Source organism: Pipistrellus kuhlii, unplaced genomic scaffold, assembly GCF_014108245.1.
Source record: "Pipistrellus kuhlii isolate mPipKuh1 unplaced genomic scaffold, mPipKuh1.p scaffold_m20_p_5, whole genome shotgun sequence".
In the NCBI taxonomy this organism is placed as follows: Eukaryota; Metazoa; Chordata; class Mammalia; order Chiroptera; family Vespertilionidae; genus Pipistrellus; species Pipistrellus kuhlii.
This window is the reverse complement of record NW_023425551.1, coordinates 40434556-40506644: the sequence shown is the minus strand read 5'-3', so window position 1 is coordinate 40506644 and position 72089 is coordinate 40434556.

Sequence of the window (72089 nt, the reverse complement as noted above, 5' to 3'; positions counted from 1 at the left end):
GGTTTGATCCTTTAGCCCAGGATTTTTCACCTTGACACCATTGACATTTGAGACTGGATGGTTCTTCATTTTGAAGAGCTATCTTAAGCATTATTTCCTGGTCTGTTAACTGTCCAAGCTGGAAGTCTACTTGGAAAACAGAAACTAACAAATACCAATCCTGAAATATGTCTCTTGTAGACTCTGAATAGTCACAGACAAGCTCCACAAGTGCCTCGGAGAAATGTACATCAGGATGATCAGCAGGATGTTTAGCATTATTCCCACTAGAAGCAAGTAACACCCCTCCTCAGTAAAGACAATCAAAAATATCTCTAGACTTTGTGATTTTGACCTTTGGAGGTCAAAATCAACCTCTCTCCTCCACCACCTACACTAGCTGAGCATCATTGCCATAAAACATCTAGTTCTGTAAGTATTCTCTTCTTTAAAGTCTCCTTATTTTAACCATTGGAGAAGAGTCTCAAGTCATATAACAAAAAATAATTAACTTTAAACAATAGAAAAAAATGGATTTATTGCTCAGTGTCAATAATTGTGGGGAAGTAAGTCATGATTAGTTAAATTTATATGGTAAGGTTTTATTAGACCAGAGAAAATATTTAATCTTTTAAAATATATGGGAATTGTTCTTAATGATGGTTATATATGGAATTTACTTAATAAAATAATTATTTCCAAATTGGAACTTTGTTTAAATAATTTATATAGCATTAACAAAATTTATATGACATTACAAAGTAGTCAGAATTGTGTTATATGAAATAATTTAAAATATTCTAAAGAGTTTTAAGAATTGTTAACTAACTCAAAGCTGATTATATATATATATATATATATATATATATATATATATATATATATTCATCAGAATGATATAAAATAATCATTATTAACATTAAGAAATTATTATGGAAAATAAATAATAAACACTGTTAAGAACTCAGTGAGCATATTTTTTAAAATTTTATAAAATGGTCTTATTAGTTCTGTTCAACCATGTCCAGTTGTCTGATTAAGAAAAGGGTAAGATTGCATTTCTTTGTCCCACTGAAGTTAGGGCTAGCCACATGCTCTTTTACCCAATCAAATATCTGCAAAAATAAATTATGTCTTTTTTTTTAATAGATCTCTGTAATTGGTTCTATTTAAGCACAATGATAGTAAGTATTGGTTAATTTTATCCTATATAATAAAAGGGTAGTATGCAAATTGACTGAACTGCAGAACGACCAGTAGCTATGACATGTACTAACTACTAGGGGCAGATGTTCAATGCAGAAGCTGCCCCTCCTAGTGGTCAGTGTGCTCCCATGGAGGAACACTGCTCAGCCACAATCCAGGCTCATGGCCTGCGAGCGCATGGTGAGTGCAGTAGTGGTGGCAGGAGCCTTTCCAGCCTTCTCGGCAGTGCTAAGGATGTCCAACTGTGGCTTAGGCTGTCAGTCGATATCCCTCAAGGGCTGCCAAACTGCTAAAGGGAGCAGGCCAGGCTGAGGGACCCCCTCCCACTCCAGTGCACAAATGTTATGCACCAGGCCTCTAGTATAATAATAATATGCTATATCATCACTTAGTCATGATGATTACTTATTTCATCAATTCTAACAAAGTTTATCTTTTATGCCCAATAAAACTTCAAGTTATTAAAAACAGAGTTAAACCGAAACCGGTTTGGCTCAGTGGATAGAGCATTGGTCTGCAGACTGAAAGGTCCCAGGTTCAATTCTGGTTAAGGGTGTGTACATTGGTTGCAGGCACGTCCCCAGTAGGGGTTGTGCAGGAGGCAGCTGGTTGATGTTTCATTATCGGTGTTTCTAACTCTCCCTTTCTCTTCCTCTCTATAAAAAAATCAATAATATATATTAATAAACAAATAAATAAATAAAAACAGAGTTAATTTCCTGTTAATTGTTCATGTTGAAGGTAAGAATGATACACTGAATATAATTACAAACATTTTAAATTATATTTACTATCTAATTAATTCACTGGGAAATATATTTAATCACTTAAATAAATGAAAAGCTAATATTTATATCACATAATTCTTAGTATTTTAAAAAGAGTAAACTACTTTGCAATTAATTATCTCTGAAATTATAGAATAATCCTTCAATTATTAGCTCATCTACTCTCAACCCATGAGAATTGTGGAAACTGAAAGTATGCTAAGTATAGCATGTCTGAATATTAACCTCACATCATTTAAACCCTCATCCAATTATTTTTCTTTTTCTGTGCCATTAGGGTATGGTAAGCAAATGCAGGCCCTCACATAATGTGTTTGCTCACTGATAGGAGTAATATAAGAAACAAATATACTTAAAAGTATCTACAATGTCCCAGGAAACATAAAGGGGATATTCATATTTAAATTCATTTGATCCTCACAAAAATAATATAGATGTTTGTTGCTATCCTAATGTCTGTTGCTAACATGTGTGAATGGTGCAAAACTGCAAAATGATAACTAGATTTAAAAGTATAGATGAATAAACTTAATTATGTTACTTTTTTTGTTAAATTACTGCTCTGGTATATAACCAGCAGCTACTCTAAAAGCAGTAGCTTTTTCTTCATAGAGAGACCATTACAGTAGCATAAATCACAGTATCTTATCATAGACTAGAGGCTCATTGAAGGAAGATTCCTGCAATATGGCTTCCTGCTGCAGTCTCCTGGACCCCGCCTGCTTTCCTTCTTTCTCCCCTCCCTGCCTGCTTTCTTCCCTTCTTCCTGCCCCGCCTGCTTTCCTCCATTCTCTACCACCCCACTTGTTTGCTTGCATCTTCGCTCCCTTCTGCAGTGCTTAGCTTCTTTCTATGCTGTCTTGATATGTAAATTGATCATCATTTTGGTTGGGTTAATTTGCATAGTCACTGGTGGGTGTGGAATGGGTGTAGTGAAGGTGTGGTCAATTTGCATATTATTGTACTTTTTTATTAGGAAGGATATCAGTCTCAAAGTTTAGGAAAAAGTTAGCAAGCACAAAAGATGGAAGTTAGATTGTCGTTTGGCCATAGTTTGTCAAGATACCAGAACATGTATGTGTAAATTTTTATACTAATAAATCTGGTTCTAGTTTAGTGATATTTTATTGTATTTGCATAGAATTGGGAGGGAGAATGATAATATACCTTAAACTCAAAAGTTCACATGGCCAAATAAACAAGGTTTAAGTTTATGTGAGCCACAAAAACAAAAGCTTCCATGTTCATAAAAACATGGGTTTATTTCACGATCAAGACACGCTGATTACAAAGGGCTGAAATAAATGAGCAATCGTTAACAAAAAATAATAGAACATTTTAATAAAATTAATATTTTTCTTGGATATTAACAAACCAGACACTGAATAACTGCACAAATTAATATGTGTAAAGCAAATATACCTATTTTTCTTTTTCTCCAAAAGCGAAACATCTCTTGTTGTTCACACCAAACAAGTCAGTCCAAGATTAATGACATGGCAATTGGCTGCTAAAATATTTGTGTAATTAATATCGATATGTGTAATGCAAATATACCTATTTTTCTTTTTCTCCAAAAGCAAAACATCTCTTGTTGTTCACATCAAACAAGTCAGTCCAAGACTAATGACATGGCAATTGGTTGCTAAAATATTTGCTGCTAGTAGTAGTGGAAATGGTGAGCCTGCGCATAAGGCACGAAAGGAAATTGAATGCAGCACGGTTATGGCAATCAGTCTTAGCTAACTTTGTAGTTCATTATTAATAATTATGTATAACAGGATGTTGTAAAAATTAATTTATGAAATTTTCATTAAAATGTTTCTTACATACCATTATATTGGCTGGGCCGTAAACATATTTGTTGTGGGCTGTGAGTTTGACATGCTTACATGGATTGTTATGGTAGAATATAAATTCCACAAAGGCAGAGTGTTTGTAGCCATGGAATTTGCTTGGCTAAATCTGAATTGATCTTATTCAAAGCTGCATCACCAAAATATTAGCTATGGGTTTAGCAGATAGTAGATATTTTACAAATTTTGCATTGTTTGAGACATTGATAAATAACCAGATTCACCTTTGGATAATGAAATGTGGATTTGAATAGGAAAATCAGAGGAAAGATATTGGAAGAAGTCACAAAACATATAACATTATTAGAATTGTGCATTTAGCTAAATAGTGGCCTATATATTTGTCTAATAAAAACTATCTTACAGTGTTTCCATAAAGCTGTGATAGCCTAAGAATGTTCTGCAAATTTCCTGAGAGAAACTTGTGCAGGTCTATTTCAGGCACTATTGTATTTTAATAGTTTGTCATTGTGTAAAATGTGCATTGTAATAACAGTGATGCCAATTTCCATGCTTGCAGTAGTCCAGCAGCCCTGTTGTGAATATAGCCAATGTTTAGCATATAAGCACTCAGAAAACTAGGTTTCTAGAATATGTTCTGTGAATCTTATATCTTTTCTCATTTGCATATCATTGTATACTGTGTGTATAATTAGATCAGATTCTAAACTCTTTTTAAACTTCAAAATGGGTATTTGATTTATTACACTTTTTCCTCTTCCGGGCTTTGCTCTTTATCCCCTTTTGAGTCATTATATTTGTGAGTCTGAAAATTGGCCAGGATTGGGACAGGATCACGCTTATGTTTGAAATTAATTATTCTGTTTCAATTTTCCCTACTATTTCCCCACCACCCCTTGACTTTAGTCACAAACAATTCATTTAAAATACTCTGCCACATTATAGCAAAAATAGCCTGGTGAGTGAGGAGCCAGGAGCAGTACCAGAAACCATTAAACCCTATACAAATGATGCCAGTAAGGTTTGGCACAGCAGCAGTACTGCACTCAATTATAAATAATAACATAACTACAAGTGCATGCCCTGGGCTTTCAGCTGATTAAATATCATAACTGCACAGGCTGCAGTTCAGAGGCATGGAAGACAGATTTCCAGTTTTTACCTAGAAACTGAAACTCTATCACTTAAGTGTTAATTGGTGTTACATTGAGTAACAATGCCATGAACTGAAAAGGCAAGACAAGGACTCCCTGCTGTAAAATTAAAGTGGTATGCATCCATTATCAGCTTGCTGAATTACCAGTGGTATGTGCACCACCTCATCTAGTTGGAATAAACCAGGGGAACAGTAGGGGGTGAATGGGGCAAACCAGCAAAAACGATAACTAGATTCAGGTCATGGCCCTCTGAATTATATCTTACTGTCCTACATTTTTTAGTATAAATGATTAAAAAGGAAGCTACTTTAGTGGGATTTGTTCATGTATTTTGGAGGTAATGGCATTCAGATGTTAGTTTTTGTAATTAAAATGTATATGTGATATTTTGTACTATGCACATAATATACACAAATAAAAGTAAACAGTTGTTATTGTCAGTGTTTATATTGAGTTGTAATTTCAGAATCCTGGTGCTTCTTCTGAGCTAAAAAAAAAAAAAAAAAGAAGAAGAAGAAGAAGAAGAAGAAGAAGAAGAAGAAACCATAATCCTTGAAATATGTCTAGTTTGCACTATCAGCAGTTGTGTGAGGTAGATCATTGTCTCCTATTTACCTGAGATATCACTCAAACAATTGATGCTCAAGACAGGTGCACAATAAGCCAAGATGTCCATTTCTAATTTCCAATTTTGACCTCTTTATATTGGACTATGACAATATTTATAAATATGTTAAAAATGGAATACAGGGATAAAATAAGTATATCCTTTATTTTAAGTAATCATGCTTTATAAATTTATGTATATTTCATTGTATAGGAGAATAAATTCATAATATTCTAGAGATTCCAGGGATCCCTCATTCAAGGGATAATACTGATAACTAACATATTTGATTGTCTGAACTTTTGTGTAGTAATCTATCTTTCTTCATTATGAAAAAAGTTTGTTAGTAGTTATCGATGTCTCTTAATCTATACATGAAAGATTATTGCTTATGCTTGACAAAGTCTTTAACAGAAAATAGTAAGAATATGTTGGATTTGATAAATCTATACTAATAAAAAGGTAATATGTTAATTATACCTGGTCAACCGAACATCATATGGTCCTCCTTCTAGACAAAGTCATGGTAGCAGGGGCCGAGGCAGAGGTGGTTAGGGGTGATCAGACTGGCAGGGGAGCAGTTAGGGGCCATCAGGCCAGTAAGGGAGGGCGGTTAGAGGCAATTAGGCTGGCAGGGGAGGGTGGTTAGAGGCTATCAGACTTGCAGGGCAGGGCAGTTAGGGGTGACCAGGCAGGCAGGCAGGCAGAGGTGGTTAGGGGCAATCAGGCAGGCAAGGCAGAGGGGTTAGGATGAGCAGGCAGGCAGGGAAGGGTGGTTAGGGATGATCAGGCCATCTGGGGAGGGTGTTTAGGAGTGTTCGGGCTGGCAGGGGAGGGCAATCAGGGGCAATCAGGCTAGCAGGAAGAGGGCTTAGGGGTGATCTGGCAGGAAGGCAGAGGTAGTTAGGGGAGATCAGGCATTTAGGCAGAGTGGTCAGGTGTGAATAGGAAGGTAAGCAAATGGTTAGGGGCAATCAGGCAGGCAGGCAGAGGGTTTATGGATGAGCAGGCAGGCTAGAGGAGGGCGGTTAAGGGTAATCAGACCAGCAGGGGAGGGCGTTTAGGGTTATCAGGCTAGCAGGGGAGAGCAGTTAAGGGTAATCAGGCCAGCAGGCAGAGGGGTTAGTGGTGATCCAGCAGGCAGGTGATCCAGTAGTGGTTAAGGGTGAACAGGCAGGCAGGGAGAGTGTTTAGGTGCAAACAGGCAGGCAGGCAGGTGAGTAATTAGGAGCCATTGTTTCCAGATTGCAAATGGGATGTCCAACTGCTCATTTAGGCCCAATCCTTGTGTGTGAGATCAGGCCTAAACCAGCAGTTGGACATTCCCCAAGGAGTCCTAGATTGGAGAGGGTGCAGGCCAGGCAGAGGAACTCCCATGCCTCAGTGCATAAATTTGGTACACGAGGTATCTAGTTCTAGAATAATGATAAAATGGTAGCCACCAGCTCAATGTGGCTGTTTAAATTTAATTAAAATGGAATAAAATTTAGTTTCTCAGTTACACTAGCCACATTTCAAATGCTATCTAGATTTATGTGGTTACTGACTCACAAAGTAAATTTTTTATTATTGTAGAAATTCTACTTAGTGCCATTTTAGAACACAATTTGCTGCACTATACATTTGAGGGTTTGTTTAATTTTTCACATTATTTGTATCAAAAGCACTAACTATATCATGTTATTCTATTCATTTGAAATATATACTTAAGACATGGATTTTTAATGATCAAAAAATAACATTAAATTAATTTTAGTTAATATGCCAAAGAATTAAGTGATGAAAACAAAAACATATAAGATCTGCATGACAGGTTACCAGCAGCAAGAATGCAGTTGAGAAGAAATCATTAAATTTGAAGATATATCCACAGGTATTACTGAAACTGAATTAAAAGGAGAAAAAAAAGTGAAAACCATCACCAATATAATAAAAGCACGAAGAAAGTATAAGGCAATATTAAGTAGCCTAATATAAAAGTAATTGGAATCCTGGAAATAAAAGAGACGAGAACGAGTCAGATGAAATATCTGAAGAAATAGCTGAAAATATTCTAATACTAATAAAAAAAATAATCCACAGCTTCCAGAAGTTCAGAGAACTCTAAGAGACAAACAAATAAAGCAGAACACAGCTTTGCAAGAAAGAACCTCAGAGAGCTACAGAGCAACTTTCCTGAGTGTTCTGAAGAATATTGACTAGGACATGCATGTGATGAAGCTACCCACGGCTAGGGAAATAACCAGTTCAACAATTGGAGACAACAGAACCCAACACTTGCAAAATGGCTAAGAATAGAGTCTGTTCCCACCAGGCAAATTAGAAACCAATTTCATAATTCATGGGGAAATGGGTGAAATACACAGAAAGGTTTTGCCTCAATAGTAGGCAATATTTAATCCTAAAATAGACACTGCTGCCATCTGATGAAGTTTAAAAGCAAGAAATGAAAGGATTAAAGTGCTTTCAATAAATTAACTGCATCTGAGAATACAAAATATTCAGCACCCAAAAATGTAAAATACACAATGTATGGCATTTAATAAAAAATCATAAGCATGCAAAGAAGTGAGTAAAAATAACTCATGGATAGGGGAAAAAAGATAGTCTATCAAAACTTACATATGATTGACATAGATTTGACACAGATGTTTAAAAAAAGACAATAAAACTATATGCCATGTGTCCATAGAGACATGTGGAATATAGAAGTCTGAAATAATCCAAATAGAACATCTATCAGGGATGAAACATACACTAAACATTGCAGGAAGAAAGGATTAAAAATCTGAAGATCTGGTAGTAGAAACTTTTCAAAATAAGACATAGAAACCACTAAAACATAAAATAAGAATCAATGAAAAAGAGGCTGAGTTTTGGTACAAATTTGAGTGCTACAATACATAGTTCCTGAAGTTTCAAAGTGGGTCTGGGAATAAAACTATGAAAAGAAATAACAACTGAAAGTTTTCCAATTATGAAGATACTATAAATTCACAGATCCAAAAATTCCAAACACAAGAATCCTGAAGAAAATTACCTCAGAACACATTATAATAAAATCATTTGAAACCAGTGGGGGGGGGGGGAAAGTTAAATGCAGGCACATTATGTACACATTAAAGAAAAATGTAAGATTGACAATAGATTGCTCATTTGAAAACAAGCAAGAACACCCTTTCAGTGTACTAAAATGAAAAAAAAAAGAAGGCTACTCAACATTCCAAAACAAATGAAATTATCTTTCAAAAAGAAAGGCAGAAAAAAGCCCGGCCAACATGGTTTGGTGGTTGAGTGGCCATCTATGAATGAAGAGGTCATGATTCAATTCCTGGTCATGGCTTATATTTGTGTTGCAGGCTCAATCCTCAGTATGGGGCATGCAGCAGGCAGCTAATCATTGATTCTCTCTAATCATTGATGTTTCTCCCTCTCCCCCCTCCTCTCTGAAATAAAAAAGCAAAATAAACAAATAACAAAACAAAGAATTTCTCCCCAACAGAATTATACTAAAGACATTGTTGAATACATTTCCTCGGGAAGCAAAGAAATAATAGCAGATGGAAATTTGTATCTACAAAAAGAACAAAGTATACTAGAAAATACTAGAAAAGGTAATATGCAAAAAAATAAAATGAACCTGCTCCATATATTTTCTTATGTGGAAACACACACACACACACACACACACACACACACACACACACACAAAATTGTCATAGATCAGAGATTCAAATAAAGAGAAAAATGATAAGACTTTTAAAGAAATCATAGAAGAAAATATTCATGTCTGGGGATTTGACATTGTTCTTGGATGTGACACCAAAATAATACAACTCAACTAAACAAATAAGATAATAGTAAGAAAATATTGGATTGGTATAGCACATGGATAACTGAAATAAAAACAATGACACCAGTGATGTGAGAAAGATGGGAATACACTCTCATTGGTACTTACACTCATTATGATATTATGTAGTGTTATGTTTAATAACATTAGGAAGAAAAATAAGAATAAATAAAATTATGAAAAAAGAGATTAGCTATAATCCCATGCCCCCCAAAGGCTGCTAACATATTACACTGCTTTCCAATAACATAGATATCCTTGTACAAACTGTAGTTTCTCCTAAAATAGGCAATAAGCAAAAATGCTATCATTAAATGAGGAAAATCAAACCTTTTTGCCCATTCACATTGAGAATTTCTGAAACACCTGGAAACTTTACCTCCAGTTCACTGCCTATCAGCTTGTTGCCACATTTTAGCTGCTACTTTACATTATAATGACATGGTAAGGAAGAGACAAAACTGTTGTGTCCCTGCTGACAATATAATCAATACACACCTGTTTTCTGCTGGGAAAAATGCAGCAGTAGATGTGGTGGCATTTTAACCTATAAGATGGTGACAAAGTATCATGCTGAAAACACATGAATTTGACAAACTTTCACATACTGTTTGCAAATTGAACACCAGCAGCGGGATGCTGGCATATGTTACTATTTCCATGATGACAGATTATGATGCCTCAGGTAAAGGTTAGACTCATTCATGGCAAAGAGGAAAAAACCAGTTATGAGACAAAGCTGTGAAGTATATGCTTCATGTTTTCTACTCTTTTCCAAATATATTTTGTTTTAATGTAAAGTTTCTTTGAAAATGGATTAAGTCAACAGTATTTATAAAAGGAAGGGTGATGGAGAATACATTAGACTTTTTCCTTGAATGTTATGTATTAATATACTCCAGACAAAATTAAAATACCTGGCTATGATATTTTAAATAATTGTTTTACTTTTCCATCAAATTATTCATGAATGCATGTGTAAAGATAAGCTATGTTTGAATGTGGGTACATCATTTTTTTTTCTCCAAATTAGGATGTATTATTTATATTGTTATTTATTGCACACAAAATTGAATAAGATGTCACATGATCAAATATATTCTTCCTTAGAACAAAATAATAAAAAACAAAACAATTCTTGAGGTTTTGATCAATTATATTTTGTTGAATGTGTTTTAAGGAATGTTATTATTTTACTTTTATGGTGTAGGGAAACCTAGTAGCATTTTAGGAACTGTTAAAAAATGATTTGTATTGGCAGTTTTTGTAAGTAACCCTCTTCATTAATGATAAATAAAATGTCAAATCTTGTGTATTTATTAATACTTTTATTGTTATACTAGTTTTTATTCATATATGAATATAATAAATATATTTGTATTTGAGCTCTAATTTTAACAAATTATTTTTTAAAAATCTCTAACCAAACCAATTACATTTTGAGAGTTATATTATTACTTGAAATCATCTGAAATTATCATTTTAATCATATTTTTTTTGGAACAAAGCACATGTTTTTTTATTTTTTTATGTTTGTTTTTTTTAAGTTACTTTTCTTTATCTTGTTTTATTTTGTAATATTTGGTTTAATTGTTAATTATGCAATTTATATAATACTGTTTTCATCCAATATTGAATAATAAAGTGGTTTAGAATGTGATATTAAAGATTATAATTACAAAATTCTGTTTGCAGCAGGAAATTATCAATGCTACTATAACAAAAAAGAAGTTAAAGAAAGCTGAGATTAAAAGTATTAGCTTTCTATTGGGTCGGCAACTACGTAATTGCGGGTTTCACACATATATGGCTTCAGTTGAATTTTTAGGTTTGCAGACGTAGTACAAATGTAAAACACATTTTGTTATTTGATAGTTGGCTATTCAGCTGTTAATCAGTAAAAAAAGTTTTTTGATCTGTTTTGTAGTTTTCGTTTGGCGTTCCTTGAAAAATGAAAAATCAAAAGGAACATTTTCGTCATATTTTGCTTTTTTATTTCCGCAAAGGGAAAAACGCATTGCAAGCTCATAAAAAGTTATGTGCTGTTTATGGTGACGAAGCCTTAAAAGAACGGCAGTGTCAAAATTGGTTTGCCAAATTTCGTTCTGGTGATTTTTCACTCAAAGATGAAAAACGCTCTGGTCATCCAGTTGAAGTTGATGACGCCCTAATCAAAGCAATAATCAATTCGGACTGTCACATTACAACACGTGAGATTGTAGAGAAGCTTCATGTATCACATACATGCATTGAAAATCACTTAAAACAACTTGGCTATGTTCAAAAACTCGATACATGGGTTCCTCACGAACTGAAAGAATCACAGTTAATGCAACGCATTAGCAGCTGCGATTTGCTAAAGAAATGTAATGAAAATGATCCATTTTTAAAAGGACTGATAACTGGCGATGAAAAATGGGTTGTTTACAACAATATCAAGCGGAAAAGATCGTGGAGCAGGCCAGTTGAACCAACTCAAACAACATCAAAAGCTGATATTCATCAAAAGAAGGTTTTGTTATCAGTTTGGTGGGATTACAAAGGAATTGTCTACTTTGAACTCTTACCACCCAACCGAACGATCAATTCTGATGTCTACATTGAACAACTAAAGAAATTAACCAATGCAGTTGAAGAAAAGCAGCCCGAATTGACAAATCGAAAAGGTGTTGTATTCCATCATGACAATGCAAGGCCACACACATCTTTGGTCACTCGGCAAAAATTAATGGAGCTTGGTTGGGATGTTTTGCCACATCCGCCATATAGTCCTGACCTTGCACCATCTGATTACTTTTTGTTTCGATCTTTACAAAACTCCTTGAATGGTAAAAATTTCAATAATGATGATGATGTCAAATCGTACCTGATTCAGTTTTTTGCTAATAAAAACCAGAAGTTTTTTGAACGTGGGATTATGATGCTGCCTGAAAGATGGCAAAAGGTCATTGATCAAAATGGGCAATACATTACAGAATAAAGTTATTTAGTTCCATGAAAAAATTGTCTTTGATTTTCTTTAAAAAATCCGCAATTACTTAGCTGCCGACCCAATATTTAGAAATTTGCTTTGTGTATGGAAAAGTCAATTATCCAGGAAAGATTATAGGACTTATGTCTCCAATCATTTATTTTGATCCAATTAACATATACAGCCCTCCATCATTTAAAGCTCATAATATGCTGTTTTCAGTGACCAAATAAGAATGCAGTTAAGTTGCCACTTATGCCTCATGTGCAAACCCCAAGTTTACTTCCTTGCATGACACCTTCCCTGACTCATATTTTGTTCATATATTTTATTTTTATTTAAAACTGCTTTATTTATTTATTTGCCTTGATTTAGTTGAATTTGTTGTCTGAATTTATAAAACAGAATGTAAGGGTCCTTTAAGGTTAGCACCCTTAGCTACCTAATTCATTGCTATTCCGAAGATGTCAAGAACAGTGCATGAATAGACTATCTTCAGTCCATTGTATGTTTGTGCCTTCTTTGTCAAATATTAATTGACTATAAAGGCATGGATTTATTTCTGGGCTCTTTAGTCTATTCCATTGATCTATATATCTGTTTTTATGCCAATACCATGCTGTTTTGATTACTATAGCCTTATAGGAGTTTGATATCACATAGTGTGATTCCTCCAACTTTGTTCTTTGTAAATATTGCTGTTGCTATTGCTTTTGTGGTTCTATATAAATTTTTGAAATCTTTGTTCTAGTTCTATGAAATATGCCATTGGTAGCTTGGTAGGAATTGTGTAGAATCTGAAGTTTGCTTAGCATAGTATGGACATTTTAACAATGTTAATTCTTCATATCCATGAACATGGTATATGCTTCTACTTATTTGTATTTTCCTCAGGTTTTTTTTTTTTTCTTTAGTAGCTTATAATTTTCTGAGTACAGGTCTTCATGGATGGACCTGGAAAATGTTATGCTAAGTGAAATAACCCAGTCAGAGAAATACAAGTACAATATGATTTTGCTCATATGTTTAATTTAATGAACAAACAACTACCCAGCAAAATAGAGACAGACTCCTAGATAGAAAGCAAGAAGACAGCTCTGTTGTGGAGAGGGGTATTGCTGAGGATGAGGGTGGAGGGATTTAGAAAAAAAAGTGAAAGAGAACTCATGGACAACAGTATGGTGAGTCTGGGGGTATGGGAGAAGAAGTTCGCTGGCAATGGAAGAGGACATAGAAGAGATAAATGATGATGGAAAAAAGAAATAATAATAAAAAAACAGTGCATGATGCATAGTATATGCTCAATCAAATAGAAGTTATTGAATACAATAATAAATAAGTGAACAAATGAATTTTCTAAATTCAGTATTTAAAAACTTGACCTACATTGTCTACATTATGTAACTTCTATTTTATTTTAATATATGGCATTTAATATAGACCTTTGTCAATTATAAGGATAATGTCAAAATCTAGGCTAAATCTCTAGGACCACTAAGAAGTTTTAGTCAGTCTTGTTGATTAGACATTTATATATCTTCTGTACTTATTTTCCCTATTGAATTTTATTTAGAGACCAGAAAAAAAGCCATAATTTCAGGCTGGTTATTTATCTATGTATGTTTATTTTCCTTGAATACCCCTTAGTATTAGAATATAGGGAGGGAGTTTAAGATTCTTAATTCAATATAGAAGAAAATCTCATATAAGGTAAGTTATTTTTGAAAATACTTTTCCATGATCTTAAACTAAAATAAATCCATCCCACAATAAATCCAATCCAGCTGGTTTTATTTCTTGTCTAAAACAGATTATTATTTAGTTAGTTACATATTATTCGCTGTACTTGTTTTGGTTTAAGGACCATTTTGGTTAAAATATAAACCTAAAACATAAAAATCACAAAAACTGTGGTACATCTACACAATGGAATACTATGTCACTATAAAAAAGAAGAAACTTTTGCCATTTGTAACAGCATGGGTGGCAGAGAAAAGCATCATGCTAATTGAAATAAACCAGACCGAGAAAGATAAATATTATATAATCTCACTCATATGTGGAATAAAATGGTCAACATAATTTGATGAACAAGAATAGATCCAGAGACAAATTGGGGTGGGGTGGGGTAGAAAGCAACCAAAGGTTTTGTATGCATGCCTATTAGCATAACCAATGAACACAGACACTGGGGTTGTGGTGGCTTGCTTGGAGTGGGAATGGCTAGACAGGGGATCAATTTGGAAAAAGAAGACATATGCAAAACTTTAGACAATAATAATAAAAAAAGAAGAAGAAAAAAATTACACTGTCAGAGAAAAAAAGATTCATTCATATTATAGTATATGATATGAAAAAGTGGAGATAAATGCCTAAGCAACTAAACTTATTGTCTCGCTAGAAAAGAAGAATTCAACTCCAAAATATCAAGATCCCTTTCCAAGAGGTAGAGATAAGTTTCTTGTCTTAAATGCACATAATTATTTTGAGATTGAAGCAACCCAATAATAGCAGTTAACACAGAATGAGCTGTAATGTCTTCATTGTCTGTATTCATTATGATACATTTACTAGTAGCTGGCCAGCCTGTGCTTGATTTGTGAATGGTCCATCTCTACATTCTTAAACCCAACTGTCTTGGGACCTGACTCTGCCAAGGCCTGGCCTCCACCATCTGCTCTGAGTGACTGCCAGGATTCCCGGCTGCCCAGACAAGCCTAGAGAGGCATTTTGGTTTTTGTCTCTCCTGTGAATAGTCCTGGCTTCCAAATAAATGACTCAAAGATAAGTGTGATATTAAACAGTTTTTCAATCGTAGGCAATAATACTTCTATTCCATTGATGTTTGAGGTGATTTCCACTGGTAAAAATATTCAACACCCAAAGTGTGACACTTTATTTTAGGTGACAAAATTGAAAGAAAAAAAAACCTGACAAATTGAAGCATATGCATAATAGCCAGCACAATAATGCTAATTCTTACAACCCTATTTGAGAAGCAATAGCTAAAGAAACTCACGTGTGTCCTGGAAAAAAGAATATCAAGAATAACATGATAGTGATGATTTCCTCTGAAAATGAGAAAGCTCAGTTTAAAGAATGAGGATGTTCTTTTAATGAGTCCCTAGGCTGTCACTAGGTGTTCATCATAGGAAAACTCTTTTGTGTCAGGTAAGCACAGTAAATGCTTACAGGACAGCAAGCATTTGACTGTTCTCTGAGCTTGGGGTCCAGCAGTCAAGATCATCAGATTCATGATATTCAAGAGTTGTTGAAATGTATTATATGGTTATACTATTATAAAAATCCTGAAACTCTAAAGCATTAGACATTCTAAGTAATTACAGAATATGTTTTTAATAATTTCAAATTAGAGAATTTTGAACATAAGATAAATATAAAAATAAGAAATGGGTTTAAAGTTATCTGATTTTGAATTATTAGAAACCATTAATATATTATACTTAGATTTATTATGTAGGCTAGATTAATAGATTGGAGGAAAATATTATGTATTTCTTTTTAATCTGCTGCTTAAATGTGAGCCACTTTTATAACTGAATTTTTTTTTAAAGAATGAAATTAGAGTGATTCTTGCTTTGAGAACAAGATATGCTGTGTAGATTATTCATTATAATTAACACATGAGAAGATATTCTGTTGATTATGTTTAAATACTTAGCAACCTGGAAATATATTTTTCTTAAAATATATATATAATCCATCATTCTTTAACTGCATTTAGCAAAGCTGTGGAATCACAATACCCATAGCTATATAAAGGCAATGTGATTGATAAATATTATAGTTTTTAAAACTAGAATAAACATTACTTCATTGAGCATTTGTCATTTTTATTTATTATTTGCTTGTGTTTAGTTACTAAGAAGTTTTACCAACCATCTCAAAGCTGAAGTTTCAGGAAACATATACTTTAGGAAATATAAAATTATACTGTGACTGGAGAGTTCACTCTATGATTGTCTTATTGGGAGGGATGCATGTGATTAATGAAACATCGATGTTAATATAGTTAACAAATGGTAGTTTACATCTTCCTTTACTGCTAAGGTAACAAAAGGAATGAAAGGAAGACTGAGTAGAGCTTTAAAAAGTCATCTTAAAGGGGTTGTCAAAGCTGGAGAATATGTGTTCTGACCTTCACATATAATCTTTTTCTCACCCATGAAATAGGAATTTGAAATAGAAGATGAAAACTACTCGCTAAGCAGGCAGAGAAGGGGTTAAGAAACAGGAAGATTATGGATCTCTGATATCCATGGAACTTCTATAACATCCTGGAGCTTCACCCTTCAAACCTTTCAGGTAAGAGAAAGCAAATCACTATCTAGAAATTCACACAGATATTTTTATTTTAAATAGCATATATCCGAAATGATAGAGCATAAGAGGGACAACAAGTGTAAAGAAATAGTTTGTGCTAATATTTCAAGAGAAAAGTTAGGAATAGAGTACACTTTTAAATAAGGACAGATACGTTCCTTTACAATGTTATAAATGTCATTCAAGGAGTAAATTTTTACAGACAAATGACAAATAATTAATTGATGAACACACATTTTCCATAACTTCGAATTCTTTATCAAAATCCATTATTTCTGTTGTTTTAATTAAAAAAGAAAAAAATATTTGGCAAAAACATATTTTAGAAATTAGCAATAAAATTGACTAGATAAAAACAGCCCAAAGATAATAAAACTGATTATTTTTTTGTATTATAGAATAATTTAATATTTCAGATTAGTTGAATGGATTGTTGCATTAAACACACGCGCACACACACACACACACACACACACACACACACACATGTCCTGACCAGTTTGGCTCAGTGGATAGAGCATCCGTCTGTGGAATTTGATTCTTGTCAAGGGCATGTACCTTAGTTGCAGGCAAATCCCCAGTAGGGAGTGTGCAAGAGACAGCTGATCCATGTTTCTCTCTCATCAATTTTTCTAACTCTCTATGCCTCTCCCTTACTATCTATAAAAAAATCAATAAAATATATTTTAAAAAACGCATGCTCTCATTAAGTCTGTATGGTATTTGAATATCACAAGTAATAGCTATCACATGTACTATTGTAATAAAATGGTGCTAGGTTATTTTCTGCCTATATTGCTAGAGCTTGCACTGCAATGTAATAACTGCAATTTTTCATTCTTTGCAAAAAAATGATTCTTAATTGTTACTCATGTTTAAAATGAAGATTTTAACATCCAATTAAAAATAATAGTTACTTGGACATTGTTGTTATTAAAAAGCTAATAATTTAAATTATCGCAAAATAAGTTTTTTAAGAGTGGCTGATAGTAGGAATTATTAACTTTAACTTGAATACTTATGTCAATAGGTCATAACTTTCTCAAAGTTACACATCTATAATTCTTAATAGAAATTTCACTTTCTGTTTTCACATCTGAACTCACTCCATAGTTATACTATCAATATTAATCCTCAATTACCAGTTCATATTATCAAAAACAATGCAATTTGCATTTTAGATATTGCAAATAAGGAAGAAGTCTGATCATTGTATTAAAATCAGGATTATTTTATCTATCTATACCCACTGACATGTACTATTTTTGGTATACTGTTTTAATGACTTCTGATAAATATATTGAGGTATGTAACTACCACCACATGAAATAGAGCCGTTTCACAATCTCAAGGAATTTGCTTAGGATTTTAAATAAATCCTTACACTCCCACCCACAGGGACAGATTGATATGCATCTGTACAGAACCACTTATTAGAGCGGGGGACAGTGAAGCAAGGGAGAGCTTAGGACAGAAGAAGCCCAGGAGAGAGCCTTGGTGGGACTACTTTGGCTCTCTACAAACTCCTCAGAAAGAAGTGCGCCACAACGGGGGCTTCTGCTGGCTCACTGAAAAGTCAGAAAAGGGGGCTTTGCAGACAGGCTCAGGGGAATGGACTAACGTAGGCTGCTGCTGTCTGCTGCTCTCTTGGTTGGAAGTTTCATGGGGACCCCAGAGTTTAGGAGAGACAAGTAAAGATGCACGCATAAGAGGGAAGGAAAATAAAAGCCTCTCCCTGTCAATACTGTCTTAAAAATTTTTATTTTAACTCTTCTTTTTAAAAATAACACAAAATGGATAAAGGACTTAAACAAAAGACAGGAAATAATAAAAATACTAGAGGAATCCACAGGCAGCAAAATCTCAGACATATGCCAAAGCAATTTCTTCACTGATAACTGCTTCGAGGGCAATGGAAACTAAAGAGAAAACCAACAAATGGGACTACATCAAAATAAAAAGCTTTTTCTGCAGCAAAAGAAACCATCAACACAACAACAAGAAAGTCCACTGCATGGGAGAACACATTTGCCAATATTATCACCGATAAGAGTTTAATCTCCAGCATTTACAGGGAACTCATACAACATAACAAAAGGAAGATAAACAACCCAATCAAAAAATGGGCAAAAGACCTAAATAGATACTTTTAGAAAGAGGACAGAAGGAAGACCAAGAGACACATGAAAACATGCTCAAAGACACTAATTTTCTGAGAGATGCAAATCAAAACGACAATGAGGTATCATCTCATGCCTGTCAGAATGGCTATCATCAACAAATCAACAAATGACAAGTGCCAGAGAGGAATCCGAGAAAAGGAACTCTTGTGCACTGCTGGTGGAAATGCAGACTGATGCAGCCACTGTGGACAACAGTATGGAGTTTCCTCAAAAAACTAAAAATGGAACTCCCATTTGTCCCAGTAATCCCACTTCTAGGAATATATCCCAAGAAACTTGAAATACCAATCACAAAGGGTATATGCACCTCTATATTCTTTTCAGCACAATTTACAATAGCTAAGATTTGGAAACAGCCTAAGTGCTCATCAGCAGATGAGTGGATTTAAAAAAAAAAAAAAATCTGTGGTACATCTACACAATGGAATACTATGCTGAGGTATGCTGAGGTTAAAAAAAAAAAAAAAAAAAAGGAGTTCTTACCATTTGCAATAGTATGGATAGAACTGGAGAGCATTATGCTACGTGGAATAAGCCAGTCAGAGAAATATAAATATCACATGATCTCACTCATTTGTGGAATACAATGAACAACATAAACTGATGAACAAAAACAGATCCAGAGACAGAAGCATTGATCAGACCGTCAAACCTCAGAGGGAAAATAGGAGAGGGTGGGGGTAATGGTGAGAGATCAACCAAAGGACTTGTATGTATGCATATAGGCCTAACCAATGGACACAGACAACAGGGGGGTGAGGGCATAAGTGGGGGGAGGGGGGTGTTGGAGGAGCAATGGGGAAATAAGAATACATATGTAACACCTTAATCAATAAAGAAATTTTAAAAAATAAAATAAAATAAACCATTGTTTAGTGCAACCAGTACAATGTGACATAGAGATTTTATTTCTCCTTAAAAATGTCTGTGCCACAAACTATGAGATTAGGCTCATGAAAATGATTTCTAAGTATACTATTTATCTTTATAATAACTTGGTTATTATAAAAATAAATATTTATAATTTTTTCTAAATTTTATTTTAAGTTATGTGCTCATTTTACCTCTGACATTTTGATTTTTTCTTTCAGTTTTATATAACTGCTCAAGAAATTCAATCTCTATTTAATCACTATAAACAGGATAGCAAATATAATGCCTGCAAAATTGCATTTGATTTTTCAAATATTCAAAGACAAATATAAAAAGCTTAGGTTAAAAAATGTGGTTAAACACATTACTAGATCAAACCTAGTAATCCAAAAATATATACTAACATGTGATTTGAGTTTTAATGCACAGATACATACAGACAGACATAATATATGTGTACATGCATACATTTATATATACATTTAACATTTTTTCTATTTTAATGATTGCAACAATAAAGTTTTTCTGGAGTTGTTTTTGCATTTACATGAATTATCCATTGATTTCTATCTACTAATATTAAAAAAAGATTGTTGTGAAATTACAAAATTGATAAAATTATCACAAACTGTATGTTTTAATTAAAATCTGCATATGTGTAATTAGGTTATATTCTACAAACAGTTATATCATGTGGATATTTGAAACACACACAGGTTATGGATTAGAAAACTGTATCTCAAAAGCTAATATCAGTTATGCACTAGGTGGTATAATATTTTTAAAAATTCATCACATGAACTCTATCACTTAATAACTAAATATAATAAAATAATTTTATCTACTGTTAATATTTAAAATATTCAATTCTTTTAGAGCAGTTAAATTGTACATACACATAATGTCAAAGTAAATAGCTATAAATGAGCATAAAATTAAACAAAATATTGAGTACTTTCAAAAAGGGTACATTTAAATTGCTGGTTAATTTTATTACTCATATTTTTATATTTATCCAGTCTAATAGAAGAGCATTCTTATCTCATGCTTCAGCACTCAAAGAATTATTCATGGAAAATAAAATGATTACAAATTTTATGTTGCTTTCACATAATTATTTTCTATAGGTATAAAAAGGCACACTTAGTTTTAATTACCGATAGAAATAAAACAGTTACTTGTTTAGTTTTTCAAAACTACTTCAAAATACTTGTTTCCAAGATATTGTTTCACAAAAGTAAATAAACGTTTATAAATAAGAAAAAGTTACTTGGCACAGCACTGTTTTTCACTATAAATTTCTCATAAATAAGGCCCTTGGCATTACTTAATATTATTATTTTACTTTATATATTGGATTAACTTAATTTAGTCAGCTAAATATTTAGCTAAGCTTTTAAAAGAGGTTTATTTTTTACTCTCTCTCTGATTTTTCCTTAATTCCTGTATAGCGTCCTAGAAAGCACAGAGGCCTAGTAACCAGCACACACTCTCAGGGTGGCTCCACTTCCTCCTTTCACATTCATCTATACAATTCATCTTCTCTAAGTTGCCTTTAACTCCCAAATTTCTGTGCCTCTCTTTCACTATGCTTGGTATGTTATTTCAATAATAATTTTTTAAAAATTGGCTAAAATATAACTTAAAATTCCACATTTTCTCTCATAGGGTTTTAATGATGAAGTTAAAAACAAAATCTACTTCCTTTTGAATAACACATCAACTCTGAATCTGTTCTCATTACATTCTGAATGGCAATGATTTTGCATCTTTTTCTCTGTTGAATTTGTGTAAACATTCCATTCTCACTCAGTGCTATAGGCAAATGTTTATTCTGCTAACTTGAGTTTCTGTGTCACAAAACCTTTGTTAAAAAATGCATGAGATTTAAAATTACTACAGTATTTTATACCCTGTATTGTTGAATATTCTGATCACAATTACTTACGGTAGACATCTACTAGATGCTGAATGCAATGTTTGCCATATTATTTGCTCATTATGCTTTTTGCTATGCATGTGTATCTCTAGAAATATTATCTATAATTATCTATAATAATAAAAGCATAATATGCTAATTAGACTGGATAGCCAAACCATCATTCCAGATGTCCTTCCAGACAAAGCTGTGGCAGTGGAGGTCAAGGCAAGGCAGTTAGGGGTGACCAGGCAGGCAGGCAAGCAGTTAGGGGCAATCAGGCATGCAGTCTGAGTGGTTAGGGCCAATCAGTCAGGCAGACTGGTTAGGGGCAATGAGGCAGGCAGGCAGAGATGGTTAGGGGTGATCAGGCAGGCAGGCAGGCAGGCAAGCAGGTGAACAGTTAGGAGCCTGCTGTCCCTGGTTGGAAGAGAGGCTGAGGGATCCCCCTCACATGCATAAATTCATGCACTGGGCCTCTAGTTTCAATATATGAGTAAAAAGATCATGACTCTACATAGAAATTCAAAGACAGATATATTTCGGTCTTCTATGTTGTTTATTCTTAGCCAAGTGTCTGAACACTTATAGGAGAAGACTAAGTTTCTGCTGAAACCAGTTTGGCTCAGTGGTAGAGCGTCGGTCTGTGGACTGAAAGGTCCCAGGTTCGATTCCGGTTAAGGGCATGTACATTGGTTGTGGGCACATCCCCGGTAGGGGGTGTGCAAGAGGCAGCTAGTTGATGTCTCTCACTCATCGACGTTTGTGGCTCTCTATCTCTCTCCCTTCCTCTCTGTAAAAAATCAATAAAATATATTTTAAAAAAAAGACTAAGTTTCTACAGTTTTGTGGTATGTTTGTTTTGTTTTTAAATGTTTTTATTGATTTCAAAGAGAGGAGGGTGAGAGAGCAGGATAAAATGTATGATGAGACTATTCATTGACCAGCTGCCTCGACAAGCTCCCTATTGGGGAACTAGCTGGAGAACCAAGCCCTGCAATCTGGTCAAGAGACCCGGGAATTGAACAGTGACCTCCTGGTTCATAGGTTAACATTCAATCGCTGAGCCACGCTGGCCAGGCAAAGTGTCTGCAGTTTTGAAGCTATCATAGACATGCCTGCGCACCAAGTCCATAATTCTGGTGGTTAGAAAAAGCTAAAACATAAAACATTCCCATAAAAGCCTTCTCCTAAGCAGTAGTATCCTTAAGATCATAGCTTTTATGTGCTGTATTTTCTAATGTGTACAGTAAGTATATAAAATAAAAATGTTTACAATTTTTTATGTAAAAGTATCTCACATACCACCAGTGGTAATTTGGAGAATATTGGCCCCAAAATTATATATGGAAAGAATTTATAGAATTTTATCATTGCTTCCTAACTTACTTTCTCATGATTGTATTTCATTAGTACCAAATATAGCTTATGTGTATTCCAAGGGATATAAACATTAGACCTAGGGTTAAATAAACCATTGAACTTATAATTTGTAAATCATGTTTATATATAAATACCATAGCCTTACTATTTTATGAGTTACATTTATTTTCTGAGGAGAAGAATCATATTAATTTGTCTGTCTTATTACTCTTTGCATTACTGGAATCTAGCATATTGCCCAGGTCATAATAGAAGTGAAAGATATATTTGTTGAACTGAATTCTAAAATCAATCTAACTTTTAAGAAACATATTAAAATATTTTAATACTATAACATGGTATTCTATTTTGCATGTGTTATATTCATTATGTACATGTGTACATGTACTATTGTAATACTATGCTATGCAAAATTCTTATTCATATATTTTTGTTCTCTTTATAATTTTATAACTATGTTCTATGTATTTTCTTCCTTCCTTCTTTTCTTCCTTCCTTCCTCCCTCCCTTCCTTCTTTCCTTCCTTTTATTTTTGCATTCCTCATCTATCAGCCCAAGGTGTTGAAGGAATGAGGTTTTGTAAATAGCTCTGATGATCCTAATGCTGATGGTTATAGGACAACAAATGGAAGATAACTTGGGCAATTTGTGAAAACAGAGAAATATCTTTATTAAGCATTTATGTAAATTGGAATGTTTTATTGGTTTGAAATGGTACACCATTAACAGGAGGGATAAAGAAATATAGAAACCAATGTAAACTGGAAATACAGGAGTTTCTCCAAAAGTTGATGCTACTTTATTTACATATTTAGTTGAGAAACATAGTGCCTAGAGTAAAATGTTTCAAGACCAATAGCATAAGTGAATCTATAAACTCATATTAAAGTTTAAAATGAGCAACACCGCCAACAATAATAGCAGGAAAATAAATAGAAAAGGTATCGGTAATAGTTTATATGTGTTTAATAGGTCACAATATATTCTTTGTATTATCATAACTTTAATCTGCAGGGGAATTTGTTTTCTTCTCTGTTAGACACAATTCAAGATCTGTATGAATATGAGAGTTGGAGTTGCTAAAGTACACTCTCCGAAATGATCTCTTATATGGGGACCTAGAGAACTAGACTGAAACATTCCAACCTTGACACTACTGCATGTGCTATTGTAGTACAACAATTACAATACCCATTGTAAATACAATATTCATATCTCCCCCATTTATTTATTGAACTCAGAAAAATTAATAGACTTATTAGTAACTAAGATGGTCTTTACATTCCCCACAGCTTGGCTAATCTTTAGACAGTTTCCCCTCCACCCCCACCCCCACCCCCAACTATAGGTGTCTTCTTTCCCTTTTCTTAGAGCATTTACTTCTGAAATGTGTCATTGTAAGCTATTTTTCTGCCCCTTTTAGCGGTACAATTTCTCTCAGCCTCTTTCCAGTTTTACAATTCAGGGATGCCTTTCTCAAGGACCTGAGAATAATCACTTTGAAATGTAATCAGACAGAGAGGAAACACCCTTATATCCCAGCCATTTGGGGAGGATGAGGGACTAACTTCCATATATGCAAAGGTCAAGTAATGGCCTAATCCATCCATCAATTTCCACCCTAATGTGCTTCCACCCTAATGTCCTTCAGCACTTTTTCACTAGCTCACCCCTCCTGCCTTTTGTTTTGGGTGAATTGAACTCAACCTCTTTTCCCTAGAGCAGTAGTCATGAATAAACTCTTCCTTGCCTATTTAACTCTGTCCAGTGCATTTTTTTTTATATTTGTAGTCACTTTATCTTAACATTACAAGAAACACTATTACATTACCAAGAAACTTTCAATATGTGATATCGAAAATTCTTTAGCTCCAATATACCTAATTGATCAATTGTGGCTTAGTTAGACTTATAACTGCTAGTGACATTAGAAATAGCAGTTGATATTGATATGCCATTGTAACTTATCTCTGTACCATAAGAATGCCCACCAATAGCCTTGTTCTATAAGTTCCACATCTGTATTAGCCTTGCTTCCTAATTCAAATAAAGACATAAGATGTGGAAGCAATAGAAACTTTTTTTTTTTGAAAAGTGGACAGTCGTTATTGCCCTCTAAATCTCAATTTTCTGATCAGTAAATGCTCTTTCAAAGTTTGAGGATCTAGACAAATTATCCTGTAAATTCTCATATGTTATTTTAAATCTAGTAACAATATATCTTCTTTTTTAAAGTGGCTATTCAAAAAAATGAAAAACTTGATTCACTCTACAGAGGGATATGTATTCACCATGCCCTCATTTTAAGGCATTGTTAATTAAATAATTCCAGATTTTCTATACACTTGATCATATTATTAAAAGAATAAAAATGACCAGAATAAAATGAGCAATTTCTTCACTAAGTATAAATTCTAATACTATTGATATATTTGAATAACATTCAGATCATTACAAGACAATGGCAACCATAAGTTGGCAAATAAATCATAATATGATGGCATTAATGATTTCATGAAGGGAGCAATTAAGTTTCAATATGTAAAGGAGTGCTTTGGGAAATTTAAGATTCTTTTATAACCTCATTATGTTAAAATTTCGCAATATAGTTGAAGCACATATTCATAGCTTAGGGCTTCCTTATACTTCACTAGAAAAAAAATTTAATCTTTGAAAGTGGATTATGTAGCCATACTTTTATAAGTTTTTCTCATGAGACTGATTGTTTTCTAACTTGCAAATAATTTACCTCAAGCATGTAATAATGATTAAATTGTGCATTTATTGCATGTAAACATTTAATTATAAAGCAAATCAAAACAAACTACTACTCCCTATCCTAATATACACCACTTCTTTTAGCTTGCCCTAACGTCTTCTCATGTTGCTGCCAATTAAGATTCAGTATGTTCATCCAGTTTTTCTTAACATTTTTCATTTCCTGGCTTTAATTTGTTGGAAGATGTGACTTAAAGTCACAGCTATCATACACTGTGCTTTGAAGTTTCCCAGTTTGTAATCCTAAAATATTACCCCAATAGGGGATTGTTAAAGTTCCTATTCAAGCAAATTATTTAGTCACAAAATATTGAGCTGTTAAAATAAAATCAACTGTCAACGAAAACAGTCTATTGGGTTGTTCCCAGAACCTACAGTTCTCTGACATTGGGAGTCTTCCCAGGAAAGTAGCTTGAGAACCAAAAAAGAAAACATGGACTGATCCTTGTGTCTCTTTAGTAGACAAAAAAAGAGCCAAAGTAACTATTAGTGTTTTTTCTGTGTTTTTTTTTTTTTTTGTGTGTGTGTGTGGGGGGGGTGGGGGGGTTGAAGCAAACATTTGTTTCGGTAACATTTAATCTGTTTTATTCTTCAAAAAGTAACTAACTGGCTTTCGTTTCCAAACATTTTAGAAGCAATGTTAATTTTACAAAAATTACTCATACCGCCTATTAATGTCACATTTATTAATGTTAATAATTAATATTAAGTTAATATAGCTCAAACTTTCAAAATAAAATAAATATATATCCTTACTATTTGTATCTAGAAAGAATTGTTTTACTTCATGTATTTAATTTGACCTACCCATTTTTTCATGTCCTCAAACACTTAAAAAGAGATAATTTCTCACATTCGCTTCATATACAAGTGCATAGAGGCTTGAAATATATTCTTTTTCCCCCCAAATATCTGTATTGAAATTTCTAAATTATTAATTCACATAATTAAGATAGCACACAATATTGAAATTATAAGATCAGACTATCTACTTACTGAGTTTATTCCCACAGCTCAATATAAAATAAGTTTATAAAATTTAAACTTTAATATATAATATTTGATTCTGTAGCAGTACTTCCAATAATTAATTGGCTGCTTACATTATGTATATAAATACAATTATAAATTAATAAAAGGAATCCAGGGAAAAAGAATGTGGAATGATATGGAATGTGGTGATGATGAGGTGTAGGCACATCAACAGGTTCAATGATTTCCTTCTTGAAAATAAAATTTCAAATGATTCAATAAGGATAAAAATTCAGCAGTCTTCTTGGTCTAGTGCTAATTCCATATCTAAATTGAGAGATAGGATAACCATATTACTAAAACTGATGATCATCATTTAATTATGTTGGAAATGCACTTTGATTTTCCTCTATTAAATATGGGAAATTGCCTTGGCTTAAAATGCCAATTTTTTTTTCCTATTTTTAAAATGTAGCCTCTGTATTTTAATCTATAATCTACTTAGGTATTGAATTACGTAGTTTGACTTTACACTATGTGAAGATTAAGTATTTTCTTTTGTTCCTTTCTAATTACCGTTATATTAGTTTTGAGTGATCTCTCCTTATATTATGGAATAGCATATTAAAAAAGGATCTTATCATTTTTTATTATACCTTTCAAAATCTTAAATAACTCAATTATATTCACTCTATCTCTTCACATTTCCAGACTAAATAATCTTAGCTTTCCTACTTTCCTTTTGTATGTGCATAAGTTTCATTCTACCTTAACCATCTTATGTGTCCTTTTGTGAACTCTTTCATCCTCATCTCCCCCCAGGGAATGTATCCTAACTTAAGACAGTGCTTCACATTGGAAGACTCAATCTATGCTTGTAACATATATTAACACTATTAATTTGCATTTATATACCATTTCATTTATTTAAAGTGCTTTACAGTTTCTCTTTACAGCATTGCTGGGAACTATTAGCATGATTTTTAGAAACAGTACAGAGAGGTTAGAACTAGCTCAAATCACTAGAGGTGCATCTAAATTATTTTTTAAAGACATTGTTCATTAAAAATGTATTTAAAATGCTAATTTGATTGATAGGGACTTAGTAAAAGGCATTGTTAATATTCTAGCAATAGAAAGAACAAGGGAACATAATGATAACTTTGATATAATTATTCTTTTCAAACTAGAAAGACCACTTTTTTGTGTGTATTTGAGAGTGACTTAGAAAAGTATAACTTTGCCAATTTCATTTTGAGTTAAAATAATTTTTGTTCAAAGAATTTACAATATGTTAAAAACTAGAAGTAATTGCACTCAAAATTAATTGAGGTGACTTGAATCTGGCACATACCCATCAGGCATATAGATTTTAGTGTTACATTTTGAGAATGCTTCTTCCCCATGTATGTTTTGTATATTAGAGGGATCTGTTCTGTTTATTTGTGTTACATTACCCTATTTGAGACTCTTGGCTTAGTGGAAATTCACCATATTAATTCCTGGACTTTCTTTCTCTCATGTTAGGTATAATGTTTAAAGTTAAGGTCAAATACTCTGTGCAGCCTCGATTGGTGAAATCAGGGAAGCTTTAAATTGCTTCACCAAAAGTTTAATGTCTTTTATCTGTCCTGAGTATAAGGTCCCCAGGTGAAACAAGCCTCCTCATCAAAGGAACCTGATGAAGTTTATTCATCATCAAGTAGCAAATTTCAGTTTTGTGCCAGCCCACAGAGTGACTGAAACAAGTCCATCAGATCCTCCCAAGAGAATTAGGGAGCAGCACACCTTCTTGTGGGTCTGCCTCCCACAGCCCCTGGTTCTTCACTCTGTTCCAGAAGGCATCCCTCGTGTGGTCCCAGAATGCAGTGTCCACCCATGGACTGCGAGTGAATGTGTTTCATAATCCCCAAGGGAGTAGTGTTTGAAGTAAAATTTTTATAATAAAGTCCAATTTTATATCTATGTATTTTTCTAGAGCATCCAAATTTCTCCATATTGAAGAACCTTGGAGAAATATGGTTAATTTTAGTTTGGCATGCAGAAATACCAAAAACAGAAAACAAAGACTACCTTAGGACTAGAGATATGAAAGGCTTTTTAATAAATACAAAACTCATTGAGAAGATTTTATGTGACAGATAGTAGGACATTATCTAAATCTTCATAATAATTCTAAGGGACAGGTGCTATTTCCTCATTTAGAACATGAAGAATCTGAGCCTTGGAGGTATTATGTAACCTTTTCAATACGTACAGTTGACAAATAGTAGTGCCTTTTTCAGTTCGTTTTTTTTAAAAAAATCCTCATGTATTTTTCATTATACTAGAAAGCAAAAATAGCTCAAGAAAGGAGAGAGGGAAGGTGAAAGAGAGGGGGAAGGAAGGGAGGGAGAGAAAGAAGGAGGGAGGGAGAAAGAAAAGAAAGGAACAGATTAGAGGAAATCAGTTTGTTGTTGTTTTTTTAGATTCTTTATTGTTTAAAGTATTACATATAGAACTACGTATGTCTCCTTTTCCCCCATTGACCTCTTCCTGGCCACTCCCATCCCTACCACATGCCCTCACACCTTCCGCCCCCCTAGTGTCTGTGTCCATGGGTTATGCTGATATGCATGCATACAAGTCTTTTGGTTGATTTATTGCCCCACTACCTCCCTTGCCTTCCCTCTGAAGTTTGATAGCCTGTTTCATACTTGTCTGTCTCTGGATCTATTTCTGTTTATCAGTTTATGTTGTTCATTATATTCCACAAATAAATGAAATCATGTGATATTTCTCTTGCTCCAACTGGCTTATTTTGCTTAGCATAGTGTTCTCCAGTTCCATCCACGCTGTTGCAAATGGTAAGAGTTCTTTCTTTTTTACCACAGCATAGTATTCCATTGTGTAGATGTGCAACGGTTTTTAAGGGAAGTCAGTTTTGTCAACTTTTTATTAAAGTATGAATAATTAAAACTGAATATTTGAGTAACTTTGGTACTCACTTATAAAAGCAAATCCTAAATTTTCCTTTCAATTAAATTAGCAGGAAGACTAGTGGTCCTTCTTACCCCTTTCTCATTATTAATTTGTTAAAAATTGTTTTTGAGAAATCCTGCATAAAGTAAAACAAATTTAAATCTGGGAATAAAATTGGGCATATAATGTATCAGAACGATAAGCTTCTAAAGCCATTGAAAATTCCCAGAAGCCCCTGCAATTAATCTTCATGTTGCTTCTCATCCTCTTCTCATTAACATTACTTTTTCTTATGTGCCAGCATTCATGATAAAGGCAAAAACATAGTTTATAGACAGATTTTCAGTTTTATCTAAATTTTTACTTAACTATGTTATTTTTCTTTTGCATATTAAATTTTGTGACAATGATGGGATTTGTGATATTTTATGGAATAGTTTAGAAACATAATCTGAATAAAATTACTTATGGGGGAAATGCATTCCTATTTCTTTTTTTTAAATATATTTTATTTATTTTTTACAGAGAGGAAGGGAGAGAGATAGAGAGCTAGAAACGTCAATGAGAGAGGAACATCGACCAGTTGCCTCTTGCACACCCCCTACCGGGGATGTACCCGCAACCAAGGTACATGCCCTTGACCGGAATTGAACCCGGGACTTTTCAGTCCGAAGACCGATGCTCTACCACTGAGCCAAACCTGTTTTGGCCACATTTCTAATTCTTGATGATAGATTGATTTATAACTTTTTTATTGCATCAAAGGGAAAGAGTGGTGCAAAACGGCCTACCTAGAAAGTATAGTACCCCTTTTAATTTTTATAAATCCTTATATTTCACTTTAATAAAAAATAAAACTGAGGTTGAATATAAATTTAAAAGTTTTTTGTTTGTTTTGTTTTTTGTTTTTGTTTGTTTTTTTGCTTTGTTTTTAATATCACATAGTTAATTATGAGAAAAAGAAGTATCAACACTTCCTAATTTTTTGTTTTAAGTCCCCTCTGGTTGGAAGCAAAAAAAAAAAAAAAAAAAAAAAAATCCATAAAATACTTTATAAAAAGAAAAAAGGGTGTTGTTTGAATGACATATATTTTACAAAAGCTTCAGAAAATTTTATGTCTGAGTCTTAGGCAGATTAAAAAGTGGGATAACTCTAACCATCTTGATAGGCTATACCTTAATGCTCTACTCCTAATGTCATTCCATGACAAGTGGACACTTTCCACTTTGGAATGCTACTCAAGAATAATACCAATAATCCTGAACTACTTCATATTATGAGATAAAAATTTAGCAAAATACATGAAAGTATCTTTTAATTAGGTGATCAACATCTAATTATTTAATTAGGGCAATTAATACTTATTCAAGGTTTACTTCCTTGCAAGAACCATTCAGTTTTGTGTGTCTATGTACTTTTTGTTGTTGTTGTTTTTAATCCTCACCAGAGGATAATTTTCCATTTATTATTTTTAGAGAGAGTGGAAGGGAGAGAGAGACAGAGAGAAAAACATCAATGTGAGACACATTGATTGGTTGCTTCCCACATGTGACCTGACCAGGCCCAGAGATTGATCCTGCAACCTAGGTATGTACCTTTGACCACAATTGAATCCGGACCCTTTGGTCCACAGGCTGATGCTCTATCCACTGAGCCAAACCATGTATGGCTGTGTGTGTGTGTGTGTGTGTGTGTGTGTGTGTGTGTGTATGTATGTATGTAAACTGAGAAATAAATCGAAAGACGAGAAAACCATTTTACCTAACCCAGTAAGAAAATCTATCGTTTTTAAAGAACAATTAAATCTGGAGTCCAATTCTTTTTCTTGAAGAACATGCTTTTGTCTTTATCTCTACATCTCCATTTGGTTGCTTTCATTCTTAGCTTTTTCTGCTGATAAATTTTCTTTACATATCAGTTTTGCCTTGCTTCCAGTTAAAATTTATGTCAGCTATTGCATTACGTAGATACTAGTTTTATAATTGAAAGAAATTTGTAAGTCTAGCAGATTCATTGTCCACTCCATGTCCAATCAGCTAGAGCAAGCTCTAGGAGCAATTCAGCACTAAGAGCTGGAGGAAAATGTAGGGTAAGTGCATGCCAATGGAGTGGTGACTCTTTATAAAGAAGGCACGAGGTACCAGGAGTCTTCCCAAGAGCTATATTCCTATTTTTCTCTAATACCAATAGCATTCATGCCCCTCTCTTATTTTTAGATGTATTTATAACTAAACTATTTATTAATTTTAATTAATATTTTAACTAGAAAGACTTTATAATAAGAAATAAAGGTTTTCGCCAAAACTGGTTTGGCTCAGTGGTAGAGTGTCAGTCTGCGGACTGAAAGGTCCCATGTTCGATTCCGGTCAAAGGCATGTATGTTGGTTGCGGGCACATCCCCAGTGGGGGGTGTGCAGGAGGCGGCTGGTCAATGTTTCTCTCTCATTGACATTTCTAGCTCTCTATCTCTCTCTCATCCTCCCTGTAAAAAATCAATAAAATATATTTTAAAAGAAAAAGAAGAAATAAGGGTTTTCAAAGAATACAAAAAGGAAAAAAAATTCTTTGATACTTTTGTCATTGTCTAACTGTCTTAAAATATGACAAACCAATGATTTCCATGATTTTTTTTTTTTACTGAAGAGAAATGATTCAAACCTCCATAACGATATCCTTATGTGCCTATGTAAGCCTGAAAAATCATTTCAACATCATGATTGATGAATTTGCTGCCGTCTCAGGTTTTAAAATTAATTGGAGGGAAAAGAAAATTGTAATGCAATGTGCTTTGTGGGCACAGCATGCCTTCTATGTCAATTACTAAATGAACACCAGAGGGAATGAAATATTTTGCAATAATATAAAAATAAATTTGAAATGAATGCAAAACTTTAAAATAAATATGTTTTTTAATTCTATTGTTATATGACTATTAAAATTTTAAAAAGAGAGATATATTTATTGGTCTACAAAGATGACAGTATTAAAAGCAAGTACTATTATAATGCTTGCTTGAGGGCAGGACCAGCCCCAGGAGGGGCCTTCTGCCTGCCTGATCTTCCCTAACCGCTTGCCTACCTACCTGACCACCCCTAACCACTGTTCTGCCTATTGATCACCCCTACACCCTCTGCCTCTCTGCCTGATTGCCCCTAACCACTTGCTTGGGAGTGGGGCCAGCCCTAACTGCTGGGGCCGACTGCCTACCTGCTCACCCCTAACTGCTGGCCTCCTTATCTTATTACCCCTAACCACTTTCCTGCCTACCTGATCATTCCTAACCACTCTACCTGCCTGACTGATTGCCCCTAACTGCTTACTTGGAGGAGAGGCCAGCCTGGCGAGGGGTTGTCTGCCTATCTGATTTCCCCTACCCACTTTCCTGCCTACTTGATCATTCCTAACTGCTGGCCTGCCTACCTAATCACCCCTAACCACTCTGTCTGCCTGCCTGATTGCCCCTTACTGCTTGCTTGGGTGCAGGGCCAGCACTGACTGCTGGATGGTTAGCCTCAGGTCTTTACTGGTCATTACAACCCAGTGTTTTTTATATATTAGGATAGGTATCCTAATAAACAAACTTAACAAAGCATACACCTGTAAAACCATTCACAGAAAAATAACAACAGTAAATAGTAAATGTAGGTTTATTTAGACCAGATACTACCCTGCATTCTGTTGGTTATGACGTTAACTATTCTAGGGAGAAAAATTAAAAGTAAAAAATAATTTCAAGATCAGTTTTGATACTGCTGTGCTTAACAAATGAAATAAAATAAAGTGAGTAGAAACTGTAAAATATAAATATATATCTCAGAGGTTCTGAGAAATAAATGAATGAATATATAGAATTATATACAAATCATAAGGTAAGTACTAATATGTAGTATAAGTATTTGTTCATAAGTAAAATTTTCCAAAGAAAATTATATCTATCTGAAGGACACCTGGCACAATGCAGTCGATACTTAACTAGTATTTAAGGGTTTAACTTATTATGATGAAATATGACCAATTATATCTGTTCCCTGGTGCTGAATTAACAAAGAACTATAAAACTGTGGCTTAAAACACTGAGTTCTAGGGACAAAAAGTCCATAATCAAGTTGCCAACAGGCCATGTCTCTGAAAGCTCTTGGGGAAGATCTGTCCCAGCCTCTCCCTGTGTCTGGCTGTTGTAGGCAATCCTTGGTGCTCCTTTGTTTGTAAACTCATCATTCCAATTCTGTCTCCACCTTGACGTGGTATTTCCCCCTTGTTCCCCCTGTGTCTCTGTGGCATCTCTTATTCTTACAAGGACACTAGTCATATTGAATTTAAGGTCCACTCTGACCTGGAATGAATGAATCATAACTTTATTTCATCTTCAAAATCATAACGCAAAATAAGTTTAAATTCACAAGTACCAGGTGCTTAAATATGGGATATGTCTTTTTAAGGGTGTGGAGAAAGGGACACAATTCACCTTACAGTCATGCTTTTTGAAACTAATTTGGTTATTACAAAATACTTAGAATATCTTTTAATAGCTGCTCACTTTACCACATGCTATTTTGAAAATAATTTTAAAACTTTCAGGCTATAAACCAAAAGGTAGTATGGTGGTAGCTCCCCTGTCAGTTAACAAATGCTGAGAACTACTAGACAGTGCACTTAATGATCATCATTTTATTGCATATGAAAAGTATTCAAAAGTTAAGTATCTGTTAAGGGTGAGACAGTAGGCAAATTGGAATAGTTTATTCTGCTGCCAAATGCTTTGTGGTTATTGCATAGCACCTTTCCAAAATAAAACATATTAAAAATATGAAAAAAGAGAGATATTGAGTTCTAAATAAACTTGGTTAGTAAGATACTGCTACTCATTTCATTGTACACTCGATATTGTGTGTTTGTATGTGAAAACCATGACTAGCATTACATAGACACATGCTTTAAACTGATGTGCAAGGGGTTTAATTTTCTTAATGTTCTCAATAGTTTTTAAAAATAAGCAAAAAAGTATATAATTACTTCTCTTTAGTTACTCCCTAGGATTGGTAGTCTCTGTAAATGCTGACTAAGAGCTTTATATAATTGAAGACTTAAGATCACAGACAGATACCAATGTTTCTACTTACCTACCTATTTGATAATTAATGCATCTCTTTTGCGGAGATAAATGTCAAATAATCCACACTAATAAAAGGGAAAGTTGGAAATTGACCATACCTTTGTGATGCCTAACAGCTGTAAGGAGTGAGTATGCAAATTAACCAGACAAAGATGGCAGGTTAATTAGCATACACAGGTACCCAGCAGCCGAGGGCTGGACACAGGCATTCTGCACTACCCCAGCCACTCAGGGCCTCTGGGCACATTGAAGGCAGGAAGGCAGCTCCAGGCTGGAGCAAAGGTAGTGTTGGCAGCCAGGGAAAGGAAGTCCCTTTCTTGCATGAGTCTGCATGCATTGGGCCTCTAGTTTTTATAATAAAGTCAAAACAATATATTCAGTTTGATATTTGGTATCCTTGTAAATGGTGCAAACTGTTATTTTGAATCATATTAATTGTGTTGATTAGGTATTAAATATGTAATGGAAGACTTAGAAATGGAAGAATAAATAATCCTGATTTTCATTGAGTTAAGAAATATTTGAGAAAGCATATCAAGACAAAGATGGTGGCTATATTTTAAAATAAATAATTATTTATGAGATTGAGCCAATTCTTAAGAAAAGAAAACTGGCACAAAATTTATTATTAAATATACAACTCTGTACATGCCATTTTCTTTTAAACCTATGACCATTAAAAAGTAAGGAAAAATTCAGTCTCCTATTGAAGATTTCTCACAGTGTTTCGTTTAATTTGGAGGAGAGCAAAACGTTGGACATATTTCTTCTTCAAGGCAGTAATATAAATGTGTCTCTAATTTAACCCAAACTCTTCACAGCCGAGAAGAAAGGCTCATTTCAAAGGCTCTCACTTATTGGCTTGAACTTACTGGACTACATCAGTTCCTTTCTCCTGGGATATAGCTCCTCTGTTCCAACTGATCAGCTATCCCAAGCTATAAGAACAACTAAGAAATGTTTCCTTTTTTTTAATTTAGGAGCATCATTTTTACTCTTCTGCTTTTGAAACACATCTGAAAATAATATAGTTTCTTTGGCAGATTAAAAAAAAAATTAGGGCCAAATTTGTGAATGGCTAGTCTGATGTTTTTGCTGTTGCCAGTAAAGAGTAGTTACTAGGAAAATTTAAACAAAAGTTATGAACTCAAAATAATTTAATCAATCATTTTCAAATAAGCTCCACATTGACTATCTTTCCCTGATATGCCCATGGTATACTGAGAAAGAAAATAGTTTGATAACCACATTGGGTGAAGCAAGCTTCCATTAATTTGCTAATACTATTTTTATATTTTAGATATACCTGAATATCCTATAATCATAGACCTTTTGTACATCCCAAAAATTATAATATATATATGTGGGCTGCTTATATTGTAAGAGAAGAAAATATAGCTGTTTACTGTCATAACTGCCAATGTCCTTCTAATCTTAATGTACCTTTCCTTTATATGCCAATGAAAAGAACATGTCCTACAAAAAAAGTCTAAATATGTCTAAAAAAAGTCCCCATGACAGAGTTTTATAACATAGCTTTAAAAATACATGAATATATACCCTTAAATGAGAACAAGCCCATTACACCAAATTGTATATCATTTAAAATGATAAAAAGCCCTTTTAATGGTGCTTGCAATTAGGGGTATAATTTGAATACCTAGGCAATCAATATCTGATTTAGTATGTTATTACAGCCAAGTAATTGAAGTATCAGACAAGCAGTGAACCACAGGGTTTTTCTGTGCAAACAGCAAGGCATTCTAACCGTAAAGCTCCTCTCAGTGCTAGTGGACCTCAGGTTGTAATTACATAAAACTTCTAAATGTACTATTTTTATTTATTTATTTATTTATTTTTGCAAAAGAGCCTGTTGGGGACCCATTCAAGGAAAGAAAAAAATTTCTAAAAATACCAGATTTGACACTTCTTCCTGAGGCAAGAAAGAAGGAACTGTTTAAAAGTAAATTGATGAGGAAGATTCTGAAGGTGCTCATTCACAGCACTCTAACAATGCGGTCCTCCTGGTCACTCAGAGCCTTTCATGCACAGCATGGGGCATCTCAGAAGCCTTCGCCTTCATTCTTTATGAGATCATCAGGGATTGTGCTTTTGCTTGACTCACTTCCAAAAGCTTAAATCTCTCTTACTGCTTAACTTTCATATCTTATCTTGAAAATACTTTCTGATAAGAATTTTGCAATCAGAGCCCCTGTACCATTGCAGTCTCTGGGGTCATGGTTCTTATTACTCTCTCACCTAGAGCTTTGTGGATCAAAGACACAGGTGCCCACAAGGCCAGGCCAGTGGGCTAGAACCAAAGCAGTGCAGAACAAACAGAATATGAATGGCGATTGACACCTAGCTTCACAGTTTGGATAGAGTGGGGTATGACTTGGAATGTGGCAAAAAGAATGTGCTCCTTGTAAGCGGGGACACCGTTATTCCACTTCAGCGATTTAAATGACTTTTTTTGTGTGAGAGGGAATTCGGGTTCATTTTTCCTGATCTTAAAAAATTTCAATAAGAGCCGAGACCAGTTTGTCTCAATGGATAGAGCGTCTGCTTGGGGACTGAAGGGTCCTGGGTTCGATTCCAGTCAAGGGCATGTACCTTGGTTGCGGGCATATCCCCAGTAGGGGGTGTGCAAGAGGCAGCTGATCGATGACTCTCTCTCATCGATGTTTCTAACTCTCTATCTCTCTCCCTTCCTCTCTGTACAAAATCAATAAAATATATTTTTTAAAAAAATTCAATAAGAATTTGGAATTTCATGCATTTCTGCAAAATAATCTACCTTGCAAATGTTGACAACTCTATTAAGAAAATTGGCTGTCAGGTGAAATCCTTTTTGTTGGAGGGTAATTCCTCCATACACACACACACACAACACACAACACTGTGCAGTAGTCATTTAAAACATTGGAATTGCTTTTATTGTTTTATTGCATGTCTTACTGTATATTATTGGGAACTTATTATGTTACTATGATTACCAAATATACTTTATACTTTTATACACATGGAGTAGTGCTGCAAAATTAAAATATTGGTTTTCTAATTCTAACTTCCTAGTGAAATAAAACAACCCATTTTTCTTTTTTCTTCTTCATGAGTTATATACTCTCATGTTTCACAATGCACACTGTTAAAGTTACTTTTTAATGGAACCTATCCAATAACTTTAAGAAAATTTCTGATTTTCATGATGTCATTAATTGTAACTTTATACATATTAGAATGAGGTCATGATTTTTCTTGTATTGCTTAGTTGAGGATATAAAAACATGATCTAATTTGTTATATAAAACATTGTGAATGTGATCAATACTAAGAATAGTCATTGCATTTCAAGTGATAACCATCAAGTCTACATTTTAATATTTCATTGTAATAAATCATTTAAGGTTTTGCTATGTTACTTTTAAATATTAGATCAATTACTCTGCAGCATGATATTTTTCTAAAATAAAATAAAAAATACAAACCCTAAATATGGCCAAAACTGACATGAAGATATGTGTGTGTGTGTGTATGCAAATTATATAAAAATACACACTGAAAGTCTCAACTTTTTCTAGGTTTGAAAATGTTTACAGTAGGAAAGAAAAGCATAGTAAAACCAAAGTCACCTAATAATCTTTAGATTATTTTAATGATATAAATTCAAATTATGAATTTGAAATTCTGGGCTGTGATACCAGCTCATCTGAAGTTAGTATTTATGGTGCAAATAAAATAAAAAAACTTTAATAAGCCATTTCCCATCTTAACCATTGAAATTCTATATTCTCCAATTATTTTGCTGCATAGGTTCATTTCTTTTTTTAAAAAATAATTTATTGATTTTAAAGAGGAAGGAAGGAATAGAAAGAGAGACATATACAGAGAGAGACACAGTCAGAGAGAGATCTGTTTGTTGTTCCACTTATTTATGCACTCATTGGTTTATTCTTGTATGTGTTCTGACCAGAGATTGAACCCACAACCTTAGCATATTGGGTATGATGATCTAACCAGCTGAGATACTGAGCCAGGGAAGGTTCATTTCTTTTTTTATATAATTCTAATACCTTGATATTTACAATTTAAAAAGCATTTTAACATATACTATATCTTTGAAAGTTATAGAGAAAGCTAGAATTAAGTGTTGGGATATCCCTACCACTATACTTTGCAGAAGAACAGAAATATAAATGCTTCAAGTCAGCTGACCCTTCATAGTACACATGCAAGGAGAATTTTAGGGGCCTACTGTAGATATGTTAATTTGAAATTCTTTTTTAGATAATATCAATTGTTCACTCACTAGCTTCTTCAAGTTGATCACAACTTCATTTACTGTAGCCACACTGAGAAACAGATAAATTAGCAGGGATTAGTCAGATTTGATTGTGATTAACTATAAATCTTTCATTTTATTCTAACACAGTCATTCTCTATGAGTTATGTTAAATAGTCTAAAGCAAGTAAAATAAGTGAATCATTTCCACTTTAAGATTTAGCAAGATAAAAGGAGTATACTGCTGAATTCAGAAAATAAGCTATTTAAATTTAATAGCAAAATAAAAAAAAAGTAACTTAAAAACCAAAGGACATCAAGAGTGACTCTGATACTAAAATCCAAAAATACCATAACATGATTTAATCTAGTTTATAAAGTAAACAACACATTTTTATAATTTCTATTGAAGCTAACTTCACAAATTTAAAATATGCTATCATTTTTGTAAGTTGCAATAGGTCTAACAAAGAAAATAATTATCTAGTCATTATACAATTTTGATGGACTCTTAAGTCTAAGAATGTAATGAAAGTAAGTCTGGAAATAGTAGAGAAAAAATTGCAACTACATTATTTTTGTTGTGCAAATATAGTTGATAGAAGTAGTAAATAAAAGAAGTTCAAGGAAAAGTACTGGAATGAATAAATAAGCAATTTTGATGAGTGACTTAATCTTCGCAGTATACATTTTTCATAATTTGTTTGTTCCAATGCTTTAAGCTAGTATGCATATCTTTTATGTTTAAGACTATGCCAGGCATATGATTTATTTCCTTCATCAAACGTTGCCTTTTTTGTCTACTATGATGTTTTCCAAGTTTGCTCTGGTCCCCATTTTTATTTAACCAGAAAATGCCCCCCCTAATTTCTCTTTTGGGCCTTCACTTTCACTATCATCTGATATAAATTAACTTTATTTTACAAACTGACCCTGTTTGGTTTTGTCAGGAGGTTAAGTCAACTGGCCCTTTCTAATGAATATATGTACATGAGGACAGATTTTTAAAAACCACAAATTCATTACAGTTGCCTCTCTCATAAGAACTCTAAATAAAAATAGCTCCAGGCTTATGTGCTCATCTGCCACTTCTGAAAGGTAGCATTATAAATTGGACTGAGAATATATTTCCCTCTGTTTCTGGAAGCAATCCAGCAAGAAAACCCTTTTAGAGATACTTAATTTTAAACCTGATAACCTACAAATAAAGCTTTGGCCAAATTAAAAATTTGATTATTAAAGTATCATCAAATTATTATAATTTAATAGTGGGTAGATCCTGGACAAGAGCACCATCAAGTTGCATCAAGATAATTATACAGAAAAACAAGGTTGTCAATGATACGTTCATTAAGGTGGATGCACAGTATAAGGCAGAACAATGAGCTAGAGCAGAATCAGCAGTTTCCATTTTGTGAAAATACCTGAAATTGTATAAATTGCAAGATGACAAAGGTTTAAACTAATTTAAAATTTCCTAGTTTTTAGTAACTTTAGTTCCAAAAGACAATGATTAACACTTAGTGAATATCCAAATATGCTTCTAAACTTATTATTGCTCCATTTCCCATTTTCTCCTTTATTTTTTTCAGCTTTATAATGGACAAAAATTGTAATATTCTTAAAGTGTACACATGATGATTCGATGTATGCATGCATTATGAAATAATCCCACAATCAATTTAATGAACAAATCTATCTCCTCATAGTTACCCTTTTTTTTTATTATTATTATTAACTGGTTACAAACTTGGGAGTTCCAACTACTCAAATTTTAAAATTAATCAAAATGACTCTCAGAACTTAGGAAAGACTATAGGTATGATTATAGTTTTATTTTATTTTTTTATAAATCACAAAAATCAGGAAAAGCCATTTTGAGAGACCCAGAGCACAAGGTCTGAGAAGACCCTAAATTTGGAACTTCTGTGTACTTTCCCTTGGAATAAGAGGAATCCTCAAGATGAGGAACCGGGATGCCCTCCTGGTGTATCAATTTCTATGACTAATGGGAAACATACTTGAGCTTTGGGTGTCCATAGTTTTTATTGTTTTTATTTTTTTGTTTGTTTGTTGTTGTTTTTTTTGTTTTTTTGTTTTTTTTTTACATAGGCATGATTGATCAAATCATTGGGCATGTGATTGAACAGAAACTTCAGCCCTCATTTATTTGCAACAGAAATGCCAACCATCACTTGGCCAGCCTTTCTATTATGGCCAGCCCCCATTCTGAATCACTCTAGGCCCCCACCTCATTAGCATAAATTCAAATGTGGTCTAAGAGGCTAACCATAAATAACAAACACATCCCCTCAGAATGGGGAAATTCCTAGGATTAGGAGGTTCCATCCTAGGAACGGGGGACTAATACCACCTAATTCTATTTGCACAAAAATTATACTAAGATTTTGCTTTACTGTATTAAATAAATGTTATACTGAGAACAAGTCAATGGATCTTAACTATAATCTCAGTTTCAATCAGACTAAATGAGAGTTCAATGGGTGTTTTAGAATAGCCTATTATAGCTATCACATTAATGGGTAGGCAACACACTAATTCATAAGAATGTCAATAACTTCTAACATTGGAAATGTTCATATGTGTGTAGTCTAATTGAGTATGGTCAAAAGATTAAATCAATCTGATTCACTAAGACCCATTTTGGTAACCCGTTGACCACAGGGGAATCACAAATACCAATATCATTATTCTTAGAACCATTTTAGGAAGAAGAGAAACTCAATTATATTTTTTCCCTGTCTAGTCCTAAAATTTAACCATCCAAATGTCATATATAATTTGTATATGAATAAAAGTTTTCAATGAAACACTGCAAATTTTAGAAGTAGTTGAAGAATATAGGTATTATTTTATAGTATGAATATGGAAAATGGAGTATTATAATATCAAATAAACAATGAACACAAGATGCAGTTTAATAGTTGTGTATATATGTAATGTATGCAAATATAGTATGATATGCAATATGATTAAAATAATATCTGATTTTATATATGCATGTATGCATAAATTAATATATGTATAATATCTATTTTTAATATATACATAAAGCCTTGTAGTTAAAAAGTAAAATTTCAATAAGTATTACTGCTTAACTTGTAGTAATTCACACAGTAAGAAATATACTAACACAAAAAGATCTCATTCATTCAAATTTTATCCCTTCCCCATTGATAACCAATATTCACAGATATGTGTACACTTAAACATTTATAATATTATATCTATTTTCACATGTGTGTATTTTAAGGAAATCTTTACTTATTATTTACTTTTAAAAAATATATACTTATTCTGTAAATTGTATTTTTGTCACCTAATATAATTCATTATAATGCATGTGTCATTGGGCTTCTGGCATCTATTCCTCCTATTCTTTTAATATTTCTGAGCTATCACCTCAGTTTAAGTGGATTGGATGGACCAGCATTTGCCCTAGCGCCAGAGGTGGTGATGTGACTTGAGCCTAGTTAAATAGGTATTTTAATCTTCATAGGCACAGTGTCTGGTTTAGGGATCTGGTTTTGTACAGTACAACACAATTCAGAGAGTGTTCTATTCTTTTATTGTTACTTAAAAGATTAATATTTCTACCAGATTGAAAACTGAGCCTGAAATAAATGGCAAGTATGTTGTCACTAGTAAGAGTTAACCTAGAACCAACACAAATAATAAAGTATTCATAAGAAAGAGAGAAAGTGATATTTGACTTGAGTATATTGCTGAATCCCTTTCTGACTAATGCCAAGACTATCTCTGAATAGCCACTCCATGTTGAATATATACATTTTATCTTAATTTTGATTTAGGTTCTATCATTGGCAACCAAAATTAATGAATATGGAGAGCTAAGTCTCTCATTCTCCCATTCTTCTCTGTTTATATTTCCTATCATACTAATGCTAAAATGAATAAATGTATCCATATAGCCATGCAAATGTACAACTATATTTTTTTATGGAAAAATAGCTAGAAGTTGCTTATTTGAATCAAATTTATATAGTTTCAATTTTGATAAGTGTAATCAAATTGTCTTATTCTTTTTCAATTTAATCTTACATTAAATATGATATAGATTATTGATCAAGTACTTCTTTGCCAATACTAAATAATACCAATATTTTTTATAATCAGATGAATAATGTCATATTAGTAAAGGTTATCATGGTCTATATCATGTATAGTGGCCATTTCTGTTTTTGATGTGCAATTTCTCTGGCAATAGTCTTAGCATCTTTAGAAAAATTATTTATATTATTATTTTTCAAAAAAATTAAAATGTATTTATATATATTATACATAATAATCATTTATTATATATATTGCTAATAATGTCCCCCTATATCACAACCTTTTATTTACTCATGATACTTTCTGTTATATAAATAATTATTGTGTGTTTTTTAATATCAAACTATATGGCTTTGTGTATCTAATTTGGAAAACCAGGAAAGCCATTTTTTATTAAACATACACACACAGAGGGAGGGGGGAGATAGAAACATCAATGTTAAGAGAGAATCATTGGTTGGCTGCCTCCTGCATGCCCTTACTGGGGATCAAGCCCCCATTCTGGGCATGTTCTCTAACCAGGAACTGAGCTGTGACCTCCTGGGTCGTACATAGACTCTGAACCACTGAGACACACTGGCTGGACAGGAAAACCATTTTAAAAATAATATCAACAAAATCATCATATCAGGTTGATAATTTAATGGTGCAAAAATTAAAGAGATTCTGAACAGTATAAATAATTAAATAAAACAAAAGCAAGCAGAAAAAATTTTTAAAAAATTAAAGTATATTTATTGTTGAAAATAATGCAAATGTACCCTTTTTAGCCTCGTTTAGCCCTTCTAGCCCACTCCCTCACCCCACCCCAGGCCTTCACCACATTATTGTCTGTGTCCATGGGTTATGCATAAATGTGTATATATATATATAAATATATGTATATATGGAAAACCTATCCTAGAGTGAGGAATAATAATAATAATAATAATAATAATAATAATAAGGAATTTATCTTTTGTGATTGCCACCAGCATCCACCATCCCCTCACCCCTTCTCCCAGTGCAGTATGTTGCTTCTCAACATTTCCTTCCTATCAGTTGCTATTTCCCATTTGATGCTAAATTGCATTTTAAGTAATTTCTAAAAGCAAACTTATTTCTTTCTTTTGAAGTCATTGAATGATTTTGCCTTTTTTTTATTTCTGATTCTTTCCTCACATTTTCATTCAACATCAGATTTATCTAACCAAGAAATCTAGAAAACTGTCTAAATGGCTGCTCATTTTGTTAGAACTCAGGAGTATGCTTTTGCAGGTGTTTTTCCCATGAGTCTATAGGCATCAACATAACTAGTCAATTCTGAAAACTTGATTTTTAACTTAAAATTCAGGACTGAATTATTGAAAGGTCAACAGTCTGAAATAATTATATTTGTCCTATCTACTTGTTTTTACAGCACAAAAGCTTCTCTGACCTTTGACTTTACTTGCATTCAGTAAAGGTCAGAATATAGTAATTTAAACAGAGGTGTATGAAATTAAAATATTAAAAAGAAACAAAGCATACATGAATTTTAATTTCTTGTCACACAGTACAGTAATAAGATTATATCAGCCTAAACATTTGTGGAGCTGAGCTTTAAAACTTAAAAATATCAAGTGATTTGAATGTAAACTATGATTAAAGAATGAAATATTTGAAAAAGAATGAATTAAATGAAAAAAATATTAAGTGATGATAGTGTCCAATCTGTCTAGCCCAGGATACACAAATATGTCATAGAATGATATCAATTTATTGATATAGGTTTCTTCCCATTTCAGTAGGTGTCCAATGACACATTACTGAGTGCAAGATTGACAAGCTGAGCAACGGTCCCTATTATCACTGTTCTTACTATTATACTGGGACTCATCATGTGTACTTCATTTTATAGAATAACACAGCATGGGCTCTGTCTAATGGTAAATTAACCTTCTCCAAACCATTGAACTGCTCCAGGAATCTCACCAAAATTGAAGTCCTAGATCTCAGGTCATTCTCCAATTCCACCCACTTTCACTATCCCTTATAATCAAAAGCCCTATATCTGCTCTTTTCAATACATGTTTAATGATCATATGGCCAGAAGAGTTAATTTTGTCACAATGGAACCCCAAAGGTGCACATTACAAAGGTGCATATTTAGTAAGAACTTAAAAACATCTTGCATTCACTTCTTTGAAATAAAGAATAAATGGGTTTGCTTTTCATTATTTATTTTTCTTCTTTAATAATAGCTTAGATAGCTTCTTCATATTTTATTAATAAATAAGCAAATAAATAAATTAAAGAACAGTAAAACAAAACCCACATATTGGTTATTCAAAATATGATGCAATAATTAGCAATGCAAACTGATGAGGTATGCAATTACCAGAAGAATTTAGGATAATATAAAAATAGCATAGGCTGAAAAAGATTGTATATTTTATGTAAAGCTTGCCCCAACTGTTCATTCTGGATAGGATTTATTTTTATAAATCAAAAATCATTAAAAATCAGCCCACCTATATAATATACAGCCACTAACTGTGATCTTAAATTATTGACACAATTTTAATACAGAGGTTGATAAAATAGCTAGATATTGTACTTCTAATTTACATCATGTAGTTTTTTTTTTGGGGGGGAGGTTGTTTGTTTGTTTTTACAAAATCCATAGGTAAGAATGAAGCAACTCAACAGAAATATGATTAAAAACAAATTATGGAATATAGTGAAACAAATCTTTGTTTTTTGTTTTAAAAAGAGGTTTAAAAAAATCCTGAACAATTTGCTTTTGTTTTTTCTCATCTAGATAAAAGGAAGTAAAAGTTTTTGCCATAATTACCATAGTTAATAAATTTAGAATAAATCAAAGTAACAATTATGGCTTCACTTCTCTTTTCCAAAGTATGTCTTGCTAAAGAGATATAGTGTACTTAGTAAAAATAGATATTCTTTGAATATATACTATAATAAAATTATTTTTGGAAAATCTGATTTAAACAAAGTTAAATCCATTGATTTACTATAGGAATTCTTCAATGTTTAAAAATTTTAATTGGTATTGAATTATCCAAGGCAATGCTTTATGTTTCTGTGATTTACTTAAAATCCTTCCACCCCACATTAAAAGATGTGCTCATGTTTTTCGTGAAATACAAGAAAGCTAACCCTAAAAAATTTAATTTGCACATTATCTCTTCTTAAAAGACATATAACATTCTAAATAATTTAAAGATTATATTCTACTTGTATCCTTATTTTTCCAGAAACATACATTAATAAAGACTAATTAAACTCAGTGTTATGTAATTGTTATTTACTAATGCTACAATATAAAACAATAATTTCAATATGTAAAACAATAGCTACAAAACTCATTTTTTTTCTCTATTGATTACTAACCTGCATTCTATTAATAAAATACTTCCATTTCATGGAGTAGGAAATAGAATGTTAAACTCTGTTAAATATATATAATCTGATTTTAAAGATGAATCAGTTTTTTAAAATATATGTACTAGTATAAAGTCAGGGCCAAGTTTGCTTGCCTTAAAACTTTGGGAATTTTAAATATGCTGCAAACAAATTTAAATCAATTCTTTAAAATTTGTCAAGCTTGAGTTTTTATTAGAATTACTAATTATCTGTATCATTTGATTGAGGGGACATATGATTCTGAGCTCAGCAAGCTGTATGTAAAACTATTAAGTGTCTCTCTCTCTAGATACAATAAGTGATGTGTAGACCTCAACTCAGCAGGAACCTTCTTTATAACCATGTCTGAGGGGAAGTGGAACATGCTTGAGTGGAATACTGTTGAATGAGCCTAATATGACCCCCCTTTATCTCTTCCTTCATGTAATTATTCTCTGTAGGCCTTGATATTTGAAAAGCTATCATAGCATGAACTTCCATTCCATCAATTCAAGACATAACATAGCACATTACTATTTTTAAATTAATGTAATAAAGGTAAACATTTAACCATGAAGAATATCAATGATACAACTGTGTTACCTTTTGAATTGCATAAAGAACTTTGGTGTTGCAAAATGTCATTTTGTAGCACAAACTATAATTTTAGCAGGATATGGATTTGAGCTATCCTAGAGAGAAATATGATATTTGTACAGTGCCTTCTTCCATTACACACCCTATGTCAATTGTCTCAGAGAAAGAGAAGTTAAATTGGCTCTCACCCTTAGGAGCCCTTCCTCTTCACATGATATCATGAGACGCACTGTTCAGTACAAGGTTTCTAACCCTGAACAATTAATTTTTTAACACTAAAATAAAACCTTTTCTCTAAGGGCTATTGCTTTGCACAAGAGAAGTTTAGCTAGGGGGAAAAAAAGTTCAAAATTTAAAATAACTCCAGTAAAATAATTCTTGGTAGGCAGGCAATGATAAATAGTCAACACTTGGTGGCATTTGCTTTGTTGTTGTTGTTTTTTAATTTATTGTTTTACATATGCCCCTCCCCACACTTCACCCACACCCGCAAGCTATTCCCACCCCAGGAAAGCCCCCACCACCCCAGTGTCTGTGTTCATTGGTTACACTAATATGCATGCATACAAGTCCTTTGGTTACTCTCTAATTATTATTATTCAAGTACAGTTGACACACAATATTATAATATTTTCAGGTGTAAATGTAGTGATTTGCATTTGCTCTTTTACACAAAGTAGATATGGAATGCCTGTTGTGATTTTTGAGATGAATGAATGAATTAAACAAGAGTCTATACCAGATAATTAACTGAGAGGAAACCATTTCAAACCTAGAGTGTGGAGCAAAAAGTCTAATGTGACTGAAGCAGAAGAATAGGAAACTGCATAAGGGAAGTGTTAGCTATGCAGCACCATTAAAGCCACATTAGGGATGCTGGATTTTAGGAATTACTTTGACTTAAAGGTGGAATGCAATCATAGGGGATGCAGAAGCACTTACTCCTACATATTTATATATACAGTTGACTATTGAACAATTTGGGAGGTAGGAACTCAGTCCCTACTCAGGCAAAAACCTGGGTATAACTCTTGACGCCCCAAAGCTTAACTGCAGTCTGCCATTCACCAAAAAATACTGTTCAATCTGCCAATCTGAAATCTGCAGATACAGAGGGTCTACTGTATTTATTGGGGAAAATAATCATATAATAATAACCACACAATTCAAACCCCAGTTGTTCAGGACTCAACTGCAGTTGCTTTCAATGTCAGATAGAAACTTGTGGGTTAGATATGAAAGTGGTAGCAACAGAGAAACAGCAATTACTCAAGTAAGATTCAAAATCCGTTGGTATTTGGATGATAGTGGTGGAGAATTAAATAGTGGTTACCTGAGTAGGTGTGGTTACATTGCTTAGATCAGTGACTCATGGAAGGGTCACAGGTTTGATATCTCCTCAGGGCACATATCTAAGTTGTAGCTTCAAACGCCCACTAAGGGCAAGTGTGGGAGGTAACATATTGATGTTTCTCTCTCTCTCTCTCTCTCTCTCTCTCTCTCTCTCTCTCTCTCTCTCTCTCTCAAATCAAATCAATAAATAATGAATAAATAAATAAATGTTGATTATAGATATGTAATGAATAAAGACATGATAGCAACTAAAGCTTTAGCCTATTGTATCCTGTTGCCCAAAAATAAAATTAAGATAACAAATCAAAAAAAAAAAAAAAAAAGACATGATAGCTTTTGCACATGGATTATGTGTAGTGTTTGAGATAATAAGGGTAGATAATAATGTGTCTTTGGGTTTTTGTCCTAGGCATTTGGAAGAATTATATTGTGGTTTATTAATATGGGCAGAACTCAAGAGATCAGATATGATGAGGGTGAACAAATGTTTGTTTTTGGACATGTTAAATTTGAAATGCATTTTGGGCATCCAAGAAGATAGATAACAAAAGGAAGACAAGCAACCAAAAAAAAAAAAAAAAAAAAAAAAGTCAATTGACCTAAATAGATACTTTTTTAAAGAGGAAAGAAAAAAGGCCAAGAAACATATGAAAACATACTCAAAGTCACTAACCATCCGAGAGATGCAAATCTAAATAACAATGAGGTATCAGAATGGCTATCATCAACAAATCAATAAATGACAAGTGCTGGCAAGGATGCGAAGAAAAAGGAACCCTCATGCACTGCTGGTGGGAATGCAGACTGGTGCAGCCACTGTGGAGAACAGTATGGAGTTTCCTCAAAAAAATAAAAATGAAACTCCCATTTGACCCAGTAATCCCACTTCTAGGAATATGTCCCAAGAAACTAGGAACACCAATTCGATAGGAACTATGCACCTCTATGTTCATAGCAGCACAATTCACCATAGCTAAGATTTGGAAACAGCCTAAGGGCCCATCAGCAGATGAGTGGGTTAAAAAACTGTGGTACATCTACACAATGGAACACTACTGTGGCAAAAAAGAAGGAATTCTTACCATTTGCATCAGCATGGATAGAACTGAAGAGCATTATGCTAAGTGAAGTAAGCCAGTCAGAGAAAGATAAATATCACATGATCTCACTTATTTGTAGAATATAATGAACAACATTAACTGATTAGCAAAAACAGATCCAGAGACAGAGAAACATTTATCACACCATCAAAGCTCAGAGATGGTAGAGGAGGGTGGGGATAAGGGGGAGAGATCAACCAAAGGACTTGTATGCATGCATATAAGCCTAACCAATGGACACAGACACTAGGGGCATGATGGCATGAATGAGTGGAGGGAATGGGGGTTAAGGACACATATGTAATATCTTAATCTATAAAGAAAAAAAAAGAAGATACCTGAGTTAATGCTTGGCTGTATGAACTGGGTGTTTAGACTAGCCACCTCTTGGAGATAAACTTAGGTGGTCACCAGTATGAAGACGGTATTTAAAGGCATGGAACTTAATGAGAACTTCTAAGAATAAAGTATGTAGAAAAGAAAGGTTGGCAGAGATTGAAACGTGGGTTACACTTACCACAGTGATGAGGTGAGGAGAAAGCAGCAAAACTGGCTAAGGAGCTCGGACAGCTCCTAGAAAGGTAGGGTGGGATGAGGGTCAGAGGAATGCTCTTAGGAAGAAGAAAATAACCATTTGAGTTAAATGTTGATGATTGATGAGAATTAAGAGCTCATTTGGATCAGGTTACTAGTAAATGGATCATTCATATAAGAAGTTGGGGATAGAAATTTATTTGTAATTATGGTAATAAAAATCACAACTGAAGTAAATACTTTTATTTTTTTTAATATATTATTATTATTGATTTCAGAGAGGAAGGGGGAAGGAGAGAGAGATAGAAACATCAATGATGAGAAATAATTATTGATCGGCTGCCTCCTGCACGTCCCCTCCTGGGGATCAAGTCCACAACCCAGGCATGTGCCCTTGATTGGAATCAAACCTGGGAGCCTTTAGTCTACAGGCCAATGCTCTAGCCACAGAAGCAAACCAGCTATAGATATAGATATAGATATAGATATAGATATAGATATAGATATAGATATAGATATAGATAGATATAGATATATATATAATTTTTTTAAGAGAGGAAGGGAGAGGGTTAGAAACAACATCAATGAGAGAGAAACATTGATCAGCTGCCTCCTGCATACCTCCCACTGGGGTTGTACCCACATCCAAGGTACCTTCCTCAGACCGGAATCAAACCTGGGACCCTTGAATCCACAGGGTGATGCTCTATCCACTGAGCCAAACCGGCTAGGGCTGAAGTAAGGCTTTTTGAAAATTGGAGAAGGAATTTGAAGAATGTTCATATAGATATTTTTTTTTTCTATAAAGAAGACACAACTAATAGTATAACATTGTAGGCCAATGAATTATTTCTTTTTAAGATAGGAGAGCAGATGGTGAACATAAGATATTATGTCTGAGATAATTATCTACTAAAATTAAAAGCATCAATTTACTTTCAGTCATTAAAAAGGGTTGGAGCAAATTTGTTTTAGAATTTAAGAATATTTCCTCTAAATAATTTCCTTTCAATGTACACGAATCCATGCATTGGGACAGGAGTACATATATAGGAATGGAAAACACTAATTCAAAAGAATATATGTACCCCTGTGTTCATTGCAGAGACATGTACAATAGTCAAGCTATGTTAGTGATCTAAGTGCCCATCAACAGACAAGTGAATAAAAAAGTTGTGGTACATATATACAATACAATATTACTCAGCCATTAAAAAAATAAAATATTATCATTTGCAACAGCATGGATGCACCAAGAGGGTATTATGCTAAGTGAAACATGTCAATCAGAGAAAGACAGATACGCATGATTTCACCTGCATGTGGAATCTAAAGAACAATATAAATGAAAAAACTAGAAACAATATCATAGATACAGAGAATGGACTGATAGGTGCCAGAGGAGAGGGGGTGGGGGAAACTGCATGAAAAAGGTAAAGGGATTGAGAATTACAGACGGGAAGTTTCAAAAATAATCATGGAGATGTAAAGTACAGCTTAGGAACTATAGTCAATAATATATTAATAACTTGAAAATATCAGGGGCAACACTTTGTAAAGTATATGATTGAGTAACCACTATACTGTCCAACTGAAACTAATGCAAAATAACATTAAGCATAAACTGTAATTTAAAAATTAAATTAATTTAAGAAAACACAAAACGTTTTCTGATTTAAACAACATAAAAACATGTATTGATACATTTTTCTGGGTTTTGCTTTTAGTGATTTAGTTTCTTCTTAAAACTTTCAGTGATTAAAGATATGAATTTTGTTTATTGATACCTCATAAGGACATTTAATAGTTGTGATATCTACCCCATTCTCATGGACAACAGCCCACATTGCTACAATGAGGCAACACTTACTCTAATGTTTCCGTATGCCCTTACTGTATTTAAATGATTTTCACGTATGACTGTCTCTGAAGAATATAAGCTCTTTAGGTGCTGGATCATAACTTACTCATCTTACCTGCCTAAATCCCAGCACAGAACTTTACACATACCTAAGACTCAAAATATTTGTGTTGAATGGAATTTGACAAGCTAGAGAGAAGAGTTGTTGACTGTGTGAGGAGAGACTTGGCTTGTGTACCTGCTCACCTGATTTCTGAATGAACTTGAGAAATAACAGATTCTCAATTGCATCAGATTGAAATTAATAGAACCACCTGCTCACAGGGCTGTCCTGAAACCCATTGAGACAATGACAACAGTAAGTAAGTGCCTCCTATGTCATGTGTGGTCCTGTGTATGATGTACAAAGTTCTTCCCTAAAACTTTCACAGACATAATTTTATTTAATTCTGAACAACTGCATAAATTGTGTTATCCTATCGAAATTTTATAGATAAGAAAATGAGACAAACAGGGTTAAATAAGTTGCTTAAGTTCAAACAGAAACTGGTCTGAAAACAGACCTGATTTGATTCCCCTGGCCCCTTGGGCTATGTAAAGTACCAGTATATGATACAAGATCAATAAAGATTAGATTTAAAAAGAAAAACAAACAAAAACACTTTACTTGCTATTCATGAGATTCCTTTTGTTTTTACTTTTGATATGTTTGAGAGAGAAAAATGCAAAGCTTCCTTTGGTCTTCAATAATTGCTAATGAGTGTGTCATTTTTATGAACGTATGAATACACTTAAGCTTTCAAAGACACTCATTTTGGCAAGCTGGTGAACACTAAATGGATGTGACTAGCTACAGGGAAGTATTTTCTGCATAATAAGAGTGACTCCTCTATTAAAGAAAACCACGTGTGACTCAGGCAGGCTGTGGCACTTCTGCCATATGATTTACAAAAACATATCTATTTATTTAACTCCTCCTGCAATTTCAAGCCAACTCATGCATGTTTTTTGGCTTAAATTGCCCTTGCCTTTCATTGGAGATTTGACATTTGAAAATATGAAGTAACAAGTGCTATTTCTATCTAATTCTTAAAAAGTTGGCTTCTATCTAGACAAGCACCTGATTTGGAGAAAAGCAGAGGCTCTGGCCAGCTGGAAAGAACGAGAAAGTAAAAAAAAGACAAAGAAAAAAAAAAAGACTCAGGTTTCCAAAAATATAGGTCTCTCACCATTTAAACTGTTCCAAACCACACTCACTTATATCATGGACCAGAAAAGTCTTGACTCTTTCTCTATGGAACCTTTTTAATCATTGATGGCAGGCCAAGGGCTACAGCTTGAGGCAGCCACATGGCCAGAATCTCTGTTCTCATATCTTTGGCTGTAAGAAAAGTCTGTAAACCAATTTCCAGACTGTGTTAAAAGTAGTTTAACTGTCAGAAGAAAAAAAAAAGTGCCTTTGATGTTCAACATTCAAATTAAACACACACACACACACACACATACATACATACATATATATATATATATATATATATATATATATATATATATGTTTAATAATCCTAAAAACATTTGATATATATTAAATGTTTTTAGGATTATTAAACATAACCAGTCACTTATATAATACTTGAGTCTTATATCACTACTAGAGGCCCAGTTCATGAAATTCATGCAGGGGGAGGTGGGCACCTCAGCCCAGCCTGCACCCTTTTGAAATCCAGGACCCCTCAGGGGGTGTCTGACTGATGGTTTAGGCCCGATCCCAAAGGATTCCTGTGAAATTGAACCTAAACCTTCAGTTGGGCATCCTTCTCACAATCCAGGAGTGCTGGCTCCTAACTGCTCGCCTGCCTGCCTTGCTGATCACCCCTAACCACTCTGTCTGCCTGCCTGATCATCCCTAACCACTCCCCGGCCTTTCTGATAGCCCCTAACTGCTTTTGCCTCAGCCCCCACCACCATGGCTTTATCCAGGAAGGATATCCGGAATGATAAAAGGGAAGGTCTTTTGGCTGTCAGGTCTAATTAGCATATTATACTTTTGTTATTATAGATAGATAACTAATAATTATATCACTTTTCAGCTGCCTCCAGTATTAATGTCACAAGTGCCAGTTATAATTACAAGGGATTTTTGAAGAAAATTCACTTCACAGTTTATTCACAATACTGCAAGCATTTACTTCCTGGAGTTCCCTACAGGTAAGCTAAGCTAAACAGGTACACTTCTTCTAAAAACTTCTCTCACATTCTTCTTTTCTCAAATATGGACCACTTTCAGAAAAATATTTTCAGTTATTTTTCTGACTTACAGCTGCTTATAGCATATAAAAAGACCACTTGTATGAATGACTCAGTTCTAGGAGAGTACATATATATTTTTGCACTAGAGTAAAATTTTACAGTTATGATTATTTCTTTCATTAATACTAGAGAGGGCACAAATTCCAACAGATAGAAATTAAATGTTTAGCATCTGAATGAAACTGAGACTAGTCAGCTTGGTCCATCCCAGCAGACCAAAGGAGTTCTTCCTGAAAGAGTCTGTTCTCTGCATTGCAAATCAACTTCTGGAAAACATTCACAAGTCTCTAAAGAGAAGCTCTATTTCCACAGGCCTGTTTTTACAGAATACTATTAAGTGGCAGTGATAAGGATGTTTGGGGGTTCTTTGTTTTACATCTACATCAGTTCCCCTAGGTAATGTCATCTAAATACCAAATTGAAATACAGTGTATTTACTATTCAAATATATCTTCACATCCCACAAAACTCACCCTTTTAAAGGGTGCAGTTCAGTGGTTTTATAGTGTATTTACTAGGTATTGCAACAATCACCAAAATATTTTTATCATCTTTGAAAGAAACCACATATGTATTAGGAGTCACTCCCATTCCCCTCTTTTCAATGTACTTTGCAACAACAAATCTACTTTGGGAATTTGTCTGTCCTGGACATTTCATTTAATTAGCATCATACAATATGTAGCATTTTTTTTTTGTCTTTTTCACAACAATGTTTTCAAGGTTTGAACATTTTGCAACATGTATTAGTGCTTCATTTGTTTTTATAGCTAAATAATTTTCCACTGTATGAATAAATCATGAGTATTCATTTATCAGTTGAAGGGTTTCCAATTTTAGTTGTTTTTTTAAAACAATGCTTCTATGAACATTCATGTATAAGTTGTGTAAATACAAGTTTTTTGTTCTCTTAGACACATACCTAGAAGTGGAACTGCTGGGACAGGACATATAATAACTCTATGTAGAGATGTTTGAGGAAATACAAAATTATTATTCAAAGAGGCTGCACTGTTTTACAAACCACTAACAATGTATGTGTTATAATATAGTAGTGTATTCAAAATTGCTATGGTTTACATTTTTTATTAGAGCAATTTTAGGGGGTGTGAAATAGTATCTTATTGTGGGCTGATTTGCATTTCACTAATTATTCTTGATTTGGAACACCTTTTACTGTGCTTACTGGCCATATTTATAGGTTCATTAGAGAAATTTATTTACTTAGTCTTTCTTAAAATTGATTTTGTGTCTTATTGTTTCAGGAGCTTTTTAAAGTGTGTTAACTCTAGTCCCTTATGCTTTTCAAATATTTCCTTGACACTGTGAGTTGTCTTTTTCAAATTAGTGATGGTATCCTTTGAATCATAGGTTGTTAATTCTGAAAAATATCTGATTTATCTATTAATTTTCTTTCATTATTTTACTTTTAGAATAATTCAGCATCAGGATAATTATACTGTTGCTTTCTTCCATGAGTTTTAAAAATTTTAGCTCTTATAGTCAGGACTGTGATCTACTTGGTATTAATTTTTGCATATGTGTAAAGAAAAAAATCAACTTCACCTTTCTGCTTGTGGATATCTGATTGTCCTGTCATCATTTGTTGAAAGAGCATACTTCACCATTTATTCTTCTTTGCAACTTTGCTTGCTGAAAATCAATTGATCTAATTTAAGCAGTTATTTCTGGACTCACTTATATGTGTATATAACTGCTTCTGCCTGCCAGACTGTTCACTCGCTAACTACTCCCCTGCCAGCCTGATTGCCCCTAATTGCCCTTCTGTGCAGGCCTGGTCACCCCTAACTGCCTTTCCCTACAGGCCTGGTCTCCCACAACTGCCCTCACCTTCAGGCTTGATAATCCCAACTGCCCTCCCTTGTAGGTCTGGTCCCTCCCAACTGCCCTTCCCTGCTGGTCAGCTTGTGGTAGCCATCTTGTGTCCACATGGAGGCAGACATCTTTGACCACATGGGGACAGCCATCTTGTGTGTTTGGGTGATGGTCAATTTGCATATTCCTTGTTTGAGTGTTTTTATTATGAAAGAATATTTGTCAAACTTTTTTCTACTACATCTATTGAAAATGATCATGATGTATTTATTGTTTATTCTAGAAATGTAGGAAATTACATTGATTAATTTTGATACGTTAAGCCAACTTTGCCATCATGGGCTAAATTAAGGTGACCAGACATCCTGCTTTTGGTGGAACTATCCTTAGGCTAAATCATACTAGGTTGTGTTGTTGGATACAATCTGTTAATGTTTTTCTAAATCTGGCTTTAATTTTAGAGTGACACTGATTTGATAGAATGAATTTGGAGCTACTCTCTTACTACTTGGCAGAAGGACTTGTATTAAAACTTTATTATAATAATAATTATTAATATTATTAATCATTTAATTCACCCTAATGTTTTGTTGGGCTTTTGTGTAGGGGAAATTTTTTGATTAAGAGTTGAATTGGTTTAATTGTTAAGTATGTATTCAGATTTTGATTTCTTCTTGAGTTATTTATTTTCATATACTTGTTCAATGTATTCATATATATATATATATATATATATATATATATATATATATATAAATAATTTATATAAAGCCCTGAGTAATGTCCCTTCTTTCATTTCTTGAATGGTAACTTGGGTCTTTTCTATGTTTTTCTTTGCAATCTGGATAAACACTTTAAAATTGTGTTGAACTTTGTAAAGATACAACCTTCTGTTTCATTGATTTTCTCTATTTCATTTATCTGCTCTAATCTTTATTTTCTTCTTTCCACTTTTTTTTTTGACTCATCTACTTTAGTTTATTGATTAGAGATATTTTTTTTAAATTAATATATGCATTCTGGCACACTCCAAATAGGCATATTTTGCTTTCATTTTTATTAATTTCAAAATATTTAAATTTTTTTATGATTTATTTTTCAGCCCATGGATTATTTAAGTGTATATTTTTAATTTTTACATATTTTTGAATTTCCCAAATATTCTTTTGTTATTTGTATCTAATTTTTTATTGTGATTGAAGAACAAACTTTGATAACAATACCTTTTAAGTTTTTTGAGACTTGTTTTATGGCTTAACATATGGTCTATTCTTAGGATATACTTATTTTTTAATTCCATTTTCTCGTTTCTCAGAACAGAACAGAGGAGAGGCCCCCAGCAACTACAGTTCCAACACAAAACACGTTTCAAAGTCTTTGGTTGTCTTCTATCCACACATTCCAGAGCCATCATTTAGTCATTCTGTGGGATTTATACATGCTACCCTGCTGGTGACTCGGGCACTCCATGCAAAATAAGAATTAGATCAATTATTCAAACTGAACCTGGAAACCTAAAGCTTATTAATTTGGGGGGAGACTATATTAAAGGCATTCTTAACTTCTGCCCTCTCCCAGTGGATATTAGCTCAACTTGTAAGAGCCCGTGATTTTGGAAAATACCATCTTTCTAGCATTGTGCTGCTCACCTGTAATAGTGAACTAACTTACTCCTCTCCTAAAAACGCAGAGATTTGTAACTTAGGGTTAATTTTAAGTAACCTTCAGGTGTTTGATGAAACTCTCACAGTGATCATGCAGCCCTCATATGACTATGGGTGTCCTTTCAAAATGAGGCTACTCTTGGTAGCTTGGGGTACTTCCCAGAAGGCTAACTGATTCATTATTTATGGCTCCTTAGAGGCAGTTATCTCTATAATGTGAGTCAACAAATTAGAAACCTTGGTACTAAATTTATCCCTGACTTTAACTGAAGTGATCAATTACATTGCAATGGCCCCAGAAGGCATTCAGTGCAGCCTGGACTCCCTGGTCATGTGTGTTATGAATGATTTCCTGAAACATGTTTCTTACAGGCCAAAGCAGACTCCGTGCAATCACTAATGCAACTGCTATGCCTGGAGGAATGCTATAAGCCAAGTGGAAAGGTCAGTGCTGGACATATGGAGAAAAACACCAGGCTTTCTAAGTGAAAACCTGATTTGTTTGGCCAGCTATGTCTGGTAACTTGGAGGGCGTATTTTAGCCAATACTTGAGGTTGTCCTTGTTAGGCTTCTTGAATCTTCTTAAAGAATAGCCTTAATTAAATGTTGTAAGAAACAATTGAATGGATATTTTTCCTAGCCTCTGAAGGTCAGATTAGTATGAATGGCCAAAGAAGTGGCATATTTAGACAGTTCTCCAGAATTCAAGATGATGTGGAAATGAGAGTTGAAAAATATAGTGAGACAATTCTGCACAGATCTCTCCTGCCTCAGAATGTCTTATGAGTGAAATGAGTGAGACAGTGATGGCTCTTTCAATGATATTTGTATAGAGGATCTCCTTGGAAGACAGAAATAGCATCTCCCTTAAAAGCAAGGTGAAGAGATGCTTAGTGTCCAGTACAATGAAGATGTTTCCTTCCAGAATAAAGAGTAAGTGTAATTACTATTAGAGAAAATGGAAGTTTCCTAAACTTATATTTATCTTCCTGTAACACAGACTATCATACATGGAGCATATTTCACTAAATGTGTGAAATTCTATAGAACAAACTAGTTCATTTATTCAACTAATAAATGGCCAGAAGAAAATAAGGAAGAAAAATGGATAATGTCCTAGAGCAGTGATTCTCAACCTGCTAGTGATTCTCAACTGCTGCTATAAAGCCTAAGACCATTGGAAAACACAGATATTTACATTATGATTCATTAAAAGTAGCAAAATTACAGTTATGAAGTAACAATGAAAATAATATTATGGTTGGGGGTCACCAGAACACGAGGAACTGTATTAAAAGGTCGTGGCATTGAAAAGGTTGAGAACCACTGCCCTAGAGTAAAAATGACACAAAAAGAGACAAATCAATCAACATGCAATCTGTAGATTTTATTTGATCTTTATTCACATAAGTCAACAATAAAACTATGTTTTGAACCAACAGGTGAGTTTAGAATATCAGCTATATATTAGATAATTTTAAGGAATTATTACTAATTGTATTTATGTGGTTACTAAATTAAGGTTGTATATAAGAATGTTCTATCTATTAGAAATACTTACTAAATATTAACACAGAAAATATGGAGGAATTTGTTTGTTAATTTCTTAATAAAATATTTTTTTTTCATTTTTTTTTAAATTTATTTATTTATTTATTTATTACATATTTTAATGATTTTTTTTGCAAAATAATTAGGATTTAGTAAGGGAAACAAAATATACACAGATGAATATAGAACTGTGTATATAATTAAATAGGATATCTATTTTAAGTTGTCAAATTTTGAAATGATTTGGACATTATGGCTTACAGTATCTTTCAGAATGATATATAGGTCCTGGCCTAATGGTCCAATACTTGACCAGTGGTTCACAATGTGATGTAATTTTTCTCTCAGTGGATATGTGTTAATGGCTGGAGATACTTTTCCTTATCTCAGTCGGAGGTACTTCTGGCATCTAGTGGGTAAAAGCCATAGATGCTACTGAACATTGTACAACACACATCATCATCTCAAACAAAGAATTCTTCAGCTCAAAATATGAATAGTACCAGGTTTGGAAGTTTCTGTACTAGATGATTAAAATAAGCTAAAATTACCCACTTATGTTTTAATTAACACTCCAAGTAAAAGTAGGAAAGCCATAATGTCTCAGGTTTGTAAGTCAAGTTCTGGATACTTTATAAATCTCGCAAGAATACCACTGTCATCATCGGCTAATTCCAGAGAATTACATGATTCTGGAGCTGCAGAGAAGACGGGGGAGTTAAAGCTGACATGCCCTTAATCCTCAGTGAATGTGAGCACATCTCAACTAGCCAGGTATTAGTGTATAGGAAAAATATTGCTGGCTTTTCTGGATCCATGATGGTCTTAGATATTCTTATAATTTATAGTCCAAGGACCAGCAATACAGTAATCTTGCTGCTTGCTTTGTTTGCCATACTACTGGCAAACATATGACTGCAGTGTGAGTGGCAAGAGTGTTTCGCATTGGTTTTACCACTTTAATGTACAGAAACATGAGTAGAGTCTTGCCTTTTCCCATCTTTTGAAGAAAGTATAACTTCAGTGGCTACCTGAATTCTCTTTAATAGGCATAACTGAATTTCACATTTAATATCCATTTGTATACCTTGGTAGCTATTAACTAATGTAGATTTTGAAAATGAGTCTTGAAATTTTCCCCCTCATATTTTCTTATGTTTAAGAACACAGTTGCAGTAAAAAAGGTCTCTCTATCTCTATCTCTATCACTCTCTGACACCCCACACCCTCCACACCCCCGTTTATCTGGCTCTTCATTGCCCTCAGTTGAGGGATCATCCTGCCTTTGGAAGAAAACTAAATGTGATGTATATTCCCACTGGTTCAATATTTTTTGATATCGCTTAATTCTACCTTCTGTGAACTTTCAGATAACTGTGACACATGTTTGTTCTTACCAGTATTGAGGTAATATTGAATGAATTTAACTTTATCTAGATCTCCATGTGTGTTTAGTGTTTTCTACATGGCTTTCTTGGGAAGCAGTTTGCTTGTTTACTCCCAGCATTATATTGTGCTTCTTACAAGTTTCTAAATCTAGTTCCTCTTCTGTCCAGCTTCGCTCTCTGTTCCTGAAAATTTCAGGGCTCATTGTACCTGCATTTCCATATCAGAAATGGTTATTTGTGACTTAGCCTTCCTTAGTTCCTCTGGGTCAAAAGAACAACATTTCTTGGAATTGTTTCTTTTGCCAATTCTACTATCATTCTGAGAAGAAAGTTCTTCCAAGTCAATAAAATCATTATCTTTCCCTAAAAGAAAATGTTCTTTGGCTGCAGATTCAAGGCAGTCACTTAGTCACTTTTACCCTACCAAAATATATTAAAAGTGCATATATGGCCAGGACCGGTTTGGCTCAGTAGATAGAGCATCCGCCTGCAGACTGAAGGGTCCCGGGTTCAATTCCCGTCAAGGGCATGTACCTTGGTTGCGGGCACATCCCCAGTGCGGGGTGTGCAAGAGGCAGCTAGTCGATGTTTCTCTCTCATCGACATTTCTAACTCTCTGTCCCTCTCAATTCCTCTCTGTGTAAAATCAATAAAATATATATTTTTTTAAAAGTGCATATATGGGCAGTACATAGTTGAAACAACATTGGACAAATATATATTTCTAATTATTGATGGGTACATGGGATTAACTTTGCTGCTATCTCTACATACAAAGTAAAACTGGGAAGAAAAAAAAAAGCATGTTATCTGGAGTATAGCTTTTTTTCTTTCTAAACCCCAGGTCCACTGCTAATAGCTGTGTGATTTCTGGAAAGTTCCTTAACATTATTTCTTCAGTTACCTCACCTGAAAGTGGGGATAATATTAGTACCTCTCTCATAGAGATGTAATGAGTTTTAAATATGTTAACAAGTTTTGGCACTTAGAAAAATGCATTGCTATATGAATTACTTAAATATTACATTATGAATATAGCTGGATTACAATAATTATAAGGAATTTTCCATACAACTCAACGATTGATATATTTAAAGGATTAATTAATAATGCATATTTTAGAATAAATACTTCCAACATTAAACACACAAATGGTAAACCTCTGTAAAGAGCCAATTGACATATTTTATAACCATTGTATTTTTGTGCTTTTTATCTTGAAATGGTAATGGCAGCATTTTAGAGAAATTGATACCAATTCAGGATCTTCCAGCATTTCCATGACTTTCACTGTATGCACTAAATCTAGGAAGTAGTTTAAAATTTTTCTTCTACTTAGGTCCAAATTGAAAAATCATTTCATTTCTTCAGGTCTGAATATAGATAATTTTTGAGAGAGGAAAAAAATCCCTAGAAAGCAAAAATATTTCTTTCATTAAAATATACATTCAGAATTATACCCATAATTCCTAGCATATTGACAGCATTACACTAATTAACCAAATCAATCAACTAATCAGTTAATATATTTAAATGAATTATTTGATGGAAATCAAATGTTTCTTGATTTTAGGTAGGCACTAGTAAAAATGTCTGTTTCACAAAATCTCCCTGTAAATTCATGATAATGACATTCATAGCAATAAAATCATTTTATCTGTTTCCCCTTCCTCAATAAGTTAAAAAGCAGTTCTTATATCTACTTCTGCCAAAATTTCATTTCCCACTCATTGCTGAATGCTCTTGCCTCAAATATACTTCACAGAGGGATAATAATTTTCCTTTCTCAATAAGAAATATATGTTCAGTGATTTAGAGGAAAGAAAAGTCTCATCTACTTATTCATTTCAAATATTTTCCCATAAACTCACCCCAGTTATACTGGCTTTCTGAGTATGAGAATGGAGAGTTGTAGAACACAAATCCCATTTCCCAAGCTAAATGATGTGGTAGTTTTACAACTCAAGTGGCTGAGGTACTTTATTTTACATTTTCTCAACCAAGATAATAAACTCTGGAACCATTGAATGGTTGTTAAGAGCTACCAAAGAAAATTATATTTAAAGAAAGAAGATACAAAGAAATATATTTTTAGAATGAACGTAGTTATTTTAATAAACACAATGAAACACCATTGAGAAGATTTTTATATGACATTATATTTCCATGACTATATCAATTCCTTTAATAACCTCAAAATAACTAAATTTATACTATAGGATTTAATGCCAAATTTAAAACTCAACATTTAATCTAGTTTCCATTATGATTAAGCCCTTTGTTTTAGGTTTTTATAGTTCTATAAATTGGAGGGAGGTTCAAAAGGTCTATGCTGAACTTTTATAATTTGAAATTCAAATAAAAATGTTAAATTAATATTAAAAAGTACTGCTGAGGCCTAGCCAGTTCAGTGGTTGAGCATTGACCCATGAACCAAAAAGTCACAGTTTGATTCTTGGTCAGGGTACAACCTGGGTTATATATTTGCTGACCAGTTGGGTTGTGCAGGAGGCAGCCAATCAATGATTCTCTCTCATCATTGATGTTTTTCTCTCTCTCTCCCTCTCTTTTCCTCTGTAAAATCAATAATATATATATATATATATATATATATATATATATATATATATATATTTTAAGTCCTGCTGGGTAAAGTAGTATTGGTTATAAGTCCTTCCCTTTTTCATCACTTCGAATGAATTTTATGTCAATCCTTCTGGCCTGAAATGTTTTTGTTGAGAAATCAGCTAACAGTTTTATGGTAGATCTCTTTAGGTAACTGTCTTTCTCTTGCTGCTTTTAAGATTCTCTCTTTATCTTTAACCTTTGCCATTTTAGATATTATGTGTTTGGTGTGGGCCTCTTTGGGTTTCTTTTTCTTTTATCAAGTTTGTAAAGTTTTTAGTCATTATTTCTTCAAATAGATTTTTGATGCCTTGCTTTTTCTCTTCTCATACAAGGAACTAAAGAACAAGTTGTTTTGACATGTTTTCAATGAAAATTTTTGGATAATTTTAGGCTTCTTCCAGAACTTTCTCTCTACTCCCCATTTGATTCTCTAAAACCTTTAAGTCATCCGAAACCGGTTTGGCTCAGTGGTAGAGTGTCGGTCTGCGGACTGAAAAGTCCCAGGTTCGATTCCAGTCAAGGGCATGTACATTGGTTGCGGGCACATCCCCAGTAGGGGGTGTGCAGGAGGCGGCTGGTTGATGTTTCTCTCTCATCGACGTTTCTGGCTCTCTATCTCTCTCCCTTCTTCTCTGTAAAAAAATCAATAAATTATTTTTAAAAATAAATAAGTAAAACTTTTAAGTCATATACAAACTAAAAGTTCTAAAGAATGTATAATTATAAGCCTTTTTTTTTCTTCAACTCTTTCTCCAGTAGTATATTTGACTGTGTACAACCATTTGTGATAAGTCACTACCTCCAGACCAGCTTCCAGTGGTATATTTGAGAAACTATTCTTCCGGTAGCATAAACAATGGTCCCCATCACCACCAATTCCTTTTATAGAACTTTCACCCTAATGCTCTTTTAATGCACAAATGTATTTTGTCATATACTCACTGTAAGAAGATGGTATCAAAGGTACTGATGGCCCTAACCAATTTGGCTCAGTGGATAGAGCATCAGCCTGTGGACTAAAAAGTCCTAGATTTTATTCCGTTTCAAAGGGCTTGTACTTTGGTTGTGGGCACATCCCCAGGAGGAGGTGTACAAGAGGCAGCTGATGGATGTTTCTCTCTCATTGATGTTACTAACTCTATCCTTCTCCCTTCTTCTCTGTAAATAAATCAATATATATTTTATATATTTAAAAAAGTGGTACTGATGGCTCATAAAGACACTGAGAACAAAATCTGAAAATGCCAGACTGAGAGTTGACCAGTGTTCTGATTGTCACATGCTCTGAGTCCCTAACACTGAAAGTAGACAATGAAGGGGACTGCATAATGCTTAACTTTTTTTAAAGTTACTCTATATAAACACAGAAATGTTAGGAAGACTTGAAGCATAAATGCATTGCTCTTTTAATCTTACTCCATCTATCTTTATTTAATATTGATACATCTGTGATCAGGTACTCAGTTGTCTGGAAGTATAGTTTGGAGAGTACACCAATTTGTTTATGGTTAGTTACTGAACATTCTGTATAGACAATATTGTGGTATTCTAGTCATCTTATTTTGAATTGAATGTATTATTTATTTAATGAGAAAATATACATTTGTCTGTGTATTCTCATAAACTGCTAGAGTAATTGTAAATTAATTGAAACAAAAGAGGGTAATTTGGTTATATCTATTACATTGCAAATTTTATATATTTGCTGACCAAATAATTTTATTTTGAGGAAGTTTATAGAGATATGTTAAAAAATGTGCAGTTCATTGTTCTTTGTTGCATTACTTGAAATGAAAACAAACCTAGAAAAAATAGAAATTTTTAGCAATTGAGGATTATTTAGATATTAAGCAAATCTACTTTTTTTTGGTATATAAATTTCTCAAAATTCAATTCCTAGTTTTAAAGCAATTTTTAGAGAGTATGCATAATATCCATTTATATACATAAAGACAATAAGAAAATGCATATATGAATATATGACTAGTCTATATAAAAATGTCTATATATTATTTTGTTTAACTGAGGTATAAAACTGAAGATGGTGAAGCAAAGAAGAATGTTATATTTTTAAATGTGTATTTCATTTTTATTTCATGGTTTCTTTTCCAAAGAATGTTCATTATTTTTATAAATTAAAAAATACTTAGTCAAGTAAAAAACAAAATAATAATTTTAAAGAAAATAATAAATCCTCTTTCAAATGATTATTATAAGACTTAAATATGATGGGTATGCCTAGAGTTTTGTAATCTACAGAGCCCTAAAAAGATTTTATAATTCTGTGATTTTCAGAATGTAACACTTGAGAACAGGATTTTGACATATTAGATAGTGTCCTTTTGTAATATCCATGTCAATGGCATAAACCTATAGTCCTTCTTTTATAATAATTTAACTCTCATTTATTTTGAAAACTTATTTACCAACAAAGGAATTCTACTTATCATTATATATAATCTTACTTGTGTTTCAGTTGCTCTTTAACTTAAACAATATGTTAATTAAAAAAAAATAAATATATATATATATATATATATATATATATGAAAGTCTGTACATAATCTTAATAGGAAATAGCTCTATTTCTATTAAATATAAGACTATTCTAATTTTTCTGCCTTTGCATGTATTGTTTTTTATAAAAATCATGTTTTAAAATATCACAATGATAAGTAGATATATTTATGGTTTGTGAACTTAAATTAACAAATCTAATTGTATTTTTTTAAACATTTTCATTTAGTACTGTCATACTTGAAGTATTAAATGACTTGAAGAAGAGTGATGGTAGAATATCCCAGAAGATAAAAAACAAAACAAAAATAAAACAAACAACAACAACAACAAAAATCTGTATTAGGACCATAATGTTTAAAATAGAGGACATATTTGTTCTTGAAGTTTTACATGCTTTTGTTGTCTTTTTAAAAACTAATGAAATGTGGCGATAGTTATGTAACACAAAACTCATGTTTCTGCAGAGTTCATAAAATAGTTGAAAGTAGAGCAGAGTTTATTAAAAGTTAGACAAGTTTAACCTTTGGGCATTTAGTGTGAACTTGAGATATAATCTTAAAATATTTAATCTCTCAATGTTGATAAACAAAACAGGTTCATGAGCTTTGGTAGCTGGGTAGGAAAACATTTATTAAACGAATCTCCTTTTATTTCTCTCAGAGTCTGTACCTGCTTTTCATCCTCTGAAAGCCATCCAGGGCCCTACATCTCTTTCCTTATGTCCATATCAACTTATTCCTCCTTTGCTCCCAATACATATCACTCATTGTCTGAGTGGTTGATCTGAGCTTTTCTTTCTCAGTAAAAATCTCTCTAAAAGGTAGTGTTTGCTTTTACAGTATATGGAAAAAATTATTGGAAATTAGAAATGACACAGTGTTTTTCATGGCAAATGTTATTACAAATATGGTGATGTGCAACGTTTATTAAATGGTGCTCATTTAAAGTTCAAATGTTAATAAGGGGCGGATTTTTCATAAAGCAAAACAGAGGCCCTATTGGAGTTCTGGCTTTTATTCAAGGTCATGCATCTGACTTGTTGGGCAATCTTCAAGAAAGTCACTTATGTGTCCTTAACCTGAATCTAGTGGGTTTTCTCCCCATCTGTAAAAAATTAGGTTAATAACACATGTTTATTTGTAAAGTGCTTTGGTATGCTCAGAGTAAAAAAAAAAGGCACAAGTGCAAATATTGTTAATATTGTATTTATTAATTGCTGAGGATGGCTTCAGTGCACCTTTGCTATTTAAAAATCCTGCTTGCAGCTGTGAAAACATTATGCTTAACACAAGCAATTATCAGTGGGGATTGGTGCAGAACTCACAGGGAAGGCAGCTGCTGGAGGGGTCATTAAGAGTAGAGTGTGAAAGGAAAGAAAATGCAGGTAGTATTTAAAAAGAGAGTGGTAATATAAAATTGGGTTATATATTATATTATATATTAATTATTATATAGTAATTATATATGTATATATATGTATATTGTGGGAGAGTGTGTGTGTTATACAGAGATATATGCCAAAAATCCCTATAGCTATGATTAAAGTCTGATTAAATTTAGACTGGAGTCTTTTTGTTTTGTTGTCAATCTCTTGCCTTCACCACCTTCCCTTAGGTCTATAAATCCCCTTCCTTCCACAGAGCTTGCTATTGTGTACAATGTTTTATTACATTTTTTTTCCTCAGGAAAGATAAATATATTAAAGTATTATAATAAAACTAGAGGCCCGATGCACGAGATTCATGTAAGAGTAGGCCTTCCTTCCCCCTGGTGCTGGCACCGGCTTCCCTGTGGCACTCAGGGCCCAGGCTTCTCTCCAGCCACCAGCAGGCACCTGAGACTCTGGCTTCATCCTTGCAGCCCCGGCTTCATCCAGTCTAATTAGCATATTACATTTTTATTATCCTATTTAATAAAGAAGGAATATGCTAATAGACCATCACTCCATCACAAATGGCTGCTCCCACAGCTGAGGCCAAGTTCCCATAAGGAGCCTTAATGAGCAATCAGCAGGGACCTGAGGCTATGCCCTCCCCTTACCCTGTGGGTCATGACAGGGACTTCAGGCCATGCCCCCTGCCCGGTGGGGCTTGACAAGGGTGGAACTGGCTGGGTCTGGATCTAGCCCAGTGGGGGAGGGGGGGTTGCAGCCAGGTCTGGATCCCACAATTTTGAGGCTCATGTGGTTGGGTGGGGACTTGACTCTGGGTCCCGTGGTGTGCCCCAGACTCTGACAGGAGAAAGGTTTTCATATACATTTTACTAATTCTTTTTTTCATCTCTGACACTTATATTATAGGGAAAGGGCAAATAACAATATTAAATTATTTCTTCTAATTAATCCCCTTTTAATGTGCATGAATTTTGTGCACTGGGCCACTAGTTATTGATAAAAAGAAGGAAGGAAAACCTAGACAGAAAGTATCAGAAATCTATGTCTTTATGAAAATTCTATTTTTCTCTTCTTTTGTTCCTCCAAGTCTAATAGAGCATTTGTTTAGTTTGGCACCAGAAAGATTAAAAACTTTTGTATTTCTTTATCTGTCATTTCAATTTCACTTATCTTCTCTGTGGATATTGCTGTACTCAAATTGACTACACCCTAGTTTACTCAACAACTTTTATTGTCAATTTTCAAAGGTGGTGTATGTGAAAACTTTGAACTTTCTAACATCCGTTGTGTCTCCACTTATAGAAATGTGTGGACTGACAGAAGATAAGACCATGACATGAGGGTTAGAGGAGTACAGTTAAAGCTTAGTGACCTACTTCCTGATATTTACCATCCACCTAAATTAAAATTTCTCTGAAAAATGTCCTTTAATGGAAGCAAAGTAAGGTGGTATGTATATGCAAGGGAGTTATGATTAGTAAAACAAATTCTTCCTTTACAAAAAGAGCAAATGGGGAAAAATGGAAGAAGAGGACCCTAAAAGGAATCTATAATAATAAAAGCATAATATGCTAATTAGACCTGATGTCCTTCTGGATGAAGCTGGGGCTGCAAGGGAAGCCCAGGTCCAAGGTGCCTGCTGGCAGCCAGAGGGCAGCTTGGGTGTAGGGTGCCCACTGCTGCAGGGAACCCCGGGTCCCAGGTGCCAGAGATGGGGGAAGGGCGGCCTACTCTTGCACAAATTTCGTGCATCAGGCCTCTAGTGAAACTATAATGTCCAGCTTGTTGATAACTTTGCTATTTCTTCTCTCCTGCATCTATCATTTTTCCTTCCTCTATTTTTTTTTTCTTTCATTTTCTCTTTTATGTTTCTCTGCTTTCTTCTCTCTCTAGATTGTGGAGTTTTACTTGTGATCATTAAACTGATTTAAAAAAAAAAAGTCATCAGCCGAAACCGGTTTGGCTCAGTGGTAGAGCGTCGGTCTGCGGACTGAGGGGTCCCAGGTTCGATTCCGGTCAGGGGCATGTACACTGGTTGCAGGCACATCCCCAGTAGGGGGTGTGCAAGAGGCAGCTGGTCGATGTTTCTCTCTCATCGACGTTTCTAGCTCTCTATCTCTCTCCCTTCCTTTCTGTAAAAAATCAATAAAATATTTATTAATAAATAAATAAATAAATAAATAAATAAATAAATAAATAAAAGTCATCAGAGCAATGTGTTGGCCATAAGCTACAATGAAATCATGACAAATTAAATCAGCTGTGCAGATGATTCAGGTAAATTAAAAACAAGTCAATATTCAGAGAAAATGACACATATTCATGTTTTATACTAACCAAATTAAACACTGTTCCCTATATGTTTTGTTTTGGCTTTATGAATCTTAGCTAATAGACACTCTTACAAATATGTTATTGTCAAAAATTGTTTTTAAACTAATTTGGGGAAGGATAGGCTAATAATATTCTTTTTTAAGGGTCACACTATCATCCTTATTCAATGGAAAGACTTTCTCTTATTTCATATAATTCCTCTCATTTATATTCTTCATGCTCTTCCCTACCCAATTCCCATCTGCTAAAGACAATCTTTCTATACTATAATACATTTTTTCTTTTTATTTCCATATGTTCTTATTAAAAAGCTATGCTATTATTTTATTAAGCTTAAGATGCTTATGTTTGGCACTGAGACTATTAGGATCAATTCATGGGCTGAGATGGACTTTTAATCTAATGCTTTGAGGAGTAGTATTCCTTAAAGTGGAGTTTTGGGAAGGCAGTTAAACTATGTGAGGATCAGTTTAATATAATACTTTAAAATTTTGTTAGAGGAGGATAACATAGTCTTTACTCTAGGGTTAACTAAGCCTTAACTAAGCCTTACTACAAGATATGAGCCTTCTTGGGTCTCTACTGAATATCAGAGTTGTTCAATTAATTTTCTTTGAACTGGCTGATTTGAAACTTCGACATCTCTGTGCCCTTCTTAAATTTAAGGGACATTTCATCTCAAATCATTCTAGCTTTTCTTGCTCTTGAATTTATTCCTGGCAAGGCTTTATGAATTTTTATCCCTTGCATGTGCCATAAGTGTGTACTCCAATGTTCACGATCACCCCTGCTTCGATTTTTACTCTGGAGCTCTTTTGTTATGTAGCTTCCTCTCCTCCCCAGAAGTCCGCATTACATGCTCCCTCTGCTGAGCTCCTTAATCTCTGGCATCTGTCTCTGGTATTGCTTATTGTTCAATATCTGAAAACAGTTGATTCATTGGTTTTCCTCAGTTTACTATTATGAGACTGTAATTTAAGTTCCATTTCTTATTGTATGTCTTGGATTGTATGTCTTTTAGGCTGAGTTAGTATCATTTGATTATCAAAGCTTTATTTTTTTATATATATATATACAAAAGATTCCAATGTAAAATACTTTGCTGGATGTTGAACAATGAAAACTAGTGCAAATTATATACCAATAGACCAGTGCATGGAATTTGTGCATGGGTAAGGTCCTAGTGCCTGCTCCCTGGTCAGACTCCTGATCAAAAGGACAATTTGCATATTAGGCTTTTATTACACAGGATTAGTGACTTCATTTCTTCTGAGGAAAATATAGGATTGCTATACATAGACTATGTTAGACCATGTTTTTGCCCACAGCAGCATTGTCTGGAAAATCCTCAAGTCATTTGAAATGAAATGATACTTTTAAATGAAGGTTAAAAATCATATAAAATTTTGTGTTATAAAGCAGAAAGAGTGGGTTATTTTTGTTTTTGTTTTGTTTTTTTCCTAAGTTGTGATAGTGCAGGTGGAATTGAAGGAATCTAATACTACCAAAACTAATGAATAAATATAGAAAAGCCACAGGCATTATCTATATTAATCTATACATATAACAACCTAATACAAAAAGACTGAATGGCAGAACAACCAAACAACTGAATATATGGCCACTATGACATGTGCTGACCACCAGGGGGCATGAATGTAACATGGCAGGCAGCAGCAGGCAGCAGAGCTTGAAATATAGTAGGCATCAGCCATGGCAGGATGGTGGAGCAGGTGAGAGGGGTGCCTGACCAAGGCAGGGCACCAGTTGCTATCATTGGGTTGAGCCTCTGGTGGTTACTGAAAATTCTTTGCTCCTGTGTGCTGGAGTCCCATCCAGCACTTGCACCTGCTGCCAGCTCCAGAGCCACTGCTCCCATCCACTGACGGTGCCTGGTGCTACCCCTGAGGACTTCTCCTCATCCCCCTGTTCCTGAGGACATTCGGGGCAGCCACCACTGCTTGTGCCTTTTGCTAACCTGGCCCCAATTGCTCCTCACAGGTGAAAGCAGGGCCAGTGCCATCAGCGTGTGGAGCAGTGATGGCAGGAGCAGGGCTGCCAGCAGACAGGGTCTGGAGGCCACAGAAAGAGAAGCTGACCATGGGCATGGAGGATGGGCTGAGACCCGACCCTGTGCCCACTGTAGCCTCATAGACCACAGTTTCTTTCAAGGTGCACAAATTCATGCACTGGGCCCCTAGTAAAAGCATAATATGCTAATTAGACCAGATGTCCTTCAGGAAGATCTTTAGGATGAAACTGGGGCTGCAAGGGAAGTCTGGGTCCCAGGTACTGGCTGGCGGCCGGGGGATGGTCCGGGTCCTGGGTGCCTGCCAGTGGCCAGAGGGAAG